The sequence below is a fragment of the Suncus etruscus genome, chromosome X (assembly GCF_024139225.1).
Source record: "Suncus etruscus isolate mSunEtr1 chromosome X, mSunEtr1.pri.cur, whole genome shotgun sequence".
NCBI lineage: Eukaryota > Metazoa > Chordata > Mammalia > Eulipotyphla > Soricidae > Suncus > Suncus etruscus.
Genome location: NC_064868.1, coordinates 55,275,600 through 55,344,499, shown reverse-complemented (window position 1 = coordinate 55,344,499; position 68,900 = coordinate 55,275,600). Strand labels below are relative to the sequence as shown.

Below are 68,900 nucleotides of genomic sequence, written 5' to 3'. Positions count from 1 at the left end.
TAAGCTGAGAAGCTTCTGCACCTCAAAGGAAATAGTGCCCAGGATACAAGAGCCACCCACTGAGTGGGAGAAACTATTCACCCAATACCCATCAGATAAGGGGCTAATCTCCAAAATATACAAGGCACAGACATAAATTTACAAGAAAAAGAGATCTAATCCCATCAAAAATTGGGGAGAAAAAATGGACAGATACTTTGACAAAGAAGAAATACAAATGACCAAAAGACACATGAAAAAATGCTCCACATCACTAATCATCAGGGAGATGCAAATCAAAACAACTCTGAGGTACCACCTCACACCACAGAGAATGGCACACATCACAAAGAATGAGAATAAACAGTGTTGGCGGGGATGTGGAGAGAAAGGAACTCTTATTCACTGCTGGTGGGAATGCCATCTAGTTCAACCTTTATGGAAAGCGATATGGAGATTTCTCCAAAAACTGGAAATCAAGCTCCCATACGATCCAGGTATACCACTCCTAGGAATATACCCTAGGAACACAAAAATACAATACAAAAACCCCTTCCTTATACCTATATTCATTACAGTACTATTTACCATAGCAAGACTCTGAAAACAACCAAGATGCCCTTCAACAGATGAATGGTAAAGAAACTGTGGTACATATACCCAATGGAATATTATGCAGCTGTCAGGAGAGATGAAGTCATGAAATTTTCCTATACATGGATGTACACGGAATCTATTATGCTGAGTGAAATAAGTCAGAGAGAGATAAATGCAGAATGGTCTCACTCATCTATGGGTTTTAAGAAAAATGAAAGAAATTCTTGCAATAATAATTTTCAGACACAAAAGAGAAAAGAGCTGGAAGTTCCAGCTCACCTCAGGAAGCTCACCACAAAGAGTGTTGAGTTTAGTTAGAGAAATAACTACATTTTGAACTGTCCTAATAATGAGAATGTATGAGGGAAATGGAAAGCCTGTCTAGAGTACAGGCGGGGTCGGGTGGGAGGAGGGAGATTTGGGACATTGGTTATGGAAACGTTGCACTGGTGATGGGTGGTGTTCTTTACATGACTGAAACCCAAACACAATCATGTATGTAATCAAGGTATTTAAATAAAATATATAAAAAATAAATAAAAGAATTCACAGGTAATGGAGACGTATATCCTGCACATGGATTGTGAGAATTAACATAATTAAAATGGCAAAAATTCTCAAAATATTGTACAGATTTAATGCAACCCTTATAAGAATAGCAAAGACATTTTCAAAGCAGTGATCAAAAATTCTTGAACTTCATATGGAATAAATTTTCATGAATTATTAAAGCAATCATTGGGAAAAAGAATGTGGGAGGCATCAATTTTTCCAAATTTAAACTGTACTATAAAGCAGTAGTCATTAAAACAGCATGGCACTAGTGTAAAGACTGACCTTCAGATCAATTTTACAGACTTTAATATTCTGAGACTGACTTCTAGATATATGAACAATTAATCTTTGATAAATGGGCAAGAAATACAAAGTGGAGCAAGGAAAGCCTCTTAAACAAATGGTGCTGTGGAAACTGGTCAAATGCATGCAAAAAAGTGAATTCAGACATCTTTTTTACACCATGCACAAAGGTCAAATAAAAATGGATTAAAGGACTTATATCATAACTGATGCTATAAGATACATAGAGGAAAAACACTCCATGATATTGAAAATATTGTCTTAAAGGACGAAACACTACTGTCCAGAATCAACTGGAAGCAAAGATAAACAAGTGTAACTACATTAAACTGAGAAGTTTCTGAACCTCAAAAGAAACAGTGACTTGGCTGTGAAGACTACCCACGGAATGGGAGAAACTATTCACCCAATGCCCATCAGATAAGGATTAATATCTAAGATATATTAGGCACTGAGAATTTAGTAAGAAAAACCTGTCTAACCCTATTAAAAACAGGGAAAAGATTTTTTTTTGTTTGTTTTTTTGGGCCACACCCGGCAGTGCTCAGGGGTTACTCCTGGCTATCTGCTCAGAAATAGCTCCTGGCAGGCACGGGGGACCATATGGGACACCGGGATTCGAACCAACCACCTTTGGTCCTGGATCGGCTGCTTGCAAGGCAAACGCTACTGTGCTATCTCTCCGGGCCCAGGGAAAAGATTTTTTAACAGAACCATAGAACATGAATCATCTTGTTCTGCATCATGTTTCTATGTCTTCCTACAAATTGAGAAAAAAGTGGATAGTACCAGAGGCAAAGAAGTCTCATGAGTATTGAGTGGAAATAAAAAATGATCAGACCTAAATACCCAACCCAAAGTCAATAACAATAGAATCAAGAGATCCAAACTACAAGCTATACACAAAAGGGGCCTGTTACACTAGCAGTTCAGGGGGCTAAGGGAGGAGGTATGGGATGTATGCTGGGAACAGTGGTGGAGGGGGTCAACACTAGTGGTGGGTATTTCCCTAATTCACTGACTGTCACTATGTAACTCAAATATAACTGTGAAAGAGTTTTAATAAAAAAGCAAATTTTAAAACTTAAAAAAATGGGGAGAAGAAATGAACATTCATTTCCTTAAAGAAGAAATACAGATGGCCAAAGGACAAATGAAAAAGTGCTGCACATCTCTAATCATCAGGGATGTGCAAAACAAAGCAATGATATATTATTTCACACCAGAGTGGTACACATCACACAGAATAGGAACAACTAGTGCTGGCTTGGATGTGGGGAGAAAGGGCCTCTCATTCACTGCTGGTTGGAATGCAGACTGGTCCATCTTTGGAAAACAATATGGTTATTTCTCAAAAAAATCCTAGAAATTGAGCTTCCATATAATTCAGCAATGCTATTCCTAGGGATAGTCTCTAAGTGTCAAAAAATGCATAAAAGCCCTCTGCATTCCTATGCAGCACTATTTACATTAGCAAGAATCTGAGAACAACCCATGGGACCAAGAATAGATGAGTGGTTAAAGAAAATTAAGGACATCTAATACTGGAACTTTAGAACATTTACACAGCCTTTAGGAAAAATGAAACCATGAAATTTGCCTATGCAAGAATATAGATTATTATGCTGAGTGAAGTGAGCAAGAGGGAAAGGGATAGATGTAGAATAATCTTGCTCATTTATGGGATATAATAAAAAAGGATAGTATGGTAATAATTTCTAGAGGCAATAGAAATGATGTCCAAGAGGACCAGTCCATATAGGAAGCTTGCAACTAATAGTTGAGCAGTGCAATTTGGATAGGGAATATCCACTATGACATTACTAATTGGATCTGATCATTGTGGACAAGAACTGTTGCTGAAAGGAGATAATGTGATATGCATGAAAGAACCTCTTCATTAACAATAATGCAAACCACAGTGTATAAAATGAAACCAAAAGAAATAGAAACAGAGAGAAGTTAAATGCCTGTTCCAAAGTCTGACAGGGAAAGTGGGTGGGAGGAAAACGGGGGACATTGGTAGCAGGAAGTGTGCACTGGTATAGGGTGGTGTATATTGTGTGACTGGAACAATTATCATGAACAATCATGTAACCACTGTGTTTAAATAAATAAAAAATTAAATACAATTAAAATAAAAAAATGGGGCCACAGAAAGCTTGATGAGTTGAGTTCATGCTTTGTATGTGGTAAAACTTGGAACTGCATGGTCCTCCAAGCACTTCTGGGAATAGCCTGGAGAACCCTTGGGTGTGGTCCAATAAACAACAAAAAGCTAAAAATAACTCAGCTACCAAGCAGTTCCACTTCTATGCATATTGACCTCACATCAAATGGACTCAAGATACCTGTACATCAATGCCAGTTTCAGTATTATCCATAGTAACCAGAACATAAAAACAACCAATGTTTTCAACAGATAAATATTCTACCATATGAATGAATTTGTACATATGCTACAACATGAATAAAAACTTAGCATATTAGATGAAATAATCCATACACAAAATAAAAATATAACTTCTCTTTTCTGAAGTATATAAAATAGTGAAATTCTTAGAAACTAATGTTTTAGATTACTAGATGAATAGAATAAGTAATGAGTTAATGCTAAATAGGTGCAGACTTTCTGTTTGAAGTGAGAAAAGGCTTTACAGTGAGATCACAGTGATAGTTGCAATTAATTCCACCTAATTATACACTCAAATATTGTTAAAATGGCATATTTTATGCTATATGCTTTTTACCATGATAAAAAATGGGATCAATAAAGTTAAGATTTTTTCCTCGAGGCCGGAGAGATAGCATGGAGGTAAGGCATTTGCCTTGCATGTAGAAGGACGATGGTTCAAATCCCAGCATCCCATATGGTCCCCCGAGCCTGCCAGAACGATTTCTGAGTGTGGAGCCAGGAATAACCCCTGAGCGCTGCCGGGTGTGATCCAAAAACCTAAAAACCAAAATAAGAAGAAAAAAAAAAACAAGATTTTTTCTTTTGTGCTTATCTGTAGAATTGGCTGCCACACACATCACTGAGATTTATAACAAGATAAATTAGTATTACTTTTGTTTTATGTAGATTGAGGAGAAAGTGTAGCTAGGGTGAGTAGGTCAATGCAGAGGGATGTAAAGATTTCAGGAGTTCAGAACCATCTCTAATCTATTTCTCAAGGTCTTACCAAATCAACAACCACATGCTTTCATATAAGAGACCTAAAGAGTTTGTGGATTCAACCTGCATTATAATATAACATTAACAAACTTCAGGAGTTGGCTTCATATCTGATTTCTGGCTTCATTAATTTTCACTTTTCTTATTTTGGGGAGAGGCAGAGTCAACGATGCTCAGCAGTTATGTCAGGCTCTGTACTAAGGAATTACTCCTGGTTGTGCATGAGCAAACATATGGTTTCTTGAGTTTTAGTATGTACTAATATTTTTCTGTTTCCTCCTTCCCTTTGCTAATGTTATGACAATGGGCTGCAAACATATGGTCGTTGTTATTTTTGTTTTGTTTTGTTTTTGGGTCACACCTGGCAGCACTCAGGGGTAACTCCTGGCTCTATGCTCAGAAATCGCTCCTGGCAGGCTCAGGGGACCATATGGGATGCCGGGATTCAAACCACCATCCTTCTGCATGAAAGGCAAATGCCTACCTCCATGCTATCTCTCCGGTCCCATGGTCGTTGTTCTTACACATAATTTTAGTTGTGTGGTTTATCTGGGATTGCATATCAGATTCAATGCTCGCATTTGTTCACAATGGTCACTAACAATTGCAATCCTTTAGATGTATTTGCACATATTCTAGTTGTGGTGCGTACTGGAAATCATATCTTTTTTTTTTGTTTTAATGAAATCAACGTGGGATATAGAGTAAAAAGTTAGTGCTAGTTGTGTTTCATGTTCCAGCAGCCACTCTTACAGTAGTGTTTATTTCCTGCCATGAACTTCCCATTTTTCTCCCGTCTCACACCACAGCCAACTTTTTCTCACACTCTCTCTCTTTCCTCCTTTTTTAATTTTAGGCACAATGGTTTGCAATACTGCTACTGAAGGAGCATCATGCATATCATTTTACTTCCTTTAAATTCACAGTTCTTGTCTAGAGTGATCATTTCCTACTATTATTGTCATAATGGTCCCTTCTCAATACTAACTGCACTTTTCCCCATTATTTCTGTTGTCTTTCAATATTATGTCTTCTGTAGATCCTTCAGATGAGTGTAATCACTCTATGTCCCTCTCTTTATGGTTCATTTCACTTGGTATAACATCCATTTATGTACAAGCATATTTTATAACTTTTTCCTAACAATTGTATAACATTCCATCATGTAGATTTACCACGGTTTCTGAGCATCCCACCCAAATGTTCACAGAGAGAACTCAGGGATCATCACTCAGGAATCACAGGCTGGGGATAAAAACTAGGTTGACTGCATGCAAGGCAAGCTCCCTACAAGGTATACTGTGACTCCACACCAAGCCATTGATTTTTGCTTGTTAATTTTGCCATCTGGTTCAATGCTATAAAAGCCTAATGTTTCCAAAATATTTTTCATAAGATTATTTAAGATTTTCTAGATAGAGTATCACATTCACAAACTTCTTTCTTTTCTATCTAGATTCTGTCTTTGATATATTTTTTGCCTAATTTCTATGCCAAGTATTTCCAATTCTATATTGAATAGAAGTTGTGATAATGTATTGTGCTTGATCATAGAGGATGTATTTTTAGTTTTTAGATAAAAGGAAGGGTTTTAGTTTTTCCCCATTGAGTATAATGTTTGTTATGGGCTTGTGGTGAATCACTTTGACTATACTGAGGAAAGTTCCTTCAGTTTCTAGTTTGTTGCGTTTATCTTGAAAATGTTCTGAAATCTTGACAGCTGCTTCCTCTGCATCTATTGAATGATCATATGATTTTTATTTTTTATTGATAAGGTGCATTATGTTTATTGACTTGTGTATGTGAAGTCATTCTTGCATGCCCTGTATAAATCCTACTTGTGATTTAGATTCATTGGATTTTTTTTTTTTGGTTTTTGGGCTATACCCAGTGATGCTCAGGGGTTACTCCTAGCTATGCTCTCAGAAATTGCTCCTGGTTCAGGGAACCACCTGGACTCTGAGAATCAAACCCAGGTCTGTCCTGGGTTAGCTGCGTGTAAGGCAAATACCCTACCGCTGTGCTATCGCTCCAGCTCCTCATTGTTGGATTCTATTTGCTAGTAATTTGTTGAGGATCTGCGTTCATCAAGGATATTGTCCAGTAATTTTCCTTTTTTTAGTGGTATCTCTGCGTTTGGTATCAGGTTGATGTTTCCTTCATAGAAAACATCTGTCAGTGTTTGTTTCTTCCATATTCTTGAATATCATGAAAAAGATTGGCAGCAGGTTCTCTTTAAAGTTTTGAAAGAATTTGGCAATGAATCCATCTGAGCCCGGGCTTTTATTTTTTGGGAAGCCCCTTTGTTGCCATTTCAATTTCCTCAATAGTAATAGATAAGTTCAGGTATTGCAAATAATCTTGGTTTAGTCTTGGGAAGTTAGAGCCCACACATTTATCTACTCGTTCTAGGTATTCTTGTTTTGTGGCATGAATGTTCTCAAAGTAATCTCTCATGATCCTTTGAATTTCTGTGGAGTCTTGTGATGTCTCCCTTTTGTTTCTAAATCTGTTTATTAGGATTCTCTCTTCCTTTTCAAGTCTTGCTAGTTGCTTATAGATCTTATTTTTTCCAAAGAGCCAGTTCTTTGTTTCATTGAACTTTTGTATTATTTCCAGATTCATGTTAATTAATTTCTGCTCTAATATTCAATATTCCCTTCCTCCTGCTTGCTTTGTGGTTCTTTTCTTTTTTTTCCATTTTTTAAATTTTAATTATGACAACAAAGATGCAAAGAAAGAGGATAGGGTAAAGTTACAGTGGAAGCACAATCACCCATAAACAGAATTCTCGGTAGTTCCATCGATGATATCCCAGCCTTGAAATTTCAGCCAAAGAACATTAAGAAAAACAAAACTGAACCCATGTACAATACAATTAATTTGTCCCTCAAATCCCCAGTTGTATTACATACTATTTCTTAGTAGCACACAATATAATCCAAAGAGATTAGACTTATGTAACTCCTTAAACATTGAGGGCAAAGTACATTTATCTAGTTCCATGCACATGCTTACATGTTAACCTTAAGTTAACCTCAAAAGTTTTAGTGGGTTGTTTTTCTTAAGGATTGGAGTCAAGGGAAAATAGTAAAAAATGGTGTTAGAGTGGCATTTGTTTGCATAGGCCCACCAAAACATAAGGGACATGGAAAGAAAAATTATGGTCTAAATACAAGGAAACCCTACTCCTGAAGTTTCCTGGCACAGGACTGACTCTAGGCTCCAGGCAAACTAGTTTGTCCAATCCAAGTCATAGTCTGTAGTGGCAATACACCTCCATTCCTCACATAGTCTCTGTTGTTGGTATCATGCTTCTGTATTAAAGATCCTGGAGTTTGCATATCCCATATTGCAGTCAGGATGGTGCAGAGCATCCTCTCGTTTCACCTCACACTTAAGGGGCACTAGAGAGAACCATGTCCTGTAGAGCCGGTCATTGTTGTTGTCAAGTCTTCTCAGTGTAAATGGAAGTCTCTTTTTAGGAGGTCGATGACAGACCCTTGGTAGTGTCTTTCCTGGTAGAGGACTGCTTCCAGCTGTTGCTATAAAAGACCTTGGATGTTTCGTAGATAGCTTGCCTGGTTCTGGCGTGAATGGAGGATGCCCATTCTTCTGAGGCCTGTGCCAGGTCATTATATCAATGTTCAGGATGTAAGGTACATTGTACTGAGATTTATTAGATAAGAACTTATCAGTAGGTATAGTGTTTTCCTATTTTAATGTGTCTATGCAAACAAAGATCAATGCCATGAAGCGTTATCGGCCCATTTGGAGGCAATAGGAACAAGACCAGCAATTCCATGACATAGTTCAATCATAGGCATTAAACTGAGGGACAGTTCCACCAACAATCCTTACTGAACAGCTTACAAAGAAAAGACAAGATGAAAAGTGGATAGAAACATCATGGTAGAAGAATATATAGAGAGTTACAGCTGTTAAAGAACATATACATAAAAAATTCAAAAGATATATGTGTTCAATTTATGTCCTTCTAAATAGTTCTGGGATTGTTAGATCCACTGTATGTCTTTGGTCTGAGATTAGAATTGTGTATTATTGAAGTTAAGAAGGGTAAATCTGGGGTACTGATGGTTGGGAAGAGTATATGTTCGCGCGGGGGCTAGCGCCCCCGCGCAGTTTGCATCATGTAGACTAGTATGAAATTGCCAGTGACAGCCTGAGTATAACTGACCAGCTATCTCCACCCCACATATCAAACACCACCCCCCAAGCCAATCTCAGAAGCTCAAGCCCCACCCTAGGCCAATCTCCGCAGCTGGCCTGGGAGTGGGGAAAACCCAGGGTGCCCCATCAGGTCCTCCCAGAAACCCACCTGGAGATCCGGAGGAAAGGGGGAGAGGGGGGTCGGGTGACCCAGGTCCGGGCCCCCCTACCCTAGGCCGGGCCAAGAGGCCTCTGGCACATACGGAGGTCTGCCAGGAGCCAGCCCGTGCCGGCTGAAAACCCTGCTCCAGCGTGGTTCTTTTCTTGGTAAGTTTCTTAAGTTGTGCAGTCAATTTGTTTAGGTTGTCTCTATCTTCCTTTCTGATGAATGCTTCAATAGCTATGAACTTTCCTGTTAACACAGCTTTTATAGGTACAAAACCTGTCCTTGGTTCCAATGATGGAACCCAAAGTTCAGGGCTGTGTGTGGCTGATCTAAGAGCAACTGAAGCTTAAGTCAGAATTAATATGATAAATATTAAGGGTAATATTAAGGGTAATAAAATATTAAGACAAATATAATAGTAAAAGATCCACCAGCAGCATATAAATTTTGGAGCTACTATTCCTAATAGATAGGAGATCCTCTTTTACATAAGATCTCCCCATTTTACTGACTGTATGCAAAAATGAAGTACTTTGGGGGCACCAGGGACCTATGGCTAGTATGTATCCCTCAGTAGTATGTATCCCTCAGATGATGTCATATGCTATAATTCTTGATACATAGATAAACAACTACACTCTTCCTTAAGAAATACACATATACCCTATTTTCTGCTTAACAAGGACAAAGGAACAATACTGTTCCCCAATAAAGAAATGTGCATGAGGAAATGCATATAAAGAAATAGGTATATTTCCCCTGGTCTGTTGAATAAGTCCAAGGTGAGTAGAGTCTGTAATACTGCTTCAGCTAACGAGATGATCTATCAGTTGATGGCAGTCAAGGAGAAGTTGGAAATGTCCTGAAGTTGCTGAATAGAATTACAGGCTGAATTAAGTCCCTGTGCCAAGAAGCTGATTCTGGTATAAGCAGCAGTCCATGGCTACAAGAGGTTGAAAGGTTGTGTGGGTTTGGTGAGGGCCTGTGGGAGTTGGGTGATGTTCCAGAGCACAAAGGTTATTGGGCTGTAGGTATAATGAGATATAATAGGGAGAGCAACAAATTCAAGATAAGTGAGCATGGAGAAACCCTAGAAAAGGTTATGCATAGTGGCAGGTTGGGGAGGAGTAAGGAAGAAGAATTATGTGCAACACAAACATGTATGACACAAATGGACATTAAACTAACATAAAGTTGGTCACCACATACACATGCACACATGTACATAGTATATTGATCAGTATGTTACAGCTGTAAAACTGACTTACTGCAGAAAGTAAATGGAAATGGCCCAAAGCACTTCATAAGTATAAATCTGGCAAGTAAGTGAGGAAATTTTAGACTTGGCTTTAAAAGCATCATACGTTAGATTATGCATACATAATACTTAAGCCTATCTAATTTTCCATATCTTGTCTTAAATTAAGCATATCACAAAACCTTTATTCATAAGTTGCTAAACATCCTATAATGAGCGTTATAATCAGAGTTAAGAGTACTGAGCACTGCAGAGTCCAAAGTACTCAATTTCTTTCCTGTAGACTTCTGTGAAGAAAAATATAAGAATTTTACTGGATGTAAAAAAGTAAAAATAAAAGAGAATTTTAATGGATGTATTTAAATTAAAAATGGATTAATAAAATATTCTTTTTTAATTTTGGGCCATACCCGGTGACATTCAGGGGTTACTCGTGACTATGTGCTCAGAAATCATTCCTGGCTTGGGGGACCATATGTGATGCTGAGGGATCAAACCACGGTTCGTCCTAGGTCAGGCACATCTAAGGCAAATGCCATACCACTGTGCCACCGCTTCAGCCCCAAGATTACTAAAACATTCTTATAATGAGCACTATAATGAGAGTTAGAGTATAGAGCACTATAATGCGAATCTGGGGCATCAAATTTCTTTCTTCATAGACTTCTGGGAACAAAACATTAGAATATTATTGCAGACATACTAGTTTGAAAATAAGTTACTAAAATATTCTTATAATGAGCACTGTAATGGGAGTCTATAGCATCCATTCCTTCTCCAGAGATTTCTGTGGACAAAGATACTAAAACGGGCCGGGAAGGTGGCACTAGAGGTAAGGTGTCTGCCTTGCAAGTGCTAGCATAGGACGGACTGCAGTTCGATCCCCTGGCGTCCCATATGGTCCCCTAAGCCAGGGGTGATTTCTGAGAGCATAGCCAGGAGTAAGCCCTGAGCGTCAAACGGGTGTGGCCCCCCCAAAAAAACAAAGATATTAAAACATTATTGCAAACATCTTTTAAAAGGAGAGTAGCTGATCACTTTTAATTTATGCAGCTGTAAGCGTTGCTATGGGGCCCACTGAAGTATAAAAGAGGATATAAGCCGCTGAAGTTTTACAGAAGGGTGGATATCCAAACTTTATGATCATCAATATTAAGCCACCATTATTTTGCAGCAATTTTACAGTAGGCAGTGTAAACACCTCTCTCTTTCACCATAATTATTTGAAAAAAATTGTATTTTTCAAGTTGCTTTTAGAATCAATAACATACTGTTATAAGTCAAAGTTTTCTAAAAGAAAATCCACATAGGTCTGTAATTTTTTGTTTTGTTTTTGGGCCACACCTGGTGATGCTCAGGGGTTACTACTGGCTATACACTCAGAAATCACTCCTGGCTTGGGGGACCATATGGAATGCCTGGGGATCGAACTGCAGTTCGTCCTAGGTTAGTGCTTGCAAGGCAAACGCCCTACCGCTTGCGCCATCGCTCTGTGCCAGTTCTGTAATTCTTGCTTCCACCTTCCCTCATATGAAAAGTGTTTCAGATGTATTAAAAGCACAGGTGGTCATTTCCGAATTTCTATTTTATTAAGAAAATCCCATGGAGCCCTGCAATGACTGCAATAAAACCTGTTGTCTGCCAGTTTTTCTTCTTTGAAAAATAACAGGACAATCCTGGAATGTACACTTGTTCTGAAAACTAGTGGCAAAAATAGAATATATAACAGTCCCAAATGTCCCAGACTTTTTATGACAGGCAAGGCACTGGACTGTAGATTTGAACTGGCCTCAGAATAGTTAAATAATAATAGACTCATTGCGCTGTTTGTGTCTCTGCCAAGAATGTGCTGCAACTCTCATGTCATTGCGATGATCATTATTTTCTTCGTTCTTCTTTTCTGATTATTACATAAATTCAGGTATTCATAAAACCATTTATCGGAAATAAAAGTAGTTTATGTGAATCTTGTTGGTTGTATCCCACAAAAAATCATTAATCTCCAAAAGATCATATCAAAGTCTTTTGGGCATGTCATATGCCTGTGCTGTTCTGCCCACAGGGCTTTCATTACTAGGCCAAATTTTTTCTGCCATTTTACCTTTATGCCCCAATGAATTTGACCTGTTAATATCATCCTTATAATGGTTTCAGTTGAAATAATCAACCAAATATGGAGCATAATATTGAGTTCATGTAACAAATATTTCCTAAGTTATGAAGTCCAGTGAAGCTGGACTAGTTCTCCCAAAAACAGAACTGAAAATTTAAATCTCTTTACTCCTAATCCATGTACTCTCTGCTTTAGTGTGCTTTAGTGTTTTAGTGGTTGTTCATATTACCTGTTGAAGATAATGCTGGCTTCCTTTATATCTTGAGTAGTCTGTGATGGAGATCTGGGGAGGAGCAGGAATGCTTCAGCTTGGAGGGTTCCTTATTCCATCTGTGGATTTATTTCATCTTTGGTAAGAATTTTGCCTGACAAGGTACAATAGATCACAGAGTTTCTTGGTGTGACTTCCATTTGTAAAAATATAAGCATATCCTTTTCCTCCTGATTACCAGCTATCATTACTTTGTCATTTTTACCCCAATAGTTGAATTAACTTTTTGAGCCTGTATATCTTATTGAAAGTATCTTTTGGGGATTGGAGAGAGTTGCATGCGACTGACCCGGAATGGACCTGGGTTCAATTCCTGGCATATGGTTCCCCAAGCCTTCCAGGGGTGATTTCTGAGTGCAGAGCCAGGAGTAACCCCTGAGCACCTCTAGGTGTGGCCCAAAAACAAAAAAAGAAAGAAAAAGAAAACAAAGTGTCTTTTTGTTAGCTGTTGTGAGGCTCTCCTAGGGATATAGTTAAGAAGTTTAGTGAAGATGCTGTTAAAAATAAAAGGTCAAGTGGTGGCATACCTCCTTTCTTGTTTTTAAATATCTGAGTTTTGAGGTTTCTGTGAGCACATTTAACAATGCCTTGTTCTTGAGTATTGCAAGGGATGCCAGTGAGATGTTTTTTTGTTCTTGTTGTTTTGTTTTATTGTTTTGTTTTTGGTTTTTGGGCCACACCCGGCGGTGCTCAGGGGCTACTCCTGGCTGTCTGCTCAGAAATAGCTCCTGGCAGGCACGGAGGACCATATGGGACACCGGGATTCGAACCAACCACCTTTGGTCCTGGATCGGCTGCTTGCAAAGCAAACAGTGCTGTGCTATCTCTCCGGGCCCACCAGTGAGATGTCTAATTTGCCATTCTTTGCAGAATGATTGAAATTTTTACTAGTGTAAGCTGGATCATTATGAGTTTTGATGTTTTGGGAAGGCCCATGACAGAGAAATTACTGTAAGAAAAAGGAACACACAGCCTTAGCTCTTTCAGAAATCATAGGGACCGCCCACATAAAACAAGAATAAGTGTCAACTACTACATGAAGATATAGCTAGTTTGGAAAAAGGTTAACATGTGTAATATCCATATGCCATAATTTATTCATCTACAGACCTCAGGTTTTTTCCAGATACCTGTGAGTTACAGTTCAAAGGGGTGCAAATTTACATGCCCTGACGATTTGTCTGGCTTGCCTTCATAGAATGTGATAATGTAAATGAAGGTGGCAAGTTTTCGTGTGTAGGGCTTGAGGTATAAATATATACACTTGATGTAAAAATAGGCACCACCAGCAGTTTCATTTCCTTGAGCCATCGGCCCAGGAAAACCAGAATAAAGTCTTATGTGAGTGATAAAAATGGGTTTAGAATACTGTCTTCAAAGGGATTGTAGTTGCTGAAGTAATTCCTGAACCACATGACTACAGCCATTTAAGGAAGCAATGACAATTGCAGGGAAAGGGCCAAGCATGGATGATGAGTCACTCTCCACATTACAAGGGCCTGGCACATGAGAAAGTAAGCAAATCAACCTTGTGAGTTACACTTATTGTTGGACTTATAATTGGTAATAACTGTCAGGTTCAGTGAGAGGCCAGTAATACTACCTTTACCTCATGTAAAGCCATATATATATAAAATACCAGAGCATGAGAAATGGGAGAGTAATGTATTACGGAAGAAATTACAAAAGGCATCTTTCTGAAAAAAAATCTGGCCTTTTCAGCCAGATAGTGGAAGGAAATTTCTCCTGAGAAATCAACTAAGCCTCTTTGAAGAGCCTATGAGTGGCAAAATGGATTTAATATATATATAGCATATTTTAGCATATATAGCATATTATATATTATATATAGCATATTTTAGCATATATAGCAATATATATAGCATATTTTCTTTAGCCATTCATCTATTGAAGAGTCTGACTATTGTAAATAATGCAGCAATAAATATAAGCACGAGAAAGGGATTTTTGTATGATGTTTTTTAGTTCCTAGGGTATATCATAGGATTCTCTGGATATTATTACCTTACTATCTCTTGTTTTTCTTATATCCCACAGATGAGTGAGATTTTCTATGTTAATACCTTTTCCTATAGCTTATTTCACTCAGCACAAAAATATACATGCTAATAAGGAAATTTCATGACTTCATTTTTCCTAATGGTTTCATAGTACCTTGTGTAGCTGTACCACATTTTCTTTAGCCACTCATCTGTTATCCAGCATCTGTGTTCTTTCCAGATTCTGGCTATTTTAAATAGTGCTGCACAGAATGTCGGAGTTCAGAGGGCATTTTTGTATTGTATTTTTTCCTAGGGTATATCTCTAGGTGTAGTATTGCTGGATCATACGAAAGCTTTTTGAGAAATGACCAGAAAATACGCCTGCCCAGTGGGGCCCAACTGTGAAAACCTGTGAGTTCTACCTGTGTATGTCTGTCTACTGTCCTCTTGCGTGAAACCCTTGGGAGTGGGGCGAAAGACGCTCCAGAAAACTTGCTCTCCCAGAGGCCATCTTCTGGGCGGGATGCCAGAACAGAAAAACCGGCAGCTTTTGCAGCAGCCGGGTCCCCTGTTTGTGACATCAGGCGGGGAAAATCCACGAAAATACGCCTGCCCAGTGGAGCCCAACTGTGAAAACCTGTGAGTTCTACCTGTGTATGTCTGTCTACTGTCCTCTTGCGTGAAACCCTTGGGAGTGGGGCGAAAGACGCTCCAGCAGAGCACTCTGGCTTCGCTTCGCTACGCGGCCGTGCGCTCTTTCTAAGAAAAGAACACCATCGCAAGAAGAAAAAGTCACACTAAGAACTGTGCTATATCACAGAAGCAAGCATTTCTCTCCGGACTGTCTTCTCTGTTGCATGCTCGGGCCTAAGATTTGATCCTATGTGAGGCTTCATCCACGGAGGACTCCCCTCCCTTAGAGGCAAGTCGGCCCATCCAGAAAGGGCAGAGCCAGAGGAGTGTGCTGCCTGCATCATATAGCCAATGAATACCACCACAACACGTAGGAAAACCCACAATACAAATGTGACAATGGGGAAACAACACAGGCCAGCATCAGACATAGAGAATGAAGATGACAATTCTGATGACCAGATAATGACCAACCAACTAATCAACCTCTCAGATAAGGACTTTAGACTAGCAATATGGAAGATCCTCAAAGAACTCAAAGAAACCATGGATCGAGTTGAACAGAACACTAATAAGAACCAAGAAAATGTGAAGACAGAAATCACAAAACTCCAAACTGAGAAATGACCATACTTTTTCCTTAAGAGGTTGGATTAGTCTGAATTCCCAACAGCAATGAATGAGAGTCTTTTTCTCCCTGCATCCAAGCCACAACTGGTTGTTCTTGGTTTATTTGTTTGATTTGTTTTGTTTTGTGATGTGTGCTAGATTCTGTGTTATGAGATGATATCTCATTTTTGTTTTGATTTTCATCTCCTTGGTGATTAGTGATGATGAGCAGTTTTCATGTGTCTTTAGGACCATCTGTATTTCTTCTTTTAGGAAGTGTCTGTTCATTTATTCTCCCCATTTTCTGATGGAGTTAGATGTTATTTCTTGTAAAGTTCAATCAGTGATTGGATATCTTAGATACTTATTCTTTATCTGATGGGTATTGGGTGAAAAGTTTCTCCAATTTCGTAGATAGCCTTTGTATTCTAGTCACAGTCAGGGACAGAAGCTTCTTAATTTAATGTAGTCCTATTTGTTTTTAATCCACTTGTTTGGCTTGTGGTGTTTTATTCTTGAAGACGCCTTTATCTTGAATGTCATGGAGTGTCATGCCTACATTTTCCTCTATGTACTTTGTGTTTTCAGGTGTTATATAAAGGTCTTTATTCCATTTTGAGTTGACCTTTGTGCAAAGTGTTAAGGAGAAGTCTGAGTTCATTATATTGCAAGTAGTAGTCCAGGTTTCCTAGCCACTTGTTGAATAGGCTTTCCTTGTTCCTCTTTGTGTTTCTTGCTCCTTCATCAAAAATTAATTGTTCATAAACATGTGAGTAAATCTCTAGATAGTCAAATTTATTCCATTGATCTAAGTGTCTGCCTTTATCCCAATACTATGCTATTTTATTGATTACTGAATTATAGTACAGTTTAAAGTTGGAAAAAGTGATTCCTCTTACCTTTTCCATCAAATTGCTTTAGCTATTAGTGGACATTTATTTATCTATATAAATTTCAGAAGTGCCTGATCCACTTTTTTGAAAATGTCGTAGCAGGAACTAGAGCCGTGGTGCAGTGGTAGGGGATTTGCCTTGCACTTGGCTAACCTAGGACGAACCTCAGTTAAATCCCCCAGGATCCCATATGGTCCTCCAAGCCAGGAGCAATTTCTGAGGGCATAGCCAGAAGTAACACCTGAGCGTCACTGGATGTGGCCCCAAAATTTAAAAAATATGGCAATTTTTATAGTGATTGCTTAATTTTGTACAATGCTTTAGGAAGTATTGGCATTTTTTATAACTTTATTGATTGATTGATAGGTTTTTGGGCCACATTCAGCGGCACTTGGGTTACTCCTGGATCTGCACTCAGGAACCACCCCTGGCAGGCTGGGGGACCATATGGAATGCCAGAAATTGAACTGGGTCTCTCTAAGGTTGGCCACATGCAAGGCTCTACCAGTGTGCTATGTTTCTGACCCCAGTGTTGGCATTTTGATTATGTTAGTCCTCACAATCTATGAGAAGTGTATATGTCTACATTTCCTTGTGTCCTATTTTATTTCTTGAAGCAGTTTTATGTAGTTTTCTTTGTATAGACCTTTCACTTCTTTAGTTAAGTTGACTCCAGTTTAATTAATTTTCTGAGGCACAATAGTGAATGGAATTTTTTATATATCTTTTTTTCCTTTCATTATTTTTGTATAGAATAACCATACATTTTTGCATATCAATTTTGAACCAGGACTCTTAACTATACAAGTCTATTGTTTCTAGAAGCTTTAATTGGAGTCTTTAAAATATTCTAGAAGCAGTTTAATTTCATCTGCAAAAAGAGAGAATTTCACTTCTTTCTTTCCTATGTGTATGTCCTTGATTATAAACGGTGAAACTTTTTCACACTTTAGCTATTGTTGGTATCAGATTCTTATATTTAAAGATTATAGATTCTATGCATTTCTTTCATCAATGTCAGGCTAATGTGGAGCATCCTCTAGTTTCAGCATACCATTAAATGCAGAGCCATCTGCCCTGCAAGCAGGCTGTTGCTGAGTCGTCTGGGTGTTGAGAGCTCTCTTTGGAGCAAGTCAATGCCAAAGCAATGGTAGGTCTTCCCTGGTAGAAGCTTGGATCCTGGTAATGTTATAGACAACTGTGATTGTTTCCATAGATGGTATCCATTGTTCAGGTGTGTGTGGGTGATGCCCATTCTTCTGAGGCCTAAGCCAAATCATTATGCCAATGTTCAGGGTATAAGGCCCAATTGCATTACCAAATTTGTGTTTCTATCTCTATTAGATAAGAACTTGTTTGCATATGTATTATTTTTCCATTTTAATGTGTCTATGCAAAAGAGAAGCAATGCCACAAGATATTGTTGGTGCATCTGTGGGCCGACAAATAAAGTCTAACATTCCCCGTAACTTGGTTCAAACATTAATTCTATACAGAGATACTCTTCTACCAGTATTGTTTATAAAACAGATCTCAAAGGGGGAAAATCAAACAATCAACTAACAAAACCAGTGGACAAAATAGTCACTATATGAGGATATTCAAAAAGAGTTATAGATGTTAAGGGAATACATATGAGATAAACAAAGGAGATACACGTGTCCATTTTATGTTTTAGAAATAGTCAAGAGGGAGGGTGTTGTTTCCAAGACACCACTTTGGTTTGTGGTTGGACAAGCAAAGAGCACATGGAGCCATGTCATCCTCGTGTTGCCTGCTGAAGCTTCTGACTCCTCGAGGGCGTTTGCTTCCTAATTGCTGGAAGCTGGAAGATCACCAGTCCCCTCCCCGCCCCCTGAAAAATGGGGAAGGAGAGAAAAGGCTGTGCGGGTGCAGCCGAGACTGCATTTTCCCCTAAGCTAGGCCAAAAAGCCTACTGCATGGAGCCATAACAAGCTTTTTAGCCCTATTATTTCAGTTTGAAGTTTTTTCATTTCTGCTTTTATATCTTTTTGAGTCTTGTTTGTGGTTTGTTCAGTTTGTTTCATTCTTTCTTTGAGTTCTTTGAGCATTCTCCATATTTCTTCTCTAAAGTCTTTATCTGAAGGATTTATAAGTGGTTTTTATAATTTTTGTTTCACTAAAGCTACCATCTTCCTTCTCTAAGCATGGAGGAAGTCTGCATTGTTCCCCCATTGCCATGCTTGTAGTGCAGTGTATTCTACATGCAGCCACGGAGCAAAGCAGATCAGCCACGTGCTTCTCTGCCTCTGTTCTCAGGGTGAGACAGCTCACCTAGCTGGTGACAGAGACCTGTCACAAATGGAATATATGCCTTTGTGATGGAGCTAAAACTAAGCTTAATAACCTAGGTTATTCTGGAAGGAGGGTTGAGGTTTAGTTATCTTATGAACTTTTGATAAGGCAAGGGGCATTTTTGGACCCTGTTCTATAAGCAGGCAACTTTACCCTATGTTTTTTTGGGACTGGTCAGAGAGATTACATTGTGTACCTGGAGAAGGCTGACATAGATGGAGAATTTAAGGGAAGTTTTACAAAAATCTTTTAGGCTGCTTCTGAGCCATATTTATGGGGAAACATTTATGGGGAATTTATGGGGAAACATATAAGAAGGCAGATGAAAAGCAATGAAATACAACAGCTCCTAAAAAAGACATTAGTTTTTGAAAATGCCAATGAAGAAGATAAGATAGACAGGCTATTATATGTCTCATTAGAGAAAGATGTCATGGGATTGCTATAGGTTCATTCGATTTCAGGGCTCATATGAATCCTAAGCAGACAGCTTTAGCATCTACTTCATAAAGAGGCAAACCCTGGGGAACCAGAATGGATCCAGATATTCTGTTAGAGGGTACAGTGGGCCCAATCTAAGGAGACAAACTGTACTTTGTCCAAGGTGTGGCAAAGGATTTTATGGGTACAGAGATTGTTTTTCATCTTCTTATCATGTCTCGAGTAACTGGGGAAAAGATCCAAGCCCATTTTCACGAGTTCATGTCACATGCTTTGACTCTGGCAAACTGGGACATTTCCACAGAAACTGCAGAATTCCTCCCAGATGTGCCCCCTTGAGGCCAAGGTCCAGTTTCAAGAAACTGGGTCAGAGGCTGATCCCAGGCCCCACAAAATCAGGGACCGTTTTTATCAACAATTCAGCTTCCCAACCTGAGCCAAGAGAGCTGCAATCTATAGACACCTTAAAGCCTGCTACTTTAGGAAGCTGCACTTTGGATATTACCTGCCCCGAAGAAAATGTCAAAAATACCAAACAAGTTCCCTTACAAGTTAAGATCTGGCATAAAAGGGCTGATTCCTTTAGAAACTGTGGGCTTGATAATGGGGGAGAAGTAGTCTGACTATTAAAGGTATTTCTGTTTATTTGGGAATTATAGGATCTAACCATGTGGGAGAAATAATAGTTTTTATTTTCTGTCCCTTAGTTTGGACTTTTAAAATTAAAACATAGCTCAAATTTTATTACTTCATTATGTTATGCCTGGATGATCAGACCACCTCAGGGTAGGAAGATTTGGAAGTACAAATCCTGATGCCTCTGTTAACTCTTTAATCACCTTTACTGCTAAGTTAAAAGAACACCCATTATTTTATAATTTAATTGTGGTAGAAGTTAGTTACAATTTTCTCATAATAACATTTGAGGCACATAGTGACAATAAGTGAGGGGCATTCCCACCACCAGTGTTGTGCTTTCTCCACCCCAGTACCCAGCATGCATCTCACATCTCCCTCCTTTACCCCTGTAATACTAGTGCAACTGTTCCCCCCTTGTACAGCTTGTTGTAGATTGGGTATAGATTCTGTTTTCATTGACTTTAGATTTGGTATTCATGTCTGATCAGTTTTTATTTCCACCATCTGGGGGAAGAAAGAAAAAAGAAAAATAGGAAAAAGTCAAACAAAAAAGAGAAAAACTAGGAGGAGTTCGTCTAGGTGTTATAAATATCCATTTAGAAGAAGGAAGGGAAAGGAAGAAGAAAAAGGTAGTAAAACAAGACCAACCAGAAATAAAAAAATAAGGGAGTATTAACAAGATTACAAAAAGAATAAACACAGAGGGCCCGGAGAGATAGCACAGCGGCGTTTGCCTTGCAAGCAGCCGATATAGGACCAAAGGTGGTTGGTTCGAATCCCGGTGTCCCATGTGGTCCCCCATGCCTGCCAGGAGCTATTTTTGAGCAGACAGCCAGGAGTAACCTGGCATTGCCGGGTGTGGCCCCAAAACCAAAAACCAAAAAAAAAAAAAAAAAAACAATAAACACAGAATAAGCCAAAAATCAAAACCATCAGCTATGGAAAAAGAAAAAAAAGAAAATAAAAAAGAAAGAAAAAATGAGGAAGAAAAGAACCAGACCAGCAACTTTTTTTTAAAAGGGGGTCTTCTTCTTCTTCTTCTTCTTCTTCTTCTTCTTCTTCTTCTTCTTCTTCTTCTTCTTCCTTCTTCTTCTTCTTCTTCTTCTTCTTCTTCTTCTTCTTCTTCTTCTTCTTCTTCTTCTTCTTCTTCTTCCTTCTTCTTCTTCTTCTTCTTCTTTCTTCTTCTTCTTCTTCTTCTTCTTCTTCTTCTTCTTCTTCTTCTTCTTCTTCTTCTTCTTCCTTCTTCCTTCCTCCTCCTCCTCCCCCCTCCTCCTCCTCCTTCTTCTTTTTCTTCTTCCTCTTCCTTCTTCTTCCTTCCTCCTCCTCCTCCCCCCTCCTCCCCCCTCCTCCTCCTCCTCCTCCTTCTCCTCCTCCTCCTCCTCCTTCTTCTTCTTCTTCTTCTTCTTCTTCTCGTTCTCCTTATCCTCCTCCTCCTCCTCTTCCTCCTCCTCCTCCTCCTCCTCCTCCTCCTTCTTCTTCTTTTTTTGCATAGGCACGGTAAATATAGAGAAAATTCTTGGAAATTCCCTTGACCTAAGAGATACAGGGTTTCCCCACCCTTGTAGCATACTGCCACAGGAACAATTACCGGCTTCATGCTCACTCATTTGCATACCCAAGGTCTTTTTATGGTGCCAGGAAACTTTCCACCCAGATGTGGGTGATTATATCCCATCTCTGTAGCAGGATATTTTGTTATCTGTGTAGGTCATAGGGTGAAGGCTAGGAGAGAGTTTTTCATTATGGTTCTAGGAGTTCTGTTCCATCTCTTGTTGTAATCAGTCTTCTGTAATTAGTGGTCATGGTTTTTGTTCAGAACCTAGAACAGAGTCTAGGGTATAGTCTTTCAGCATAGTTCCAGAAGTTCTGCTCAGTTGCAGTTGTCAAAGTTAGACCTCTGGAATTAGAGATCTTGGTTTTGTACAAATCCTAGGCCAAGTCCTAGGCTAGGAACTTCCTCATTAGTCCCTTGATAGGAGGAACACTCAATTTTTAAAAAATTATTTTATTGAAACCATTGAGATCTAAAATGTCCTTCATAGTTGAATTTCAGATATACAGCAAATTAGGGTTATTTCCAAGACCAGTCTTGACCTCCCTCCACCAGTGGTCCCAGAGTACATCCTATACCACAACATTTTGCCCCTTGACCTGCCAGTATAACAGGCCTATTTAAATTTATATTGTTAAAGTTTCAGTCTCTTAATTCTATTGTTGTTTAATTTGGCTTGTACATTTAGTTATGTCTATTTGAAAAAGTTTTATTGATACAATTTTGAATTACAAGTTTTTCACAGTTGTATTTCAGGCATTTAATGACAGTATATCAGGGCCATTCCCACCACCAGTGTTGACCTCCCTCCACCATTGTTCCAGCATGCATCCCATACCTCCACCCCTAGCTCATAGGACTACCAGTGTAACATGTCCATTTTGTGTTTTAGCTTGTTATAGTTTGGGTCTCTTGATACTATTGTCATTGACTTTGGCTTGGGTATTTATATATGACTATTTTTTCCACTCAATGCTCCTGAGACTGCTTGGCCCATGGGCCCCATCCACTTTTTTCTTTTCTCAATTTGTAGGAAGACACAGAAATATGAAATAGAACAAAGTGATTCAAGTTCTATGGTTCTATGTAAAAGATAGGATCACCTATCTAGAATATAAATAAAATTAAAAGAAGAAAAAATAAGGGGATGGGGCAGATGTGGCTTTTTTTTTTGCATAGGCACAACAAACATTGGAGAAAAGTAGAAAGGAAGTTCAATTGGCCAAGCGATACAGAGTGTCTCCACCCATGAAGCATACTGTCAAAAGACCAAGTACAATCTCTGGGCATGTTGGTTAAGAACACCCAATTTTAACCCTTGAAATTCATGACAAGAAATTTGAAGGCATTTGAAGAAATACCTTAGGTACAGAGATATCCATGATATCTTTACAACACTGACTTTGTAATTGGGCCTTGCCAGATATACAATATGGCTTGAATAAATAGGTGGTGTTTTTTCTTTATCATTTCTTCCACAGAGCTCAAAGTTTTTAAAATGCATAGGACAGAGGGCCAACAAGCTTATTTTTTGCTATGTGTTGTTCCAATTTTCTTGAACCTCTGGGCATGACATGCATAGACAGTAGGGGTCGGAATACCACATCTCTCACCCAATCCCCTCCAAAATTACTAGCTCACATGGTTAATCTCACCCACCCCCTCCTTCATTCCAACTCAGAGATTTTGCCTTTTTAATTGGAACTATTGGGGTTCAACACCCAGCACCCATTCCAATTCATGAAAATCAAATGTTCCACTTGGATTACCTAATGGCCCATAAATAATACGTAATTATAGGCAATATAAGACTTAGCTCACAAATAGCTAAAATTAAGACACATTGAAACATTATTTTCTGACTGGAATTTTTAGTTTTGTCTACCAGAAGAAGTCGGGTAGATGGCGGCTATTATCTGAGTTACAAGCTGTCAAATGATCATTGCGGGGTCCTGTAAGCCCCCCGGGGGGGCCCGGCCAGCGGGAATCGGCTGGGAGGCTCTCGGACGGCCGCACCTTTATTTGGCTGGGTCAGAAGAATAACCACACCTGTAAAAAATCTGAGAGAGGTTAGTAATAATGACCTCAGGCGATATAACCGGTCTAAGGTGGTCTTTATTGGGGTCCAGCATCTCTTATATAGAGGAGGAGAAAGGGGCAGGAAGAAAGACGGTGTCAATCATACATTTTGGCGCGAAAGCCATGAGACAAAGGCAGTAAATCGTCTTCCAGAGGGGAGGGAGAAGGAGTGACAATTTTACAATCATTCCCAAGTCAGCAGCTTTCAAGGGATTGCCCTATGACCCTAAAATAGGGTCTGCATCTCACTATCCGGAACTTTCAGCAGTTTGTGATGGGGCAAGCTTTGTTGCATAGTCATTAACTCCGGAATGAAGTTAAAGGGAGTAGCCTAAATCTGGGAATGGTATCGGGGTGTTTGCTTTCTCTCCGGGGCTTCAAAGAGAATATCCTGCAGCTGTAAATACCTTTCCTGTTAGCTCAAGGGCTCACAGCAAAGCCTGCACGTAGGCAGCTTTTAGATGAAAAAGGCTGCATAAAGACAGAAGACAGAAAAATTGATCTCTGACAGGAAACTGTCTCCAACAGATCATAGTTCACATGGGAACATTACAGACAGCCTTCCGTCACCAGTAGGGATAACAAAAGACTGGCCTTTGATAGTAATTGACTTAAAAGACTATTTGTATAACATTTCAATTCACCCAAAACTCAAGCAGGGGTCTCAAACTCGTGGCCTGCGAGTTGTTGCTGCCCTCCGTACAACATTTTGTGGCCAGCCTTCAAATATGCGACTTTTATTCAGTAAGCAAATAATAGTGAATACTGCGATATTTGAAGGCCAGCCGTGGGCCACAAAATGTTGTACGGAGGGCCCCAACAACTCGCAGGCTGCGAGTTTGAGACCTCTGATAGTGTTTTGCCTTTTCAGTTCCTTCTCTCAAAAACAGAGGTTCCGTGCAGTGGTTTCAATGGACTGTTTTACCTCAGGGTATGGTGAACTCACCCACAATGTATCAATTTTTTGCTGATGTGGTAATACGCTCTGCTTGTACAAAGTCTCCCCTTCTTATATTATTCACTATATTGAATGATATATTGCCTGCTCCATGAATAGATAATACAATATTTGGATGAATATGTCATCTCTTGCTTGCTGGTTTAAAAATAGCCACAGAAAGAATTCAGACTTTGCCTCCATTTCAATGTTCAGATTTTATGTTAGAGAGCAGATTAGTATGCCCACAGAAGATTTTTATCAGAAAATCTAGAACTCTCAATGATTTTCAAAAACTCTTATGTGACATGGAGGTGCAGAGATAGCATGGAAGTAGGGCATTTGCCTTGCATGCAGAAGGACTGTGGTTCAAATCCCGACATCCGATATGGTCCCCTGAGCCTGCCAGGAGTGATTTCTGAGCGTTGAGCCAGGAGTGACTCCTGAGCACCGCTGGGTGTGACTGAAAAACCAAAACACTCTTATGTGATATAAATTGGATCTGTCCATCCCTTGGGATTCCAAACTCTAAACTTAGCAATTTGTTTAGCACCCTGGAAGGAAATTTAGACTTAAATAGCTCCAGGTGTTTAACTCAAAAAGCCTAAAAGAAATCGGATTTCTTCATGAACCTGCTCCAAAATTCCTATTTTTCCTGGAGGAAAGGCATGTTTTATGCCTATAGAATAAGTGTGGTTAACCTTGATGGCGAACCTATGGCACGCGTGCCACAGATGGCAGGTGAAGACCTTGCAGCTGGCACATGGGAAAGGGTCCGCAATTAAGATATGTGGTGCAGTGGGAGGTGAGTGTGCCAGTGTCTTCTTTGTAGCTCATCTGGCAACAGGGCCGGACTGGCCATTGGGAAGACTGGGCATTGTGCGGCAGTTTGGGCACTCGGGCTCAAAAAGGTTAGCTATCACTGGTACTTTTCATTACACCTCTGTTTCCAAGAGGAGGTACAGCTTAGTTGACAGGGCCTTTAGAATAGTGTTATTTACACAACAAACAGCCTCGAATATTTGTGCCCTACATAGAGTTAATTGCTACTCTTATCAAATCAAGGCTCAGCGTGGTTTCTTTTTTAGGTTTTGATCCTGAAATAATAATCCTGCCAATTCCAAAAAGGAATTGGAATGCATATTACCTTCCAATGAGCCCCATTCAAAGAGCCTTATCAGATTTTTCAAGAGAGATTTCCTCCTTTTATCCTGATATAAAGGCCTGGGATTTTTTTTTTCAGAAAAATTCATTTTGTAATCTCTTCAGTTATCTGCTCCCCCCATACGTGATGCCCCTTTGTTTTAAATTGTATAATGACCATCAGGAAAAAGTGGTATCACTAGTTCCTCACTGACCACAACAGTGTCTACAAATTACAAGTATGTTCAACAGGTGGAACTTGCCACCTTAGTTCACCTACTCTTCCATGTCTCAGACCCATATAATGTGGTTAGTGATTCAGCATATGTGGTTGGCCTTTTCCCTGGTATTGTCACTGCTTCATTATATGTTCATAACCAGGTTGTTCAAAATTTACTTCAGGAATTACAAGCCCTTTTACAAAAGCATTTCAAGCCAATTTTCATTACTTATTTAAGGTCTCATTCTGCCTCCCCAGGGTCATTAGCTCAACGATATGAAACTGCTGACAGTTTAGCAATGCCAATATTTAAGTCACCTACAGAAGAACATGCAGCCCTCCATACAAACACCAGTCACCTTCACATGAACTATCACATTACGTGGAGGCAAGCCAGACAGATTGCTGATAAATGTACCATTTGTGCACCTTTTCATAAGAGAATGCATGCCATTCCCAGAGGTTTGCAGATGAATGATGGCAATGGATATTACATCTATTAACTTATTTCCAAACGAAGTATCTCCATGTGGCTGTGGACACATATTCTCATTTTATGTCATGGGCATTTTTCAATCCATATAAACAGTTAATGGCCCTGCTTATACCAGTAAAATTTTTCAATCATTTTGCAAAAAATGGCAAATCAAACATCCCCTACATTCCCTATAATCTTCAAGGACAAGTCATAGTTGAAAGAGCTCACAGAACTCTCAAAACTCAATTATTAAAATACAGGGAAAGGAGCATTTCATCAATGGACCATTTATCCTTTACATTGCTTTCACTAAACTTCTTGAATATACAGAAAAAACTTTAAAGAGGATGCACAGGTACAAAAAATTAATTCATATATTTGGGTAAAAATTGATAATAAATGGATTGATGGTAATCTCCTCATTCAAGGAGTAGTATATGCTTATGTTTCCACAGATGGCAGCCCTGCAAGAATTCTGGGTCTCACTACACCTTGTCAGAAGCAGGATTCTCACAAAGGATGAAACTCAGACACTGTTGCATGATAAGGAACCCTCCAAACCAAAGACTGCCTGCCTCCCCCCAGACTCAACATAGACTACTCGAGAGATAGAGAGTAGGAAACAAACTGCAATCTTAACAGGTAACAAGGCCAGTAAGTTAACAACTCACAATGAGGCAGAGACTACCACGATTGTAAATGACGAATTCCGAAATCAGTTCTGTAGCTGAGGGAACTCGTCCCGCTTTTATTGGACTTCACAATTTAGGAAACAGTTGTTACACAAATTCAATTTTACCATGTCTTTGTAATATTCCAAATTTGTCTCATTATTTTAACCAGACCATTGCAAGTAGGATATTAACAGATCAAGTCCATTAGGACAAAAAGAAAAAGTGGCAGAAAAATTTGGTAAAGTTATGAAAGCCTTATGTGCAGTACAACACAGGTATATCAACCCCAAAGACTTTAAGATAACAGTGAGAAGCTAACTGACAAGTTTTCAGAACACAGTCAACAAGATAACCATGAACTACTTCTATTTCTGATGAATGGTCTCCATGAAGACCTGAACAAAGCTGAGAGGCAGAAAAGACATAAAGAGGAAATAATGATCATCTTGTTGACTTAAAAGCTGCATAACAAGCTTGGCAGAGACATAAGAAGCTCAATGAGTCTATTATTGTTACACTTTTCCAAGGCCAGTTCAAGTCCACAGTTTGATGACCCACCTGTCACAAAGAATCTTGGACATTTATGATTTTTACACATTTATTTTTGCCTTTGAAATCTACAGATAAATGCATGTTGCAAGACTGCTTTAAGTTATTTTTCAAAGAAGAATAATTGAGACAATAGGTTTTGTTACAATCACTGTAACACACAGCAGGATTCTTTTAAAAGAACAGAAATATGGAAACTACCACATGTGCTTCTAATAATCTGATGACATCAAAAGGATGAAAAAATTTAGCCTACATAGACTTCCCTTTAGAAAACCTTGACTTGTCACAGTACACTATGGAATCTAAAAATGACCCTGAAGAATACAATTTACTCTATTTTGAACCAATATGGTGAAATGGAAAAGGGTCATTGTACAGTCTATTGTAAAAATACAGCAAGGCAATATTAGCTTAAATTTGATAATCAAGAAGTTTCAGAAATCTCCACCTCATCTGTGAAATCACCAGCAGCTTATATATATTCTTTATAATTCAAAAAGACTTGCACCAATGAATACAGCTGCTTAGATTAACTGCTCTTTATAGATATCTATAATAATGTTCTAATGCTTTTACCCACGGAAACAGCTGCAGAACGCATTTAGAAGCCAGGGACTTCCACCACAGTGCTCACTATAGGAATGTTTTAGTTTTTTTTTTTTTGTTTGTTTTTTTGGGCCACACCCATTTGATGCTCAGGGGTTACTCCTGGCTAAGCGCTCAGAAATTGCCCCTGGCTTGTGGGGACCATATGGACGCCGGGGGATCGAACCGCAGTCCTTCCTTTTGCAAGGCAAACACTACCTCTAGCGCCACCTCACCGGCCCCTGTTTTAGTGTCTTAATTTTAATACTAATATGTTTAAAAAAACTTTTTAATAATTTTGTTCGTGATGTTCCTGGGAGAAATAGATTGGATGCCCTAGTTTCACATTACAGTGTTATATTCTGTTAGACTCTAATACAGTGCTCATTATAACAATGTCTTAACACATACGGAAACCATTATTTTTCTATTTGATTATGCCTGATAATATGATCTAATGTTTCTGTCCACAGAAATATTTGGAAAGGCATCTGCATGCCATAGACTCTTGCTACAGTGCTCATTCATTATGTCTTTGCAACTTATTTTCAATTAAAGCTAGTTTGCTATCATATTATAATGAATTTGTTCTTGGTTTGCCTTCAGGAAAGGAACCTGGATGCTCAAGACATGCTATACAATTCTTCATGGTGTAGACTCCTTTTATAATGCTCATTATCATATTACTTAGTATTCTAGACTTGGAAAATATGATTATTTTGGGGATGGTCTATGCACAATCTAACCTATAAAGTCAGTTTGATAACCACAACTTAATGAAGGCTGAAGGTGTACTCTGGATTTTATCCCCCTCAAACTATTTCAAAAGACTGAAGGGGGATATGTATATATTTTTGGTGAACTTCCTAAATATGTCTAATTCTTTATTGTGTACTTACATATGTAGATGTAATTTTTTCCCACTTTTTTGGTTTGTTTAGTAGAAAATTCTAGTAGAAATATATTTATTGAGTCTGTGTTTCTAGTAGAACCAGGTTATAGGGATTGTTTAGTTTGCTTGTTATTAACTTGTTATATCCATATATGCACCAATAGTTTTCTGTGGCATTGTTCCTTTTTTGCATAGGCACAATAAAATGGAAGAAATCTTAGGTATAGAGATAATTTCCTATTTAATAAGGATAGGAACTCTGAAATTTTTATTTTCCACCCTGAACATTTGTCATAGTGACTTCACTTAGGCTTCAGTTGCTTGGACATTAACCATTAACCCCTAAAGCTTGTGTCCCATATTTGGAATTATCATGGTTTCTGCACCATCACCCTGAATCAACCTTCTACCAGGGCAGCCCCTAATGTTTTTTTTGGCACTGATTTGTTCCAGAGTGGGCTCCTATGCCACCATAACAATGACTTGGAAACAAGCAATGCCTTGCTTTCAGGATGGGTTTCCTTGCCACATCACCAAATGATGATATGAAACTAGGAGACACTTCGTGACATCCTGACTTCAACATAGGATCAGTGCAAAAATCAAGATCTCTAAATATTCAAGTCTGACTCTGACAATTGGGATGAGGAGAAATTTTCCAGGGATCATGAAAAAAGACTTTGGGGTTAGACAAATTAATTTTCCCGGGAGCCTATATTTGGTCTTATGACAGGATGCTTCATGGGTAGGAATGCCCTGTTTTTAGGCCAAAGGTTTTTTCTTTCTACTTTCCCAACTTTTACTGTGCTTATGCAAAAATTGCCACAATTTTTATTTTTAGATAGGGTCTCCTGTCCTTTGCATAAACCTTAAAACACAAATTACTTTTTTATCTCATATTTTTTGTATTTTCTATAAAATTAAGAAGGGAGAGTTGTCATTGTAACCAGTTTGCACTCATATTCGGAATAATTCCTCTTTGCTGGTGTTTGTCATTGATGGACTGAAGTACCTGTGGATTCTTCCCTTATTCCTATCTGCTCTCCACCCAAGGGGGTGCTTTTTATCTTCCAAACACAGACCTTGGGTCTCATGGAGAAGCTGCTTGTGGTTTCAGTTGCCACGATTAGTCTGCCTGCTGATATATTTTGCTAGTGAGTGGAAAGCTTGTGGTGGAAGTTTCCTGAAACTATTTTATTCTCTTCAACCTTGTGTGTATTATTTCCAGTATCAGCATTTGCTTTCAGACCCACGCTCTTGGGATTGGGGCATGAGGCTTCCACTTCAAGATATCATCCCTTGGGCCCGGAGAGATAGCACAGAGGCGTTTGCCTTGCAAGCAGCCAATCCAGGACCAAAGGTGGTTGGTTCGAATCCCCGTGTCCCATACGGTCCCCCATGCCTGCCAGGAGCTATTTCTGAGCAGACAGCCAGGAGTAACCCCTGAGCAATGCCGGGTGTGGCCCAAAAACAAACAAAAAAGATATCATCCCTTTATCTGAATGCAAATATTTTCTCCCACTCAGCTGTCTTTTAATTTTAGCTAGTGTTTCTTTTGCCATAAAAAAATTTTTTTTTGGTTTGATGTAATCTCATTTAGTCAGGTTTGATTCTATAGTCCTTGTCATTGGCATCCTGTCAATGAAGACATCTTTGAGGTCTACATCTTGAAGTGTTCAGATTAGATTTTTAAAGGTCCATCTATATGCCATTTCTAAGAGATATAATTACAGCATAAAGAACATAAAACGTTGAAAAGTAAAATGATAGAAAATTATATACCACAGAACTCTTATTATATCATAACAAGAAAAAATATTTTGTTACTATATTAATGTGAGATAAAAATAGAATTTAACTTATCAGGAATATACAACACTTTAATTTGAATTTCTTAACAAAGTACCCTCAAAATATATAAAGTTAGAAAACTACAAGGAGAAACACAGACCTACCATCATGTTGAATTTATACACAAGCATCTTAGAATTATTAGTATCTAATAACCAAAACAAGCAATATATAAAAATTGGAGCAATAGTTATTAGCATACTAGATAAGACATCTGAGAAACTCTGTACTGAACAATTGGATAACATAAATATATCTTATAAAGCACATAGAAAACATTAAAAAATATTGATCACATACTAAGCCACAGAATGTTTCAAATCCCAATGGTTTTTAACACACTATATCCTTTAATCATAATGCTATCAAGATAACAGCAAGATACATTTAAAAATCTTCAAACATTTAGAAAAATTTTTGAGCATGCTTCTATATAATTCTAAGGTTAAAGAAGAAACTATGATGGAAATCATGAAGAACTTGTAATAAACAATAATAGAATATGATACCAGAATTTATAGAAAAGCAGTATTTAATGGTGAACTCATATTCTTAAATAAAATGCACAAATTGAAAAATAAGAAGGGTTAAAAAGTGATAAACATAGTGTCCAATTTCTGAAATCAGAAAAAGAGCAAAAGAATAAATCCAAAAAATGTGGAAGGAAGGAGATCAAAAAAGATAAGGGCAGAAATAAAAGAAATTGAGAACAAAGACAAAATAGAGAGAAGCAACAAGGCCAAAAGTTGGTTCTTTGAGAAAACTAATAAAATAGATAAGCCTCTGGTGAGATTGATCAAGAAAAACAATGAAAAGGCACAGATAACCAATATTAGCAATGAAAAAGGAGACATAACTGCAAAATATATACAGGAAATAACAAAAAAGAAAAAATTATGCTAATTAATTTGAGACTACAGACCAAATAAATAGCCCACTTGCTAAAAAGATGTAGCTCAAGAAGAAAAAAGAAATCTTCAATAGTTCTCTAACTACCAGAGGAACTGAAATAGTATTTTTGTGCAAAAACAAATGAGCAAAAAAACAGCAGAATTACAGGTAGGTGAAGAAATATTGTTTCCTTCTTTTCTGGAGGTGTCCACGTGTGACCTAAGGCAGTGGAGACCCTAGATCTCCTGTTTGACCTACCTGTTTCTATTAGAAGCCTTCTGTGGAAATCATTAGAGGGCAGCCCTTAGTGAAATGAGATGATAAGCCAGCTTCTACCAGTGGAGAACACATGAATAACATCTAGCACTCATATAATTACAAGGGCCAAGAATGTATTCCCACTTCAGTAATCAGTTTCTGTAGTCTTCTGCTCAGTGAGGACAAGAAACCTGTGGAGCTGATGGAGGAGTCTGTGTTCCAGTTCTAAGACAGAACAGGTACAGTCCAAGCTGTGATCTGCAAAGATGGAAGTGGATGCAGAGAAGTCAAGAGGGGCTTCTAGAGGATGTCACTCCAGGTAGAAGCCCTGAAATTCCACCTTCATGAATATCAGGTACTTCTATCTGTTTGTAGCTGAAGACCTCTTTTATCGGTGTCCACGTCAGCTGCAGGGCGATGATTCTAATGATGCATATTCTGCAAATAATAGCTCCATCATTATTTTGAAATAATTATTATAAAATAGTTTAATTTGAAATCTAATCACATTATAACAAGAATCTTTTAAATTTTATTAAAATTGTGGTTTACGGGACCAGAGAGGTGGCGCTAGAGGTAAGGCATCTGCCTTACAAGCGCTAGCCAAAGAAGGACCAAGGTTCGATCCCCCGATGTCCCATATGGTCCCCCCAAACCAGGGGCAATTTCTGAGTGCTTAGCCAGGAGTACCCATGAGCATCAAACAGGTGTGGCTGAAAGAAAGAAAGAAAGAAAAAAAGAAAGAAAGAAAGAAAGAAAGAAAGAAAGAAAGAAAGAAAGAAAAAAAGAAAGAAAGAAAGAGAGAGAGAGAAAGAGAGAGAAAGAAAGAAAGAAAGAAAGAAAGAAAGAGAGAGAGAGAGAGAAAGAGAGAGAAAGAAAGAAAGAAAGAAAAATTGTGGTTTACAAAACCCTTCAGAGTTGGATTCTAGACATACAATGAATCAGGGTCAATCCCACCAACAGTGTTGACCTCCCTTCACCAATTTTCCCAGAGTGTATCCTATACCACCACCATATTCCCTCTGTCCTGCCAGTATAACAGGCCCATTTAAAGTTTAGATTGTTAGAGTTTGGGTCTCTAGATTCCATTGTTGTTGACTTTGGCTTGGATATTTAGTTCTGTCCATTTTATCTCCACCAATGCCCCTGAAACCACTTGGCCATTGAGCCTCATCCTTTCTTTCCCATCCCTCTTAATTTTATGGAAAAAATAAAAAAATATGAGGTAAAGTAAATAATTTATATCCTAAGGTTCTAAGAAAAAAAGGGGAGATCCTATCTAAATACATAAGAAAGGGTGACTGTTTTTTTGCATAGGCAAAGCAAAATTGGGAAAATAGAAAGAATAAACCCTTGACCTAAAAACAAAATGTCCCTACACATGAAGCATCCTGCCATAAGACCAACTACAAAATTCAGGCATACTAAGTTGTCAACCCCCAAAATCTAAGTCTTCCTTCATGGTCCCAGTAAAATTTCTTTTCAATCCCAGTTGTCACAGTCAAACTTCAGTAATTAGAAGATCTATCACAAGAATTTTTGTTTTGTTTTGTTTAGGGGGCACACCCACTAGTGCTCAGGAATTACTCCTGTCCTTGCACTCAGGACTTACTCCTGGCAATGCTCTCCTGCAAGGCAGGCACCCTACATGCTGTATGATCTATCACTCTAGCCACATGGATCTAGACAATTTTATAGGAGAATTCTATGTAAGATATCATTCCAAAGTTATATAGTATTTTCTGGAATATTGTAAAAAAAAGCACATTCTGTACCATTTTATGATAACAGCATAAATTGATGCTTAAGTAAATATAAACTATATAAGAAAGAAAAACTAGGCCCACCACGTCATCTTCTCAGCAATAAATAAATAAATAAAAAAAATAAAAAACAGCCCAGCTCCTCTGCCATGCTCCAAAAGAAAATAGGTGCTGATAGTTCTCAGGTAGTATGGTTCTTGTTGATACCAATGTGGCATTCTCAAAAAGGAGTGATAGCAGATTCTCTTTTTTGCATGAACTATATCAGCTGAATGCTACCCCTAAACCCCTAGAAGTGGTCTAGCTCAGCAACTTAACTTTATCAAACTTCAGAGTCACTAAATTTGTTTCAGATCTTAAATCCTGAACCAGGTGGCCACATGGGGCCACACAACACCTCAGTATTTTATAGCAGTGTCATTTCACTAGTATCACAAGAAACATGGGAAAGTTACATAGTGCTACCAAGCTCATCAAGGTTAAACAGTAACAGATAAGGCTCAACTAGTACCAATCATAGTCCAGTAAATCTTTAGACTTTAGCAACATTATCTGATTGACCCATGTTTATATAATTTTGCACTTATATTTGCATTTGTGTTGTATCAAGAAATATGAAGTAAATGTGTTTATACCTACATAGTGGCAGGTTATGCTGATGGTGAAGGGAAGGGTCACACTTGGTGGGGCTATTAGTGTTTCAACATTTAGTGCCATGAACAATTTGGTAAATCACAGTGTTATAATAAAAATTAGAAAAAAGAAAACTATTCATCGACACAAACACAAAACCCATAAGCAAAATATTAATAAACTTAATCTTAACATATACAGGGAAATGATCATGACAGTGTTGTGGTTATGTAAGAAATGCAAAAGTTGAAAAGGTTCTCTTTAAGAAAAGCTTGCTTTTTTGGTTATTTCTCTTAGATCCCATACATAAGACAAATCATATAGTACTTACCTTTCTCTCTTCAAATTAATACCCACAAGATCCATTTGTGTTGCAAATGATTAATTAATATATGTATATATTACACACTTTTATCCATTAATTCAGTGATGATCTCTTGGTTTTTCACCATATCTTAGTTGTAAATAATGCTGAGATAAATCTGGGGAATCAATATTTTTAATGCAAAGACAGTCTAACATGAGGACAATCTATTAATGCCTTTTATTACATTGTAAGATTATTATATGAGGGTGAGAATATAATAATTTTAAGAAACATAAAAGGCAATTAGTAAAAATATATATAAACAAAAAATTCTTAGTATATTGACACTAGTAATTAGAGTGGGGTAGGAATATTGTATGCCTAAAACTCAACTATGAATAATTTTGAAAATCATAGTGGCTCAATAAAAATGGGGTTCTTCAGTGATAATTGAGGATAGGGTGTTTGTCTTGCATGTGGCCAACTTGGGTTCAATCCCTGGCACTACATATGATTCCCTAAGCGCTGCCAGTAGCAGTTACTGAGTGCATAGCCATGAATAACCTCTTATGCATAGCGGGATGAGGCTCAAAAGCAAAAAAAAATCCTTTCTAGAAGAGAGAAATGAATAAAATTTGCTTAATTTGATTTTTGCAGCCAGAGTAGCTCCTGGCAGGCTCCAGGGACCATGTGAGAGGTCGGGATTCGAACCGCGTCTGTGTCGGGTCAGCAGCATTCAAGGCAGTCTTGCTACCCATTGCACCAAAGTCACCCTGTAATTTGATTTTTAAAACCTGTAAAAACTACAACAATATGTGTGGTTTCCCAAGGATCAAATTTCTTTTTTGGGGGTGGGGGCACACATGGTGATGCTCAGGGGTTACTCCTGACTATATGCTCAGAAATCGCTCCTTGTTTGGGGGACCAATTGGGATGGTGGGGATCAAACTGAGGTCCATCCTGAGTCAGCTGCGTGTAAGGCAAGTGCCCTACCACTGCACTACTGCTCCGGCCCCATCAAATTAATTTCCAATATATGAAAAGAATGTACTCTACCACTAAGCTATATCCCGGATTTTAAACATAATTTTAGTAGGCAAAAGTTAGTTGGGTTTTTTTAAATATCTAACATGAAAGGGATGCCCACTACTCTATTTTCTATTCAACACTGTACTGGAGTGTTCTAGCTATAAGTTAAAAAAAAAGTAAAGGTATAGATATCAGAAAAAACAATGCTGTCATTTTTTACAGCTGATACAGATGTCAATATAGAAAGGACAGAACTCTCATGCACAGCTGATGGGAATACCATCTGGTTCAGTTTCTATGGAAAACTGATGGAGATTTCTCAAAAAATGTAATAACAGGACTCCCTTAAAATCAAATGATTCTATTTTTGGTGGCAAGGCACAAAATCATTCATTTGGAGATTAATGCATCCAATCTAGAGACAAAAGTTTCTTTAATCTAGAGCCAATATTATACATAAATATTATTAATGCTATGAGTAATACCTGAGCATAGAGCCACCTAGAATTTAGTCTTGAGTACCTCCAGGTTTGGCTCCAAAAAAGCAACAACAAAACTCAAGAAACAAAACTAAAACTAAAAAAATCTAGCAGTGGATCTGGAGTGGAGCAGAGCAGTAGGGCTTTTGCCTTGCATGTGGCTGACACAAGACAAACACGGATTTGATCCCTGGCACCCCATATGGTCCCCCCAAGCCAGGAGCCATTTTTGAGCTCAGAGCCAGGAGTAACCCGTGAGTGCCTCTAAGTGTGGCCTCCCAAAAATTCTAGCAGAGAACCAAGAAGCAATAAAATGAAGGGAATCTAGAATCTACATAAAATAGTACAGAAAAGTTATAAAAACTAATAACAAAATAAAAAATAACAATATCAAAACACACACCCCAGAACAGCAAAATCTCAAAGATAGAAGTTTAATACTTGTTAGAATAAAGTTTATAGGAACCGGCAAGGTGGCGCTAGAGGTAAGGTGTCTGCCTTGCAAGCACTAGCCAAGGAAGGACCACGGTTCGATCCCCGGTGTCCCATATGGTCCCCCCAAGCCAGGGGCAATTTCTGAGCACTTAGCCAGGAGTAACTCCTGAGCATCAAATGGGTGTGGCTCGAAAAAACAAAAAAAAGAATAAAGTTTATAAAACATCTAGGTTTTGAACAAAATTTATGATACATATACAGTGGGAAGTAGCCCACAAAGGAAGACTCTATAACTCATAAAGATTTTTCAGAGGTCTAAATGTATGAGAACAGTATGTCATCAAACAGGGTGTCAATAAAGAAGCAACAACTTTTTTTAATTAAAGAAATATCTGGAGTTAGAAATTATAATGTAAATTAAAAGATCACTTAGAGGAATTCAATAAAAATCTGATATAGCAAAAATGAGAAAGAATAACACTGATGATAGACCACTCTGAAAGTCATAAAGAAAAAGGGTGGAGGAAAAGCAATATAACTTCACAAACTTCAATGGACACAACTATATAAACATACACACAACAGGAGTTCCAGAAGGACCAGAGTCAGGAGTCAAAATAAAAGAAATTTGATCAAAGCAATCTAAATGTTCTGGGAACTATAATGTTATGGGAACTAAGAAAAATTAGAATAAACTTAAAAATATCCACATTCATCTATAGTGGGAACATTTACAATGGGACATTGCTTAATAATCAAGGGATATATGCACCAGGAAGAAATCACACTCATGAACATATATGCACTCAATGAGGGGCCAACAAAATATTTTAAAAGATTTCTGACAGAATCCCAGACATAGAACTGACACAGTTCCCTGCAACAGCACCAGGAACAAAACTCCCCCCTGGGAAATTCCTAATACTGCTCTGGCACCAATTTGTGCCAGTTTTGATATGACATCCTGACAATGAGGAAACAGCAACAACTTGATCTAAGAGCAGGTTGTCCTATCTCATTTCATAAGATGAAATCAGAAGACATGTTGCCCTTTGATCTGTGCAAAAACCAAGATTGCTAACTACAGAAGACTTTGACAATCATAACTGGGCAGAACTTATCCTGAGACCAATAAGAAAGATCCTAGCCTAGACTTTGGCCTAGGATTTGTATAAAAACCAAGATTACTAATTCCAGAAGTCTGATTTTGACAGCTGCGACAGAGCAAAACTTCTGGAACCATAAGGAAAGGCTCTGTCCTAGGCTTCGTCCTAGGATCTGTGTAATAACCAAGACCACTAATTACAGAAGACTGATTACATTAACAGTGATGGAACTGAACCTCTAGAACCATAAAGAAAGACTCTATCCTAAACTTAGTCCTATAACCTGTGAAAATATCAAGATCTCTAGTTACAGAGGCCTGATTTTATCATCCACAACTGAGCAGAAAGTTTCATAGCACAAAAAAAAGACATCAGGGTGTGAAAATGAGCATGTACAGAGCCTGTATTTGTTCCCATGACAGTATGCTTCAAAGGCAGAGAAAACCTGTATCTCTTAGGCCAAGGGAATCCCCTTTCTAATTTTCCCAATACTATGTGCCTATGCAACAAAAAAGCACAAAACCTTGCCACACCAGTCCTCCTTCTTTTTTCTTTTTTGTTCTTTTTTTTATCATGGTTATCATTTGTTTTGTTGTAACTGTTGTGCTTTTTGTAGTTTCTGAGTTTTTTGTTTTGTTTTTTGTTATGTTTTTCTTCTTTTAAATTGATATTTATAACCTCCAAACGGACTTCTTCCAGTTTTTTTTCTTTTTTTCCCCAACAGAACTGCATAACTTGAATCATCTTGTTCTACCTCATAAATTGAGGGGTAAAATGGATGGTACCAGGACCAAACAGTTGTATGAAGATTGAGTGAAAATAAAAAAATGATAAGACTAAAACACCAAACTCTAAGTCAATGACAACAGTATTGATACTCAATCTACAACAAGTTATACACTGTGGGGACCAGTTACACTAGCAGTCTGAGGGCAAATGAGAGGGATATGTGATGCATGCTGGGAACAGGGGTGGAGAGAGGACAACACTGGTGGTGGGAATGGCCCTGATTCATTATCACTGAGTACATTAAATATTACTGTGAAAGATTCGTAATTCACTTTGGTCACAATAAAAATTATTTTAAAAATTGCTGACAGATTTAAAGAAAGACATCAATAGCAACACAATGCTAGTTGGACACTTTAACATTGCCCTGTTGTAGAAAGGGAGAGAGAGAGGAGAGAAGAGAGAAGTACAAAACAAATGTCTTTGTATTCCCTCCTGAAGTCTGAAGCCTGCTGCTTCCCAGGGGTTTTGAGAGAGAGAGAAAGAGAGAGAGAGAGAGCGAGAGAGAGAGAGAGAGCTTGAGGCTTATTCAGTCCAGAAACAAGCTCAGAGACCATGATAACAATGGAGAAAATTTAGAGCACCACCCAACCCATGCATCCTCAAGGCCACCACTTGGACTTTGTCCTAAATGCAATAGAGGCAATCATTGGGCAGGAGATTGCTGATCTGCCTATGTAGGAGGCACGATAGGAGGGAATGTAGGGCCTTCCCTACTCCCACCCTCTGGAGACAACTACCTGGACCTTGCCCATGATATAATTGAGGGAATCATTGGGCAAAAGATTGCCCTGCTAATTTTTAGCAAATGCCAGAAAACTGGGCAGGGGGCCTTCCCCAGACCCCACAAAACGTGGGACAACTCATGCAGTCCTATATCCCAACCTGTAAGCTCTTACAGCCTACCACCACTGGAAGTGCTGCCCTAAACATACCTTGCCCAAATGATATAACCATGACTCTAGCATAATATCCATACAAACTATTCTCATGCATAACGGGATTGATACCACCAGGTACACGAAGTCTACTCTTGAGTAGAATCAGCCTAATCAACCTACAATATGGACTTTTAAAAATAGTGAGGGAATAGCACAACTCCTACTCCTCCCATTTTTAATGTCAGGCCACTCCAATCACTTAGGGATTGAAGGATTTGGCAGCACCAAACCCCTCGTGGCTTCTACAGACCCTCTGATGGCACTAATATATATCTTGTAATAAAATGTTCACCTGGTAATTCCCCTAGAAATTAATGACAAGAAATTCAGGGGGATGATTAGAAAGGAAGATACAGATGAAGATCTCGCCATCATATCCACATGACACTGGCCTCATAGTTAGGCCCTACAAGATATTACTTATGATTTGCAAGGAATAGCTAATATGCCTTCTTCCTCAACCAACAGAGCACTAGACAACTAAAAGCCATTATCACTGAAGAAAATATAGTTATGTTTCCAACCTTATGTGGCTCCCATGCCCCTGCATCTATGGGGACAAAGTATATATAATCAAAGGTGTACTGAATTTGCCCTTCCTCTGATAAACCTACCTACCACTCCTTTAGCTCATAATCTGGAGGACCAAGATTTTCTAATTGGGTCACTGAGTTATAGTGCCCACCACATAAATCTAACTACCCTGTATAGACAAGTCAGTAGCCCCTTAATGAAATAAAACTATGGGAGCTTACAAATTTAGTAAAGGAACAGTTAAAATTGGAAACAGAAACATCATTTTCTGACTGGAACTCTCCTGCTTTTGTTCTAACAAAAATTGGCTAATGGCAACTATTGATTGACTTATGTAATGTTAATACTCTCAAGACAGACAATGAACTAGCATATATTAGCAAAACATTCCAAGCCTTTTGTAATGAGTGGCAGATAAAGCACATAATGAGAACACCATACAACCCACAAGGACAAGCAATAATTGAAAGAGCACATAGAACACGTAAAATACAATTAATGCACATGTTTTAGCCAACGAACCCCAGCACAACATGTAGAAAATAAGCATGACAACGGGGAAACAATGTAGGCCAATACCATGCAAAGAGAATGAAGATGGCACTTCTGTGATCACAGCATCAGTGTTCATGACCAAATATGTGATGTTATCTCTGATGTCTTCTGTGATGATGACCCAAAAATACCTATCACTTATTTAGTCTCTCAGGTAAGAAGTTTAGAGAAGAAATATGGAGGATGTTCATAGAACTCAAAGAAAGGATAGACCAAGCTGAACAAACCACAAATAAGAACCAAGAAAATATGAAAGAAGAAACAAGAAAATCCAAACTGAAATAATGGGACTGAAAAACTTCATAGAAGAAGTGAAAACCTCACTGAAAATCCTCTCCAACAGAGAAACATTAACAAACACCCTTCCACTGTGCTATCTCTCCAGCCCCTTTCTATAGGACATTCTGAGGAATCCAACAAAAGTTATTTGGCCCAAGGAATTTCCTTTCTAATTCCCCCAACATTTACTGTGCCTATGCAAAACAAACAAAATAATCACCTTGCCACATCAGCCCTCCCTTTTTTCTTTTTGTTTCTTTTTTCTTTAATTTAATTTATATTTATAGTTTCTACACAGAGAATCACACCTGCTTTTAAAAAATCAGAACCATAGGACATGAATTATCTTGCCTCATATTTCTATGTTTTCCTACAAATTGAGAAAAATAAAGTGGATGATAACCAAGGGCTAAGCTGTCTCAGAAGCACTGAGTGGAAATAAAAAGTGTTCAAACTTAAGTACCCAGCCCAAAGTAAACAACAACAAATTCAAGAGACCCAAAGTACAATAAGCTATACACAAAAGGGACCTGTTACTCTAAAAGTCCAGTGAGCTACGGGTAGAGGTATGGGATGCATGCTAGGAACAATGACGGAGGGAGGTCAACACTGGTGTTGGGAATTGGCCTAATTTACTGTCACTATGCACCTTAAATATAATTGTGAGAAACTTTTAATTCATGTTGGTCTCAATAAAAATTATTAAAAATTATTTCTCCCATTAAATAAGTTCAGCAATGTAATAAAATAGAAAAATTATTTATATACTGTGGCTTGCAATATTGTCCTTATCTCTATTGTCTTTGGATATTATTACCATACTATCTTTTTTAATATTCCACAAATTCTGTGTTTATCTCCCTTCCTTTGACTAATTTCAGTCAGCCCAATACTCTTCATCTATATCCATGTATAAGCAAGGAAGAGAATGAAGTGTCTGCCTTAGAATCAGGCAGAAGAGAGGAGTGGGGTTGGGGGGAAACTGGAAACATTAGTGATGGAAAATGTGTGCTGGTGAAGGAAATTTGTATTATATGACTGAAACTCAATCATGAACAACTCTGTAACTGTATATCTGTGAATGTGTCTGCATTGCCCTCTAATTGTGAGGTGAAACTAGAGGATGTTCCACATCATCCTGACTTCGATATAGGATGTGCAGATTCCAGGATCTTTGACTGCAGAGATCTGACACCAACAATAGTGACTATGTGAAGAATGGAAGTGCATTGACACTACAATGACTTGGATTGGACAACCTAGTATGCCTGGAGCCTAGAGTTGGTCTTATGCCAGAAAACTTCAGGGGTAGGGTCTCCTTGTATTTAGCCCAAGGCCTTTCCTTTCCATGTCCCCCATATTTTGGTGGACCTATGCAAACAATAATTGCCACTGTAACATTGTTTTTACTGTGCTCCTTTGACTCTAATCCTTAAAAAAAACCACTTAAACTTTTGAGGTTAACTTAAACTAATATGCATATGCATTGAACTGTAAAAAATACTATGCCTTCAATGTTAGGGGAGTTACATAAACTTTGTGGCTTTGCCTTGTAGTACTGCTAGGAAATGTTCTAATGTACTACAATATGGGGACTTGAGGGACAAAGTAATTGTGCAGGAATTCTGTTTTCTTTTTTTTTTTCTTTTTGGCTTTTGGGCCACACCAGTTTGACGCTCAGAGGTTACTCCTGGCTATGCGCTCAGAAATCTCCCCTGGCTTGGGGGGACCATATAGGACTCCAGGGGATCGAACCGCAGTCCGTCCTACACTAGCGCTTGCAAGGCAGACACCTTACCTCTAGCGCCACCTTCCCGGCTCCTGTTTTATTTTTCTTAATGTTCTTTGGCTGAAAGTTCAAAATTAAGGTGTCAGCAAGGGGATTTCTTCTGAGAATTTTGTTTATGGGTGATTGTCTTCCCACTGTAGCTTTACCTTGTCTTCTTTCTTTGTATCTTTGTTCTTATAATAAATAATAAAAAATTAAAAAAAAACTTTGTGATCTTTTTCTAGTAAATAGTTTTTGAATACAACATGAAAAGTTCAAGTGACAAAAGAAAAGACTTCAAAGCCAGTGATCAGAACAGCATGATACTGGAACAAAGATAGATTTTCTAATTAATGGGTCAGAATAGAATATACAGTGACAACACCCAAGTATATAGTCAAATATTTTTGACAAATGATCTGAAAAATATGAAAGGAAATAAATACAGTCTCTTCAACAAATGGTGCTGAGACAATTGGAAAACTATGTGTAAGAAAGGAAAGCTGGATTTCTATCTCACACCTTACACGAAAGTCAAGTCAAAGTGGATTAAAGACAGTGAGATAAGACCTGAGTCCATAAAGTCCATGAAGAAAGCTTAAGCAGAAAACTCCAAGACCTAGAATTCAAAGGATTCTTCAATAGTATGATGTCAATGGTGAGGGCTATAGAATCAAATCTGAATAAATGGAAATACAGAAAACTGAAAAGTTTATGAAAAAATACATCTGAGTGAGAGAAAACTAAAAGACAGCTAACTGGGATAAAATATTTTAACTAAACACATTAGATACAGATAAAGTATTGACGAAGGTTAATCCTGAAAAATCCCAAAATCCCCATAAAAATGGGGGGATGAACAGACACCTCTCTGAGGACAACTAACAGATGGCCAACAGACACATAATAAAGTGCTCATCATCACTTGTCATTAGGAAAATCCAAACGAAGACAACAATGAGATATCATCTTATATCAGTGAGGGTGGCACATATCAAAAATACTGGGGATAGGGGCTGTTATGATGGTTGACTGGAGCGGGTAGTGGTCACTAGGATGGACTTTGGGAACATTGGTGAAGGGTAACTTGACACTGGTAATGGTATTTGTGCTAGAATATTGTATGTCTAAAGCTCAACTATGAGTAACTTTGTAAATCCCAATGCTTTAAATAAAAAATTAAGAGAAAAGATTTCACCTAAATCACCTACATCTAGAATATATAAAAGACTTACACATTAGCAATATGATAAATAATCTAGTGTAAGAATTATTACAAATTTGGTTATCTAATGGACCAGAGAGAAGAACTAAGGCATTTACTTTTCATGTTAATGAACCTGTTTCAAACTGCATGGTGTCCTGAGCACAGAGCCAGGAGTAGCCCCCAAGAGGTGCAGTCCTAACCCTCCACCCCAAATAATTTAATTAGACATTTATTCAAAATATATACAAACAAACAGCTAATAAACACATAAAAGATATTCAATGTCAAAGTTATAGGGGAAATACAAATAAAAACCATATTAAAGCATCTTATACCAACAAAGATGGTTATTACAAAAAAGATAGACCATTGGGCATCAGCAATAGCAGAGTGGGTAGGGCATTTTCCTTGCATGCTGCTACCCTGAGTTCAATCCCTGGCATTCCATATGGTGCCCCCGAGCCTGCCAGGAGTAATTTCTGAGTGCAGATCCAGGAGTAATTGCTGGGTGTGGCCTCAAAACAAAACAAAAGACAGGCAAAAAATGTGTTGGTGAGGCTATAAAGAAACAAGAATTCTTACATAATTCTGACACACACACAAAAAACATTTACTATCTATCTGATAATGGCTAGGTCCTCAAAAGTTAAACATGGCTCTGGGGACACGGCTCAAAGACTGGAATGTGAGGGTCTTAGTTATGATCCCTGACATTTCATGATTCCCCTAGCACCCTGAGCAATGTTACCAATGTTACCTGAGCAATGTTATTTCTGAGCACTGCCTGATGAAACAATTATACAGTAAAGATTGTCTTAGTGTTTCCTTTTTCTATTGGGTAAAATGGTCAGGCTTGCAGTATGTTGACTGAGTAGTTGACATATATGTGTTGCAACAAATTTTGTCTGTAAGTTAAACTGTACTATTTTCAACTTTTACAGTGAGGCTTTAGAAGGCAATAAGTAAATCAACATTTATAAGAAGTGTGCTTGTGAAGAAAGATGGACCCTGTTTTACAACTCCCTGATTTTTCTTCAGACCCTTTCCTCATCCTGCTTGACTATAAATATAGTTATATAAATGCCTGAACAGTGATATATAATATTGCACAGCTATTTTCAAAGTTGCATACATATCGTGTGTGTGCAAAAACAAAAATATAAAGGGGGAGAAGAGAGGTTGCTTTGTTTTAAATTTCTTTTTTTTAAATATTTTGTTTTGGAGCCACATCTAGTGGTACTCTGGGCTTTGAACTCAGGGATCATTCCTGGTGGGCTCAGGGGACCATATAGAGTACTAGAAAGTGAACCCAAGTTATTTGTTTGCAAGGCAAGCAACCTGTTTCAAATTTCTTTTTTTTTTGGGGGGGGGTACACCCGGTGATGCTCAGGGGTTACTTCTTGCTTTGCACTCAGAAGTTGTTCCTGTCTCAGGGGACCATATGGGATACCGGGGATCAAACCCAGGTCCATCTTGGTTCAGCCATGTGCAAGGCAATTGCCCTACCGGTGTGCTATCACTTGGGCTCTTGTTTTAAATTTCTTAAGACACTGGAGTGCTGCAGAGAGATTTCAAAGAGCTGAAGCACATGCTTTTCATGGTAGAGCCTGGGGTCAATGCATGGTTCATGCACATCACAGGGAGTGAGTCCTGAGCACCACATCAGGAGTAGATTCTGAGCACAGCCACGTATGATCCAAAATAAAACAAACAAAACTAAATTGGAATAATCTTTAGGATAATTACAAAGTGGATTGATTGGAAGATAAGATGTGTTATATTGGCTCCTCTATATTTTATTTGGCTTTCCATTACTATTATGTCATGTACTATGGAAACTATAGTTTCTGTAACTATTATAGTCAGTAATTTTGGGGAGGGTTTTTGGGTTTGGGGGCCATACCTGGTAGTGCGTCCAGTTTTGTGATCAGGGGTTATTGCTCCAGCTGTTCTTGGGGGACAATGTAGTGCTGAAGATAGAACATAAATTTTCTTCTTTTTTCAAAGTATAAAAGCAGAACTTATTCAGCTGAAAAATGCAAAAATGTTTTATTTATTTAAAAATATCTTGATTAAGATTCTGTGGTTTCCAATACCTATCAGATAAGGGGCTAATTTCCAAAATATACAAGGCACTGACAGAACTTTACAAGAAAAACACATCTAATCCTATCAAAAATGGGGAGGAGAAATGAACAGACACTTTGATAAAGAAGAAATACAAATGGCCAAAAGGCACATGAAAAAATGCTCCACATCACTAATCATCAGGGAGATGCAAATCAAATCAACTATGAGGTAGCATCTCACATCACAGAGTTTGGCGCACATCACAAAGAGCAAAAACAATGCTGGTGGGCATATGGAGAGAAAGGAACTCTTATTCACTGCTGGTGGGAATGCTGTCTAGTCCAAGATTTATGGAAAGCGATATAGAGATTCCTCCAAAAACTGGAAATTGAACTCTCATACGATCCAGCTATACCACTCCTAGGGATATGCCCTAGGAACACAAAAATACAATACAAAAAATCCCTTCCTCACACCTATATTCATTCAGCACTATTTACAATAGCCAGATTCTGGAAACAACCAAGATACCCTTCCACAGATGAATGGCTAAAGAAACTGTGGTACATATACACAGTGGAATATCATGCAGCCATCAGGAGAAATTAAGTTATGAAAATTTCCTGTACATGGATGTACAGGGAATCTATTAAGCTGAGTGAAATAAGTTATAGGAAGAGAGATAGACACAAAATAGTCTCACTCATCTATGAGTTTTAAGAAAAATAAAAGACATTTTTGCAAAAATCCTCAGAGATAAAGAGAGGAGTGCTGGAAGATCCAGCTCACTTCATGAAGCTCACCACAAAGAGTGGTGAGTGCAGTTAGAGAAATAACTACACTGAGAACTATCATAACCATGTGAATGAATGAGGGAACTGTCTAGAGTACAGGCAGGGGTGGGGTGGGGAGGAGGGAGATTTGGGACATTGGTTGTGGAAATATTGTACTGGTGAAGGTGGGGTGTTCTTTACACAACTGAAACCCAACTACAATCATATTTGTAATAAAGGTGTTTAAATAAAGATTAAAAAATTACACACTTAAAAAAGATTCTGTGGTTTACAATACTACTAAAAATGATTTCGCATGCACATAATTCCCACAGCATTCTTTTCTTAGAAGTTAAGCAAAGTGAATGGTTTCAGAGATTGCTTTGTGAGACGAATAAATTAAAGCAACTGTAATATTTTACTTTTTATATTTTGCTATACATGTTTTTTTTTGTTTTAAATCTAACAAAGGGGCTGAAGAGATAGCATGGAGGTAAGGCATTTGCCTTGCATGCAGAAGGACGTGTCAGGAGTGATTTCTGAGCCTAGAGCCAGTAGTAACCCCTGAGCTCTGCCCGGTGTGACACCCCCCCAAAAAACAAATACATCTAATAAAATCAGGGACAACAAGCAACTGGCTGGGGTTTGGAGGGTTGTTCCTTGAGAGTTAAGATTATCACTACTAGGAAATAGGAGATTATTGTTATGACAAAGGTTTATTTTTACCACCTGAAACAAATATTTTTTGTATATTTGGTTTTTTTATTTAAAGGTAAAATCTGTTATAAAGATTTTTTTTTATATTTATGTCGAGTATATATATCTTCTGCAGGAGTGATAGTGCAGTGGTATGGCATTTGCCTTGCACACAGCTGGCCCAGGACTGACTTTGGTTCGATCCCCTGGCTTCCCATAAGGTCCCTCAAACCAGGAGCGATTTCTGAGTGCATAGCCAGGAGTAACCCCTGAACATCACCAGGTATGGCCCCCTCAAAAACAAAAACAAACAAAAAAGAATATATCTTTAGTATATATATTTATAATATACGGTGAATTTTTTATTTTGGTCACACCCGGCGGTGCTCAGGGGTTACTCCTGGCTGTCTGCTCAGAAATAGCTCCTGGCAGGCACGGGGGACCATATGGGACACCGGGATTCGAACCAATCACCTTTGGTCCTGGATCGGCTGCTTGCAAGGCAAACGCCGCTGTGCTATCTCTCTGGGCCCATATACGGTGAATTTTTATTTTGGGTTTTTGGGTCACACCAAGTGATGCTCAGGGGCTACTCCTGGCTATGCACTCAGAAATCGCTCCTAGATTGGGGGACCATATGGGACAGCCCATATGGTCCTCTGAACATATTTTTCAGGGGCAAATTCTTCAGTGCAGAGTCAGAATAACCACTAAACATTGTATGATATGTCCCATAAAGACCCCCAAAGGTAAAATAAATAATATGGTTCATATAGACAGAATCTTAAAGTATATTTCCATAAACTATTTATTAATTTCAAACAAAGGAGTGACTACAGAGGTAGAGAACCTTAAAAAATAGTCAGTGACAAAACCAATAGTGGAACAAAGTGACATCATGTGTCTCCTGCTATAAAGTACAAAAGACATATCTCTTCTGTGTCATTCTTGCCAAAACCATATAACTTGACTATGATAACAAGGAAACACCAGGCAAGTCCAAATTATATAAAATAACTGTCCAAGACACTTCAAAAGAGACAAAGTTATGAAGCCTAAAAACAATGCCCAAGAACTGAAAGAGCCTAAGGAGACATAACAGTAAAACTTAATGTGGGGAGCTGCAGAGAGATAGTACAGCAGGCAGGGCACTTGTCTTGCATGTGTTCAATCCTTCGCATTCAATATAGTCCCCAAGTCTGCCAGGGGACATTCCTGAGTGTAAAGGCAGAAATAACCCAGGAACACCCCAGAGTGTGGTCTCTCCCCAACAAAAAACAAATGCAAAGTGGAAACCTCAAATTAGGTCATATAAAAGAAAATTTGTATTGGTGGGAAAACTGATGAAATTTGACTGTTATCTAATTTTAGTACTATACTAATGTTAAGTTTTTAATTTTAATAATTAAATTGTCATGATATGATTTCTTTTTCTGGGGGGGCACACCCGGCGTTGCTCAGGGGTTACTCCTGGCTGTCTGGCAGGCACAGGGGACCATATGGGACACCGGGAGTTGAACCAACCATCTTTGGTCCTGGAACGGCTGCTTGCAAGGCAAACGCCGCTGTGCTATCTCTCCGGACCCATGATATGATTTCTTAACATCTGAGGAACCTGAGTGAAGAATATATGGAATTTTTGGTGTTCTCTTTATACATTTTAATTGCTTAAAATGTTTTTTCATTCTTTTTTGGGACACAATAGGTGATGCTCAGGGATCTCTCCTAGTAGGGCTCAGGGGACGGTATGGGGCTGAGGAGTAACTCTATTTACTCTTGCAAAGGTCCACTTTGCTATGACTCTGGCTCCAAAATTTCTTTTTTTGTTTTGGGGCACACCCAGCTGTGCTCAGGGTTTACTCCTGGCTCTGAGCTCAAAAATCATTCTTGGCAGGCTCAGGGGACCATATGGGATGCCAGGAATCTAATTGGGTTCTGTCCCGGGTTGTCAGCATGTAAGGCAAAGGCCCTACAGCTATGCTGTCTCTCCAGCCCCTCCAAAATATTGTTTAACTATTTTACTTTTAAAAATAAATTTTATTAAACAATCATAATTTACAAAGTTTTGATAGCTGAGTTTTAGGCATATACCATTTCAACACCAATCCCAGGTTATTTAAGGAGGAAGGAGAGAAAATATATAGGAAGGAAAATTCAAATATGTAAACTACTTTCATTCATTCACGTATTTAACCAAGCATTTATTGAGAGAGCCTACTATGTCCAGTTCTGTCTTAGATAATAAGAATATATCAGGGTACAAACACTTCAGACTGGGGGGATATGTCAAGTGGTAGAGCACATATTTAGATCCCCAGCACTGCTGATGTAGTCCATATGGCCCTTATGTACTGCAACACTGAACTGAAGTATTGCTGAGAGTGGCTCCAGGTTTCTCAATACCACTGGGTATAGCCCTATTAAAATCTATGAGAGGTCAGAGAAATAGCATGGAGGTAAGGCGTTTGCCTTGCATGCAGAAGGTTGTTGGTCCGAATCCTGGCATCCCATATGGTTCCCCGAGTCTGCCACGAGTGATTTCTGAGCATAGAGCCAGGAGTAACCCATGAGCCCTGCCAGTGTAACCCCAAAACAAAAAAAATCTATGAGTTGGGGGTTGGAGAGATAAGTACAGCAGGTAGGCCACTTGCCTTTCATACAGCGAATTTGGATTCAATCCTATTATTACATATGGTTAACCAGAACTCTGTCAGGAGTAATCCTTGAGCAAAGAGCCAGGAGGAAGCCCTGAGCACTGCCAGGTGTGACTCAAAGTTTAAAAAATATCCATGAACTTATGGAGCTTACAATCAAGTTGAGACTCAGGCAATTAACATTAAACACAATGCATATATAAATTATTGGGAGCTGGAAAGATAGTACCATGGGTGGGGACACATACTTTGCATACAGTAGTCCCAGATTTAATCCCTGGCATTGCATTGTCAGTCCCCTGAGTGTCACCAGGAGAGACCTTCAAGCTTCAAACTAGGAATATTTCTGAGAACTCCTGGTGGAGTCCAAAACAACAACAACAAAAATATTTACATATGAAGTGATAAATACTATTTAAAAATTAAATGCTATTAAAAATTAAGGGCAAGTGCTAGTGGACAGCTGTAATTTTAAACAGGGTGGTGAGGTAGGTCTCATTAATAAAGTGACATTTGCGTAAAGGCACACCTTATACATGAATGACTTTTTCTTTGACTTTTTGTAGTCAGGGAAAAAAGTATTCTAGGTAAAAGGGGGTATATAGGCACACTGAGGTGGAAGTAAGATAAATAAGTTCAAGAAACAAAAGAAGGCTGGGATAGTGGAACAGAGTGAGCAAGTGGTAACAGTGGTAGATGACAAGGCTAGGTTATGGTGGATCTTTGTATATACTGACTTCCAAAAATATAGCCATATAAGTTGGAAGAATACTGTACTTTTATCTAAACAAAACAGTTTTGAACTTTATGAAGAATTATTCACCACTTAGGATATCTCACTGAGGCATCATCAATACATGTATAGCTGTCAGAACCCTGGGTTACAAGTAACAGATGTGTAAGATCATAGCATTATGTTGGCTAATGAAGTTGCATCCTTTTCTTTACATACTGAATGCATAGGTTTATTACTGATTACTCTTCTTTTACTTCTCACCTATGTGACAGACTAAAACATGTTAATTTTTGATATTATGTATGTACACATATTAACTATATTAAATATTTAAATACACACATATTACCTATTATTTCAGAAGAGAGAGGGACATTCAAAATATAAAAAATAATGTTGGGTCCAATAGGTATGAGAACCACTAGAGCATGATGGGGAAAGGAAGGGATTATTCAGAAATAAGGGCGAGAATGGAGGATATTTTGTTGATGATAAAAGGTGAGTTCTAGAAGGTCTAATCAAAGAATTTTATGATGGGGACAGAAAAGAGTACACTCAGGGATATATTGGAGTAACTAGGAAACATCTGATTTGTGGTGACCAACAGGATACAGGGTAAAATGCCTGATACACTGCTTTAATCTTAGTTGCTCCCTACCCTGAAGGGAGGTGTGTGTGTGTGTGTGTGTGTGTGTGTGTGTGTGTGTGTGTGTGTGTGTGTGTGAAAGAGAGAGAGAGAGAGTGAGAGAGAAAGAGAGTAACACAGAAGGCTGGGAGACAAAGAAGAATCTCTGTTTAATGATACCAGAAACAGTCTAAGGCCATTCTCCATGTTTTTATCCCAGAAAAATCTGGAGCTCCAGGTCAGTCTGTTGGTATAAATAGTGTGTCTCTAACCTATTTATGGAAGAAAAAGAGACAAGTAAAAGAAAAACACTAACAGATGAGATGGGGCTGGAGAGATAGTACAATAGGTAGGGCATTTTTCTTGCAGGCATCCGACTGGCGTGCCAGGAGTGATCCTTAAGTGCAGAGCCAGAAGTAAGGCCTAAGTGAGGCTGGGTTCGGACCAAAACACAAGGGAAAAGAAAAAAGAAAAAGAAGGAACCAGAGACAGTCAGAGAGGAATCAAAGCCCAAGACCAAGAATTAACATTTCATTCATGACAGTCGTTGCTGAAGCTGTTCTAGGGTCATGCACTAAACAAAATCATGTGTATGTATGTATTGTCTCATGCGTAGTGTTTGATTCCATCTGAGAGATGAGAAAACAGAGGCCCCATATATGTGGAGTAGATGGCTCAAGGTTTCACAGCTAGTGTCATTTGGTAAGGTCAGATTTAACTTCTAGGTCTGGGATTTCTCATATGTCTGAGAGAGGGACATAGAAAAAAAAAGACTACAAGGGAGAGAGAGAGGGGACAGGGAATGTGGAGAGATGGAGACAGACACCCAGAGATGATCACGTGAACGGCAGACCAGCACAGAACCGCTTCCCAAGGGAGGAGGAGGTGCGGATGTGGGCAAGGGCTGTAGGCAGGGCACCAACCCAATTGCCAGCGGGGGCTGCAGGTGCCCTCGCCTATCCTTTGCTACCTGCAGGATCCTCCGAACCCACAGACTTAAGGTTGAGAGGCGACCCAAGTAAAACGCTGCCCAAGCCTCACTCTGCACCCGTTCCAAATGGTCTCTATCTCAGTATCCCCGCCCTAGACTTTACAGCTTCTCACCAGACACCTCCAGTCGTTCACGCCTCCGCTGCTGCGGGAGATTCTCTGGGCAACTGGATGTCGCGCACAAAAACAAACTGCAAGCCTTCCTCCAGCCGGCTGTAGCGCAAGATGGGTCGCAGACCTCCGTAGCTATGGGCTGCTCCGGGTTCCCATTGGAGGATTGGATCCTGCCTAGCCAGGATTGGCTGAAGATGGTAACACTATTTTTACGCCCCCCGGGGTGGGGGTGGGTCCTAGCTGCAGAAAATTCCTCCCCTTCAGAGGTCTCTGGTTTACCAGCCAAGCCCACCTTTGATGGAATTGGCCAGAAGAGGGCTAGGCATTGCTCTTTGCCAGTCCTCAAATGAGGCTTGGTTTGAGTCACTAAGAATCCGTGACGTTGAGACCCCTGGGAGTAAGACACTTAGAAGCCTGGGATTCTTTAGTGACCGTTTTGTAAACTATTGCCTTGAAGGTCTCTTCCTTCAATTTCCTGTGACTCTAGCCTGCACCCAATGGGATATCTATGCCAGTTTTCTCCATTTTTCTCTTGATCAAAGTCAAGGTAGTTCTTAATTACATCCATAGAGGATGCAACAGCCCTAGCTATATCCAAGAAATTATGTGACAACAGTGCTGGGAGCCTTAATTTAACCATCTGTGGAATGTGATGGTAGTTTTGTTGGTTTTTAATTTTGGAAAGGAGGGCGTTCAGGGGTTATTCCTAGCTCTCTGCTCAGAAATTACTCCTGGCAGGCTCTGGGGACCATTACTCTGGCCCCGAAAGGTAATTTTGAACTTTCCTGATAATGTTATTGTGAGGATTAAATGACAGCATATAAGAGAATTGCCTAATACATAGAGTTAAGATCTACCCTCCATTGTTCAGCTCAGAGAGGCAAGTTGATTGAGTTGAGGTCACATAACAAACAGTAATATCCAGAATAAAACCTGTTTCTATTTTCTAAACAAATGCTGTTTAGGAAAGTTGGAGGGACCAAATAAAGTATTTTCATTTATCACGGGACTCTAGATTTGAGTTTACAGATTTATAGTTTAGCCTACAGGCACAGTTTGGAGGAATTCATGAATTTGAATGGGAAAATTTGCATCTTTATTTTCACTTTCCTCTCATTGAAATCTAGTTTGTTTTCAGTAAATAATGTAACCAATTATAGTAGAATTGTCTCTATCTATCACCAATAGAAAGAAGTTTCCATATTAGTTTATAGATATTGCAGATCTCTTTTAAAATCATGGTAGGGGACATTGTCCTAGCTGCTATCTAGTCTCAAAGCTCACTCTAAACATCTCCAAAAGACATCACAGTCATGGTCATGTAGAAAAATTTTGCTTTGGAAATCTGGATTCCAAGGGCAACCCCAAGGAGTAAGTCAACCTGTTTATAGTCAAGGATAAATTTCAGTGCTCGCTTTGGCAGCACATATACTAAAATTGGAACGATACAGAGAAGATTAGCATGGCCCCTGCGCAAGGATGACACGCAAATTCGTGAAGCGTTCCATACTTTAAAAAAAAAGGATAAATTTCAGGGAGCTAAGCCAGTGGAACTTCCACAGGGTTCTATGAAGCGCTGGATTTAAGAGATGGAGAGCACTCTTCCCACTGTACTATCACTCCAGTCCTCCCAAACACGATTTGTTATGAGTCATCTCCCAGCTCGAGGTCAAAACTGTTTCAAATGTTTGCATATATCTACACTACAGCATACATCTGAATTTGTCTCAACAAGGAACACCAAGGAAAAAGTGAAGAAACAGACACTAATGTTCTTTATCCTTCTGTTATACTTAATGATCAGCATCTATTGGGTGCTTATCAGGGGCCAGGTATCTCAGAATTATAGTGAGCCATACAGAATTCACAAGCTGCCTCCCCAAATCACCATCTGCTTTCCTGGCAGATGAATGAAGATTTAGCACATACCTTCTTAAGCTGTGGGGTGCAATCCCATAGAGGGGTCACTTTGGACAAATGTTTGATAGTCATAAAGGAATTCAAAAAGGTCAGAAAGGTGTTTGCCTTGCACAGGGTTGACCCCAGTTTAATGACGAGAGAGAGAGGGAGAGGGAGAAAGAGAGAGAGAGAGAGAGAGAGAGAGAGAGAGAGAGAGAGAGAGAGAGAGAGAGAGGAGAGTCCAGATGGCTGTGGCTGCGAAACACATCAACAAGACTCTAGGTCCTGCCCTATGAAACTAAGTGTTGTGGATCAAGAAAAGGTTGACAAATTTGTGATAAACTGAATGAAACTGAGATCAAGTCCAAATTTGGGGCCAATGTAATCCCTGGTGTGTCCCTGGCTATATTCAAGGCTGGAGCAGCTGAGAAGGGAGTATTGTTCTATCGACACATTACAGATCTGACAGGGAACCAGATCAGGTCCTCCCAGTTCCTGCCTTCAATGTGATAAATGTGAGTTCACATGCTGGAAACAAGCTGGCCATACAGGAATTCATGATTCTGCCTGTGGGAGCCAGTTTATTCAAGGACACCATGTACATCACCTCAAGGGAGTCATCAAGACAAAGTATGGGAAGGTTGCCATCACTGTGGGTGATGAGGTTGGCTTTGCACCCACCATCCTGGAGAATAATGAGGCATCCATGCCTTAAAATGACCATCCAGGCAGCTATTTACCCTGGCAAAGTGGTGATTGCCATGGGTGGAGCAGCATTTGAGTTCTTTCACATTGAGAAGTGTCATCTTGGCTTTAAGTCACTTGATAACTTTGCTTGGCACAACACTCGGGACAAGAGCTTTATCAAGAACTATCATGTGGTCTCATTTGAGGATCCTGTTGACCAGGATGACTGGGCTACCTGTGCTGGAGTAACCAGTTTTCATCCTAATCAGGATGGCTTTTTTTTTGAATGTGTTTGTTCCAACTTGGCAAGAAAAACCTCTGGATAATCTATCTACCCCAACCTGTTCTCCACCCTTTGGGGTGGTCCTACTCTTGCCAATAAAGTCCGTGGCTCAGAGAGATTTCCACAGTTTGCTTTCTGCTCACTCGTGGTGGAAGTTCCTGAAGAGTTTCATCCCTTCAGCTTGGTGTGGATTCTTTCCTGCATCAGCTTTGTTTCCAATTTCCTAGGGATTGGGGTGTGAGGATTTATCTTCATCTGGTGCTTGAACAGGGAAATCAAAAATAGTGGGTGAGATGATTATGGGCTGGACCATGTGGATAATTAGGTAAATAGTTCCCCATTGGATAAGGGCTTTAATTCCCTTTTGGATGAAGGCTATGGTAGTGTCCTGGCTTTTAAATGAGGGACTCTGGCCACTTTTTATGTCCTTTACCACCCTTTTCTGATATTTTACCATATCCTTTACAGGAGTGGTATATTAGGCAGTTTGCTGCTACTCTTAGTAGGCTTTAGGATACTCTGTTCCTTTTTCATGTGTTGTGTATTTTGAGATGTACAGGTCAAGCTTTGAGAAATACCTTTCACATCAGAAAACAAAAGCAGGGGCCAGGGCTGGAGAGATAGCATGGAGATAGGGCATTTGCCTTGTATGCAGAAGGATGGTGGTTCGAATCCCAGCATTCCATATGGTCCTCCGAACCTGTCAGGGGCAATTTCTGAGTTTAGAGCTAGTCACACCCTGAGCGCTGCTGGGTGTGACCCAAAAAGCAAACCCCCCCAAAAAAAACCCCAGCAGGAGCCAGAGTGAGAGCACAGTGGTAGGGCCTTGCATGCGGCTGACCCAGGAGGGACCTGGTTTGATTCCTGGCATCCCATATGATCCCCCAGCTTGCCAGCAGTGATTTCTGAGTGCAGAAACCAGGAGTGTCCCCTGAATGCCACTGGGTGTGGCCCAAAAACCACCCACCTACCCAATCAATCAATAAAGTTTTTTAAAAAAGGAAAACATAAAGCACCTTCACAGTGGTGACACATACTCTGACTAGACTCCCCAAGGCCAATAATTCACCACTCAGCACTGGCATTAAACCAGAGAGATCACCTTCTGCTGAGATTAGTATATCAGATTAAAGGAATGCTGCAGATGAGCTGGCTACTTACCCCTTGGACAGAGTCTGAAAGTGGCTCAGTGGGAATGTTTCCCACCTCTCCTACCTCCCACCCAGGCAAGGAATGCCTGAGATGGAGCACCTCCACACCCCCCATCCTATGTGGGCATTAACATGGCCTCACTCAGTCACTTCAAAAAAGCCAAGTCATAGTATTTCCTTACTTATTGGAGCGTAGGTGGACTTTGGACCCCTCAGGATTTTCATACTATTGCTAAGACCTGTCTCAGTACCTCTCAATACAGGTATGGATAATGTCTTTCAGAGATGAAGTCAAAACCAAGCTTCATAATCTAGGTTGCTCTGGAAGAATGATTTCAGGGTTTCAGTTGAGTTATGAAACTTTATTCTCAAATCTCCACAGGAAGGCAACTTTACCCTGTACTTTTTTAAAACTGGTCCATGAGATTACACTGTGTGCTTAGAAAAATATTAATGAAAATATTGAATTTAAAAAATTTTTTTTAATTTTTTTTTTATTTAAACACCTTGATTACATACATGATTGTGTTTGGGTTTCAGTCATAAAAGGAACACCACCCATCACCAGTGCAACATTCCCATCACCCAAGTCCCAAATCACCCTCCTCCCCACCCAACCCCCGCCTGTACCCTAAACAGGCTCTACATTTCCCTCATACATTCTCAATATTAGGACAGTTCAAAATGTAGTTATTTCTCTAACTAAACTCATCACTCTTTGTGGTGAGCTTCCTGAGGTGAGCTGGAACTTCCAGCTCTTTTCTCTTTTGTGTCTGAAAATTATTATTACAAGGGTGTCTTTCATTTTTCTTAAAACCCATAGATGAGTGAGACCATTCTGCGTTTTTCTCTCTCTCTCTGACTTATTTCACTCAGCATAATAGATTCCATGTACATCCATGTATAGGAAAATTTCATGACTTCATCTCTCCTGACAGCTGCATAATATTCCATTGTGTATATGTACCACAGTTTCTTTAGCCATTCATCTGTTGAAGGGCATCTTGGTTGTTTCCAGAGTCTTGCTATGGTAAATAGAGCTGCAATGAATATAGGTGTAAGGAAGGGGTTTTTGTATTGTATTTTTGTGTTCCTAGGGTATATTCCTAGGAGTGGTATAGCTGGATCGTATGGGAGCTCGATTTCCAGTTTTTGGAGGAATCTCCATATCGCTTTCCATAAAGGTTGAACTAGACAGCATTCCCACCAGCAGTGGATAAGAGTTCCTTTCTCTCCACATCCCCGCCAACACTGTTTATTCTCATTCTTTGTGATGTGTGCCATTCTCTGGGGTGTGAGGTGGTATCTCATCGTTGTTTTGATTTGCATCTCCCTGATGATTAGTGATGTGGAACATTTTTTCATGTGTCTTTTGGCCATGCATATTTCTTCTTTGTCAAAGTGTCTGTTCATTTCTTCTCCCCATTTTTTGATGGGGTTAGATGTTTTTTTCTTGTAAAGTTCTGTCAGTGCCTTGTATATTTTGGAGATTAGCCCCTTATCTGATGGGTATTGGGTGAATAGTTTCTCCCACTCAGTGGGTGGCTCTTGTATCCTGGGCACTATTTCCTTTGAGGTGCAGAAGCTTCTCAGCTTAATATATTCCCATCTGTTAATCTCTGCTTTCACTTGCTTGGAGAGTGCAGTTTCCTCCTTGAAGATGCCTGTAATGTCCTGTAGTGTTTTGCCTATGTGCTGTTCTATATATCTTATGGTTTTGGGGCTGATATCGAGGTCTTTAATCCATTTGGATTTTACCTTTGTACATGATGTTAGCTGGGGGTCTAAGTTTAATTTTTTGCAAGTGGCTATCCAATTGTGCCAACACCACTTGTTGAAGAGGCTTTCCCTGCTCCATTTAGGATTTCCTGCTCCTTTATCAAAAATTAGATGGTTGTATCTCTGGGGAACATTTTCTGAGTATTCAAGCCTATTCCACTGATCTGAGGACCTATCCTTATTCCAATACCATGCTGTTTTGATAACTGTTGCTTTGTAGTACAGTTTAAAGTTGGGAAAAGTAATTCCTCCCATATTCTTTTTCCCAATGATTGCTTTAGCTATTCGAGGGTGTTTATTGTTCCAAATGAATTTCAAAAGTGTCTGATCCACTTCTTTGAAGAATGTCATGGGTATCTTTAGAGGGATGGCATTAAATCTGTATAATGCCTTGGGGAGTATTGACATTTTGATGATGTTAATCCTGCCAATCCATGAGCAGGGTATGTGTTTCCATTTCCGTGTGTCCTCTCTTATTTCTTGGAGCAGAGTTTTATAGTTTTCTTTGTATAGGTCCTTCACATATTTAGTCAAGTTGATTCCAAGATATTTGAGTTTGTGTGGTACTATTGTGAATGGGGTTGTTTTCTTAATGTCCATTTCTTCTTTATTACTGTTGGTGTATAGAAAGGCCATTGATTTTTGTGTGTTAATTTTGTAGCCTGCCACCTTGCTATATGAGTCTATTGTTTCTAGAAGCTTTTTGATAGAGTCTTTAGGGTTTTCTAAGTAGAGTATCATGTCATCTGCAAACAGTGACAGCTTGACTTCTTCCTTTCCTATCTGGATTCCCTTGATATCCTTTTCTTGCCTAATCGCTATAGCAAGTACTTCCAGTGCTATGTTGAATAGGAGTGGTGAGAGAGGACAGCCTTGTCTTGTGCCAGAATTTAGAGGGAAGGCTTTCAGTTTTTCTCCATTGAGGATAATATTTGCCACTGGCTTGTGGTAGATGGCCTTCACTATATTGAGAAAGGTTCCCTCCATTCCCATCTTGCTGAGAGTTTTGATCAAGAATGGGTGTTGGACCTTATCAAATGCTTTCTCTGCATCTATTGATATGATCATGTGGTTTTTATTTTTCTTGTTATTGATGTTGTGTATTATGTTGATAGATTTACGGATGTTAAACCAGCCTTGCATTCCTGGGATGAAACCTACTTGATCGTAGTGGATGATCTTCTTAATGAGGCATTGAATCCTATTTGCCAGGATTTTGTTGAGGATCTTTGCATCTGCATTCATCAGTGATATTGGTCTGTAATTTTCTTTTTTGGTAGCGTCTCTGTCTGGTTTAGGTATCAAGGTGATGTTGGCTTCATAAAAGCTATTTGGAAGTGTTTCTGTTTGTTCAATTTCATGAAAGAGTCTTGCCAAGATTGGCAGTAGTTCCTCTTGGAAAGTTTGATAGAATTCATTAGTGAATCCATCTGGACCTGGGCTTTTGTTTTTCGGCAGACATTTGATTACTGTTTTAATTTCATCAATGGTGATGGGGGTGTTTAGATATGCTACATCCTCTTCCTTCAACCGTGGAAGATTTTAAGAGTCCAAGAATTTATCCATTTCTTCCAGGTTCTCATTTTTAGTGGCGTAGAGTTTTTCAAAGTAGTTTCTGATTACCCTTTGAATCTCTGTCATATCAGTAGTGATCTCTCCTTTTTCATTCCTGATACGAGTTATCAAGTTTCTCTCTCTCTCTTTCTTTGTTAGGTTTGCCAGTGGTCTATCAATCTTGTTTATTTTTTCAAAGAACCAACTTCTGCTTTCGTTGATCTTTCGGATTGTTTTTTGAGTTTCCACTTCGTTGATTTCTGCTCTCAGCTTTGTTATTTCCTTCTGTCTTCCTGTTCTTGGGTCCTTTTGTTGAGCATTTTCTAGTTCTATTAGCTGTGTCATTAAGCTACTCAGGTAAGCTCCTTCTTCCTTCCTGATGTGTGCTTGCAAAGCTATAAATTTTCCTCTCAGTACTGCTTTTGCTGTGTCCCATAAGTTCTGAGAGTTTGTGTCTTTATTGTCATTTGTTTCCAGGAACCTTTTTATTTCCTCCTTGATTTTATCTCGGACCCACTGGTTATTGAGCATGAGGCTGTTTAACTTCCAGGTGTTAAAGTGTTTCTTCTGAGTCCCTTTGGAGTTCACAAATAATTTCAGAGCCTTGTGGTCAGCGAAGGTAGTCTGCAAAATTTCTATCCTCTTGATCTTATGGAGGTATGTTTTATGTGCCAGCATGTAGTCTATCCTGGAGAATGTCCCATGTACATTGGAGAAGAATGTGTATCCAGGTTTCTGGGGATGGAGTGTCCTATATATATCCACTAGGCCTCTTTCTTCCATTTCTCTCCTCAGGTCTAGTATATTCTTGTTGGGTTTCAGTCTGGTTGACCTGTCCAGTGTTGACAAAGCCGTGTTTAGGTCCCCCACAATTATTGTGTTGTTGTTGATATTATTTTTCAGATTTGTCAGCAGTTGTATTAAATATTTTGCTGGCCCCTCATTCGGTGCATATATGTTTAGGAGAGTGAATTCTTCCTGCTCTACGTACCCCTTGATTAATATAAAATGTCCGTCTTTGTCCCTTACAACCTTCCTGAGTATAAAGTTTGCATTATCTGATATTAGTATGGCCACTCCAGCTTTTTTATGGGTGTTGTTTGCTTGGATAACTTTTCTCCAGCCTTTTATTTTGAGTCTATGTTTGTTCTGACTATTCAGGTGCGTTTCTTGTAGGCAGCAGAAGGTTGGATTGAGTTTTTTGATCCATTTAGCCACTCTGTGTCTCTTAACTGGTGCATTTAGTCCATTGACGTTGAGAGAAAGAATTGTCCTGGGATTTAACGCCATCTTTATTTCAAAATTTGGTGTGTCTTTTGGGTAGTCTTGTCTTAGATTAGGTCTTTCAGTTTTTCTCTTAAGACTGGTTTTGTGTCTGTGAAGTTTCTGAGCTGTTTTTTGTCTGTGAAACCATGTATTCTTCCATCAAACCGGAAAGTGAGTTTTGCTGGGTATAGTATTCTGGGTGAAGCATTCATTTCATTCAGTCTTGTCACAATATCCCACCACTGCTTTCTGGCATTGAGCGTTTCTGGTGACAGGTCTGCTGTAAATCTCAGGGAAGCTTGCTTGAACATGATTTCCCCTTTTGATCTTGCTGTTTTCAGAATTCTGTCTCTATCTGTGGGATTTGTCATTGTGACTAGGATGTGTCTTGGGGTGGTTTTTCTGGGGTCTCTTTTGGTTGGTACTCTTCGGGCATGCAGGATTTGATCACATATATTCTTTAGCTCTGGAAGTTTCTCTTTAATGATGTTCTTGACCATTGATTCTTCCTGGAAATTTTCTTCCTGGGTCTCTGGGACTCCAATGATTCTTAAGTTGTTTCTGTTGATCTTATCATAGACTTCTATTTTCGTCTGTTCCCATTCTTTGACTAATTTTTCCATTGTCTGCTCATTTGCTTTAAGTTTTTTGTCCAATCTCTCCTGCTGTATGGAATTGTTATGTATCTCATCTTCCACAGCACCAAGTCTATTCTCAGCTTCTGATACCCTGTCCCAGAGCTTATCCATTTTGTCATTCACTTCGTTTACTGAGTTTTTCAGGCCTGTTAGTTGACATGTTATTTCAGTTTGGAGTTTTGTCATTTCTGCCTTCATATTTTCTTGGTTCTTATTAGTGTTCTGTTCAACTCGATCCATGGTTTCTTGGAGTCTGTTGAGCACCTTCCATATTGCTAGTCTAAAGTCCTTATCTGAGAGGTTGATTAGTTGTTCAGTCATTATCTGGTCCTCAGAATTGTCATCTTCATTCTCTATGTCTGATGCTGGCCTGCGCTGTTTCCCCATTGTCACATTTGTATTGTGGGTTTTTCTACGTGTTGTAGTGGTATTCATTGTCTATATGATGTAGGCAGCACACTCCTCTGGCTCCTCCCTTTCTGGATGGGCTGACTTGCCTCTAAGGGAGGGGAGTCCTCCGTGGATGAAGCCTCACACTGGGTCAAATCTTAGGCCCGAGCATGTAACAGAGAAGACAGTCCAGAGAGAAATGTTTGCTTCTGTGATATAGCGCCGTTCTTAGTGTGATTTTTCCTTCTTGTTGCAATGGAGTTCTTTCCTTAGAAAGAGTGCACGGCCGCGTAGCGAAGCGGAGCGGCCGTGCTCCTCTGAGCCTCTTTTTGCCCCACTCGCAAGAGTTTCACGCAAGAGGACAGTAGACAGACATAGACAGGTCACACTCACAGTCTTTCACAGCTGAGCCCCACTGGGCCGGTGTACTTTCGCGGATTTTCCCCGCCTGGTGTCACACACAGGGAGCCAGCTTTTGCAAAGGATAGCCGGTTTTTATGCTCTGAAGTCCCTCCCTGAAAATGGCGTCTGGGCGAGCGAGGTTTCTGGAGGCTCTTTTTGCCCCACTCGCAAGAGTTTCACGCAAGAGGACAGTAGACAGACATAGACAGGTCACACTCACAGTCTTTCACAGCTGAGCCCCACTGGGCCGGTGTACTTTCGCGGATTTTCCCCGCCTGGTGTCACACACAGGGAGCCAGCTTTTGCAAAGGATAGCCGGTTTTTATGCTCTGAAGTCCCTCCCTGAAAATGGCGTCTGGGCGAGCGAGGTTTCTGGAGGCTCTTTTTGCCCCACTCGCAAGAGTTTCACGCAAGAGGACAGTAGACAGACATAGACAGGTCACACTCACAGTCTTTCACAGCTGAGCCCCACTGGGCCGGTGTACTTTCGCGGATTTTCCCCGCCTGGTGTCACACACAGGGAGCCAGCTTTTGCAAAGGATAGCCGGCTTTTATGCTCTGAAGTCCCTCCCTGAAAATGGCGTCTGGGCAAGCGAGGTTTCTGGAGGCTCTTTTTGCCCCACTCGCAAGAGTTTCACGCAAGAGGACAGTAGACAGACATAGACAGGTCACACTCACAGTCTTTCACAGCTGAGCCCCACTGGGCCGGTGTCGAATTTAAAAATTTTTACAAAGATTTTTCAGGCCACTTCAGAGCTATATGCAGACTTCTTGGGTAAACTGATGGACACCATCCAAAGACAGGTTGAAGGTAAGAAAGTACAGCAGAACCTGATTAAAACATTAGCTTTTGAGAATGCCAATAAAAACTGTCAAGAGATCTAGTGCCCTTTTAGAATAAAGGAGGATGTAATGGGGTTTCTAAGGGCTTGTTGAATTGTTGGATCCATTGAGCATAAGGCCCGTGTTAATGCTCTGGCGCCTATTCTGTATAGAGGCAGACTCAGGAGTATCAAGTTAGATCAGGCTATCCTTCTAGACTACATAGAGCCTCCCTTAATATCCTCTCTTTAAGGGGACCTTGTCCAAGATGTGGTAAAGGAAACCATTGGGCAAGAGATTGCTATTCATCTGGTCTTGAGAAACTGGAGAAGAGGCTGACCTCAGGAGTCATGAGCTCAGGGCATATGCTTTAACTGTGGTAAACTGGAGTATTTTCACATAGACTGCAGGATTGCTCCTGGACCTGCCTCCTTGAGACTGAGACTTTATCAACCATTTTTTGAAAACTGAGTGAGAAGCCAGTTCCAAGCCACACAAAATCTAGGTACATTCTCATATGCAACTCCCCTCTCCAGCCCAAGCCAACTGAGCTATGATCAATAGAGTTGCTGAATCATGCTACTGCAGGAAGTTGTGCCTTTGATATCTCCTGCCCTGAGACAGTGACCATGACACCAGCCCAGTGCCCCTTCAGATTAAAATCTGGTGTGAAGGGACTGATCTTACCAGGTACTGTGATAGTGTTTATAGGAGAAGCATTCTATTAAAAATTTCTTTTCACACAGGGATAATAGATTATCATGTGGGATAATTAATCATGTGGGATAAATAATAACTGTCATTTCCATGCCAATTGTTTGGACTGTTTGGAAGGAAGAGTGTATTGCTCAGCTTCTGTTATATCCTTTTGTAATGATTGGTCATTCAAATCATTCTAGGATTGGAGGCTTAGATAGTACTGACCATTATGCCTCCACTAATCCCCTAATGACCTTTACCTTTAGCAGATACTCACTGCTAACCTTCAGATTCATGGCAAAAAATTTAAAGTCATTTTTGACACAGGTGCAGAGGTTTCTTTTTTCTTTTTTCTTTTTTTTGTTTTTCTGGCCACACCCATTTGATGCTCAGGGGTTACTCCTGGCTAAGTGCTCAGAAATATCCCCTGGCTTGGGGGGACCATATGGGAAGTGGGGGGGTCAAACCGTGGTCCTTCCTTGGCTAGTGCTTGCAAGGCAGACACTTTACCTCTAGCACCACTCACCAGCCTCAGGTGCAGAGGTTTCTAGCATCTCCTTACAACACTGGCTCCATGGTTGTGCCTTACAAGATATGGTATGGAAGAAATGGATGGTGTTCTGCCTTCCTCCACAGTCCGATAGAGTGTCACCCCTCCACATTTAATTGAAATTCCATGTTTCTCTGTGGAAGCCACAGTGACACTTCAATAAAACAAAATTAAAGGTGTTAATAGACTTGGTAAAGAAACATCTTAAACGGAGACATTAAAACTTTATTTTGTTTATGTCATAAAAATAAGTCAGGCAAGTGGAGGCCTTTAACATAAAAGATATGAATTGCCCAATGGTTTCCATGGGTGTTTTACAACTAGGTCTCCCCACCCCTGAAACTATTCCTAAAGAATGATCAATGGTTGTGATTGAGCTAAAAGACTGCTTTTCATTACATCCCCATACACCCTGAGGACCACACATGCTTTGCATTCTTTGTTCCCTCAGCTAAAATTAGGGCCCATTGTGGAAAATTCAATGGACTCTGTTGCCTCAGGGTATGACCAACTCCTCATCTACCATGTGCCAATATTTTGTTAATTTTTTATACCATGCTTTCACAAAGTTTTCCTGTGCATATATAATTAATTATATGAACAACATATTAAAAGATATTATTAGTATGTTCAGGGTTCATATGACATGTTTGCCAGTGACTGGTTTAAAAGTTACCACAGAAAGCTAGGGACCCCAAGCCCGAGCGGAGAGCACACAGGTGAGTGCTTTTCCTGGCACCTCCACACTTTACACATGGGAGCCTGAGACAGGCTTCTTGCTGCTGCACCCCGCGCCCCTCCTAGGGACCCCAAGCCCGAGTGGAGAGCACACAAGTGAGTGCTTTCCCCGGCACCTCCACACTCTCCACATGGGAGCCTGAGACAGGCTTCTTGCCACTGCACCCTGAGCCCCTTGAGCCTGAGTGCAGACCGGGTGAGGAGAACCCTGCACCTGACCCACTCTGCGCCACTGGGAAGGGCTAGGACCAATAGACTGGGTGAGCTTGGGCCTGCCACCTGGACCAGTGGCTAACCTAGAGCAGCCTACCCCCCTGAGCCCTGGAGTGGACCTGAGATTCCCCAAGGGCTGAGGGCATTTATTGGGTGGGCTTGACTACGGGAATTTCTTTTGCTGAGGCTAGGAGGGGGCGGAGCTCCATTGACTTCCAGAAAGGGGAGGGAGGATAGAAAGCTAGGCTCAATAACGCTCTCAACCATTGTGGCCAGGAGCAGAACTGCACTGGCTGGCAGGAATAAGGAGAAGGAAATTGACCAGACCCACTGAAGGAGGGCTGACTTCCAGATAGGGGAGAGGGGGGCGAAGGAGCTAGGCTCAACAGTGCCCTCCACCATTGTGCCCAGGAGAGGACCTGCACTAGCCGACAACAAAAGGGAAAAGCAATGAATCAGGCCACATAAAGAGCACAGGAGGAGCCAAACCTCAGTGAGCCCACCCAACAACCCCCTCTAGAACCACGCTCAGGGAGGGGACCCATCCCCATGCCACAGGGGATCAAGGCAGGCTGAATTTAGGAGGCGCGGCACTCCAAACCACACCAATAAATGCAAAGAAATATGGGTAAATCAAGGAGAACCCTAATATCTGGAGATACAAAGATAAACCCTAGCAAGTTTCCAAGTCCACCAAAATGCACAGGTCCATGGGAAGGAGACCTAAAAGCAGCCATGAAGAAGGAAATGCAAGAATTGATAAAATAAATGAAAGAAATAAAAAATATTTAATACAACTGTTGACAAATCTGAAAAATAATATCAACAACAACACAATAATTGTGGGGGACCTTAACACGGCTTTGTCAACACTGGATAGGTCAACCAGACTGAAACCCAACAAGAATATACTAGACCTGAGGAGAGAAATGGAAGAAAGAGGCCTAGTGGATATATATAGGACACTCCATCCCCAGAAACCTGGATACACATTCTTCTCCAATGTACATGGGACAATCTCCAGGATAGACTAGGGCTGGCACATAAAACATATCTCCATAATATCAAGAGGATAGAAATTTTGCAGACTACCTTCGCTGACCACAAGGCTCTGAAATTATTTGTGAATCCAAAGGGACTCAGAAGAAAAACTTTAACACCTGGAAGTTAAACAGCCTCATACTCAATAACCAGTGGGTCCGAGATGAAATCAAGGAGGAAATCAAAAGGTTCCTGGAAACAAATGACAATAAAGACACAAACTATCAGAACTTATGGGACACAGCAAAAGCAGTACTGAGAGAAAAATTTATAGCTTTGCAAGCACACATCAGGAAGGAAGAAGGAGCTTACCTGAGTAGCTTAATGACACAGCTAATAGAACTACAAAGTGCTCAACAAAAGGACCCAAAAATAGGGAGATAGAAGGAAATAACAAAGCTGAGAGCAGAAATCAATGAAGTGGAAACCCAAAAAACAATCCGAAAGATCAATAAAAGCAGAAGTTGGTTCTTTGAAAAAATAAACAAGATTGATAGACCTCTGGCAAACCTAACAAAGAAAGAGAGAGAAACTTGATAACTTGTATTAGGAATGAAAAAGGAGAGATCATTACTGATATGACAGAGATTCAAAGGGTAATCAGAAACTACTTTGAGAAACTCTACCCCACCAAAAATGAGAACCTGGAAGAAATGGATAAATTCTTAGACTCTTATAATCTTCCACGGTTGAAGGAAGAGGACGTAGCATATCTAAACACCCCCATCACCATTGATGAAATTAAAACGGTAATCAAATGTCTGCCCAAAAACAAAAGCCCAGGCCCAGATGGATTCACTAATGAATTCTTTCAAACTTTCCAAGAGGAACTACTACCAATCCTGGCAAGACTCTATCAAGAAATTGAACAAAAGAAACACTTCCAAATAGCTTTTATGAAGCCAACATCACCTTGATACCTAAACCAGACAGAGACGCTACAAAAAAAAAAATTGCAGACCAATATCGCTGATGAATGCAGATGCAAAGATCCTCAACAAAATCCTGGCAAATAGGATTCAATGCCTCATTAAGAAGATCATCCACTACGATCAAGTAGGTTTCATCCCAGGAATTCAAGGATGGTTTAACATCCATAAATCTATCAACATAATACACAACATCAATAACAAGAAAAATAAAAACCACATGATCATATCAATAGATGCAGAGAAGCATTTGATAAGGTCCAACACCCATACTTGATCAAAAATCTCAGCAAGATGGGAATGGAAGGAAGCTTTCTCAATATAGTTAAGGCCATCTACCACAAGCCAGTGGCAAATATTATCCTCAATGAAGAAAAACTAAAAGCCTTCCCTGTAAATTCTGGCACAAGACAAGGCTGTCCTCTCTCACCACTCCTATTCAACATAGCACTGGAAGTACTTGCTATAGCGATTAGGCAAGAAAAAGATATCAAGGGAATCCAGATAGGAAAGGAAGAAGTCAAGCTCCCACTGTTTGCAGATGACATGATACTCTACTTAGAAAACCCTAAAGACTCTACCAAAAAGCTTCTAGAAACAATAGACTCATATAGCAAGGTGGCAGGCTACAAAATTAACTCACAAAAATCAATGGCCTTTCTATACACCAATAGTCATAAGGAAGAAATGGACAATAAGAAAACAACCCCATTCACAATAGTGCCACACAAACTCAAATATCTTGGAATTAACTTGACTAAAAATGTGAAGGACCTATACAAAGAAAACTATAAAACTCTGCTCCAAGAAATAAGAGAGGACACACGAAAATGGAAACGCATACCCTGCTCATGGATTGGCAGGATTAACATCATCAAAATGGCAATACTCCCCAAGGCATTATACAAATTTAATGATATCCCTCTAAAGATACCCATGACATTCTTCAAAGAAGTGGATCAGGCACTTTTGAAATTCATTTGGAACAATAAACACCCTATAATAGCTAAAGCAATCATTGGGAAAAAGAATATGGGAGGAATTACTTTCCCCAACTTTAAACTGTACTACAAAGCAATAGTTATCAGAACAGCATGGTATTGAAATAAGGACAGGTCCTCAGATCAGTGGAATAGGCTTGAA

At 39.5% G+C, this 68,900-nt stretch overlaps 1 protein-coding gene, 2 long non-coding RNA genes, 1 other non-coding gene and 1 pseudogene across 4 annotated transcripts; 2 read left to right on the top strand and 3 right to left on the bottom strand.

Annotated features, from left to right (window-relative positions):
- Nucleotides 1-29,047: 29,047 nt before the first annotated feature.
- Nucleotides 29,048-31,313, bottom strand: LOC125999341 (uncharacterized). The gene is made up of 2 exons (XR_007492101.1): nucleotides 30,710-31,313; nucleotides 29,048-30,515 (listed from the first exon to the last, which is right to left on the bottom strand). It is a non-coding gene; the product is annotated as an uncharacterized LOC125999341 (long non-coding RNA).
- A 106-nt stretch (nucleotides 31,314-31,419) lies between these two features.
- On the bottom strand, nucleotides 31,420-32,213 carry KANTR (KANTR integral membrane protein). The gene has a single exon (XM_049767391.1). It carries the CDS (start codon nucleotides 31,936-31,938, stop codon nucleotides 31,708-31,710), a length of 231 nt encoding a protein of 76 aa, XP_049623348.1. The 5' UTR covers nucleotides 31,939-32,213; the 3' UTR covers nucleotides 31,420-31,707.
- Nucleotides 32,214-32,265: 52 nt separating this feature from the next.
- On the bottom strand, nucleotides 32,266-52,800 carry LOC125999340 (uncharacterized). The gene is made up of 3 exons (XR_007492100.1): nucleotides 52,707-52,800; nucleotides 45,962-46,078; nucleotides 32,266-32,671 (listed from the first exon to the last, which is right to left on the bottom strand). It is a non-coding gene; the product is annotated as an uncharacterized LOC125999340 (long non-coding RNA).
- Nucleotides 52,801-54,123: 1,323 nt separating this feature from the next.
- LOC126000132 (U6 spliceosomal RNA) lies at nucleotides 54,124-54,230 on the top strand. The gene has a single exon (XR_007492497.1). It is a non-coding gene; the product is annotated as a U6 spliceosomal RNA (small nuclear RNA).
- A 630-nt stretch (nucleotides 54,231-54,860) lies between these two features.
- On the top strand, nucleotides 54,861-55,628 carry LOC125998856 (beta-enolase-like; annotated as a pseudogene).
- The last annotated feature ends 13,272 nt before the right edge of the window (nucleotides 55,629-68,900 follow it).

What these genes read in the sequence shown, in the direction of transcription:
- KANTR (XM_049767391.1), bottom strand. Translation starts at nt 31,938, where the DNA reads ATGTCTCCTTTTTCATTGCTAATATTGGTTATCTGTGCCTTTTCATTG.